The 72,089-nt window shown below is 38.6% G+C and overlaps 3 protein-coding genes, 1 long non-coding RNA gene and 2 pseudogenes across 7 annotated transcripts; 4 read left to right on the top strand and 2 right to left on the bottom strand.

Moving 5' to 3' along the window:
* Positions 1-27,901: 27,901 nt before the first annotated feature.
* LOC121997193 lies at positions 27,902-30,804 on the bottom strand. The gene is made up of 2 exons (XR_006116236.1): positions 29,250-30,804; positions 27,902-28,229 (listed from the first exon to the last, which is right to left on the bottom strand). It is a non-coding gene; the product is annotated as an uncharacterized LOC121997193 (long non-coding RNA).
* A 1,676-nt stretch (positions 30,805-32,480) lies between these two features.
* On the top strand, positions 32,481-35,130 carry LOC121994254 (GATA transcription factor 9-like). Of its 4 annotated transcripts, none has more exons than XM_042548351.1 (4): positions 32,481-32,576; positions 32,650-32,963; positions 33,613-34,703; positions 34,793-35,130. In XM_042548351.1, the coding sequence occupies exons 1-3, from the start codon at positions 32,525-32,527 to the stop codon at positions 34,324-34,326; spliced, it is 1,080 nt and encodes a 359-aa protein (XP_042404285.1). In that variant the 5' UTR covers positions 32,481-32,524; the 3' UTR covers positions 34,327-34,703; positions 34,793-35,130. The 4 variants fall into 4 exon arrangements, with proteins under 4 accessions (XP_042404285.1, XP_042404284.1, XP_042404286.1 ...); XM_042548350.1 differs by having other exon boundaries at positions 33,610-34,703; XM_042548352.1 differs by having other exon boundaries at positions 32,499-32,963; positions 33,610-34,703.
* A 6,988-nt stretch (positions 35,131-42,118) lies between these two features.
* On the top strand, positions 42,119-44,236 carry LOC121997192 (protein CHROMOSOME TRANSMISSION FIDELITY 7-like). Its single transcript, XM_042551475.1, has 5 exons — positions 42,119-42,469; positions 42,547-42,642; positions 42,824-42,901; positions 43,624-43,764; positions 43,844-44,236. Exons 1-3 carry the CDS (start codon positions 42,299-42,301, stop codon positions 42,878-42,880), a joined length of 324 nt encoding a protein of 107 aa, XP_042407409.1. The 5' UTR covers positions 42,119-42,298; the 3' UTR covers positions 42,881-42,901; positions 43,624-43,764; positions 43,844-44,236.
* Positions 44,237-66,174: 21,938 nt separating this feature from the next.
* LOC121999026 lies at positions 66,175-66,320 on the top strand (annotated as a pseudogene).
* Positions 66,321-66,332: 12 nt separating this feature from the next.
* Positions 66,333-66,469, top strand: LOC121999036 (annotated as a pseudogene).
* A 1,725-nt stretch (positions 66,470-68,194) lies between these two features.
* Positions 68,195-69,442, bottom strand: LOC121994253. Its single transcript, XM_042548349.1, has one exon. It carries the CDS (start codon positions 69,295-69,297, stop codon positions 68,422-68,424), a length of 876 nt encoding a protein of 291 aa, XP_042404283.1. The 5' UTR covers positions 69,298-69,442; the 3' UTR covers positions 68,195-68,421.
* Between the last annotated feature and the right edge of the window lie 2,647 nt (positions 69,443-72,089).

Below are 72,089 nucleotides of genomic sequence, written 5' to 3'. Positions count from 1 at the left end.
ATTCAAGAAGGTGAAAGTATATGAACCAAATGAAAATGCAAAAGATTCAAAAGATAATAATAAGATTATTCCTGAATCGACCATGCAAATTCAATCTATGAATTGGACAAATTTTTTATTCATAGAAAATGAAATGAAAGATCTTGCTGATAAGACAATCATAATCAGGAATCAAATAGAAGAAATCGCAAAAGAAAAGAAAAAAAAAGTTCCAGCCTATGATGATAAAAGACCAGAATTAAAGAAAGATATTTGGCGGATATTCAAAAGAATAAATACTCGATTAATATGCAAATCACATTATTTTATGAAATCTTTCATTGAAAAAATATACATGGATATCCTGCTATGTATGGTTAGCATTTCGAAGGTCAATGCACAACTTTCAACAAAAAAAATTATCAATGAATCCATTTACAACGATGAAAGAAATAAAGAAGGAATTGATGAAACAGATCAACATAATACTTATACTTGCTCCGCTATTCTGCCCAAGCCTGGCTGAGGAAGAGTTACGGGGAGTAAAACAAAAATATGTTGATTCCGGACTTTATTACTATATGTAATCGTAAAATCTTTTACGATAAATAAAAAGAAAAAGTAAAGTAAGGACATTCCATTTCGACAAAAGACCATACCCAAGTTCAATAGCTTTAGATCCGCTATCCCGATCATGATTTTCCTACCCCCACCAGAGGGAAAGGCCCTTCCCAAAAGGGAAGGTTGTGGGCGAGGAGGGATTCAAACCCCCGACACCGTGGTTCGTAGCCATGTGCTCTAATCCTCTGAGCTACAGGCCCCACCCCATCTCCACTGGATATGTTCCCGGGAGTACCCTCAAAAAGGAACCTTTCCTCAGCCATTTCGGGTTAAGAAGATGTAAAAGCGCGTTTCTCTCTATCTATAAGAAATAGAACAGTGCGTTCCGAGGTGTGAAGTGATAGAGAAGAGATGTCATAATTGGGATTTAAAATAAGACGACCTTTGCACTTTGGATTTTTATCTATTTCATATTTCCAAATATGGAAAAATTCAAATCAAATAAGGGGTGTTAAGCTTTTTATCATTCTGGCGTCGAGCTATTTTTCTGCAGGACCTCCCCTACAGTATCGTCACCGCAGTAGAGTTTAACCACCAAGTTCGGGATGGATTGGTGTGGTTCCTCTACGCCTAGGACACCAAAACCAAACCATGAACCATGAACGAAGAAAGGCATGAGAGAAAAACATATTGGCTAGTGATTGTGAGGCCCCAATTCTTAACTGGAAGGGACACCAAAGGCCTCTGCCCTTCCATCCCTTGGATAGATAGAGAGGGTGGGCAGAGCTTTTGGTTTTTCATGTTGTCAAACAGTTGAATAATGAAAATAGATAGCGAGTGCCTGATCGAATTGATCAGGTCCTGTAGGAACAAGGTTCAAATCTCTCGGTCTGTTAGGATGCCTCAGCTGCATACATCACTGCACTTCCACTTGACACCTATCGTAATGATAAACGGCTCGTCTCGCCGTGACCTTATCTTGGATTCTCAATATTGGATTATGAGTCCAATGACTCAGATCAGTTCCCAACATGTCCCGCGCGAGCCTTCATCTTGTTGTTATTTCCTACAAGACAAACAAGCAAACAACAAGCAAAGCATGCAAAATCTAGTACTTGGTTTGCCTAACCTACTATGTTCATTTGCTTAGAGTTTACTCCTTCAAGACTTTTTTCTTTACCAAGTGTTTATCTCGCAGCTCACCTTAGAGTTAACTTAATTCCCAACTAGGGTGGCCTAGTTCCAATTAGGTCTTCCACCGCTTAGCCCCATTAGGACATCCATTATCTAGTTCCAACTAAGTCTTTCATTACCTAACTCCGCTAGAATTTCCACTATATAATTCTCAATCAGGTATTCCCTTTGCCTAGTCCCACTGACGTGAAGACTATTTAGTCCCCCTTTGAGCTTGTATTTCAAAAAAATTCAAACACATGTTTATAGATATTTGGATATTTATTCAGATCTGGTATTGACGTGAAGACATATATATAAAAAAAAAAATCTGATTTGAGGCTATTTCACCCAATTACGTCTGTTTTTGAGTGGTGTTTTTAAGTGGTGAGGATACATTATATTTTGAGTTGTGAGAAGTGAGAGTACATTTTGAGTTGGGTCGTGTACGCATATTAGGGTGTGTATTTGGGTCGTGTAACCTCCTTGTCGAGATAATGCTTAGCTTTGTTTTAAGGGTTGGCTACTTCACTCGGGTTTTTGAGATATCAGGATACATTTTGATTTGTGAGTAGTGAGAGTACAATTTTTTGGGTCATGTACACATTTTAAGTCGTGTACACATTTTGGGCCATGTACACATTTTGGTCGTTTGATGTGAGGGTACACATCATGACTTGTGAGATAGGTATTGGGTCTTTCAACAAAAAATTGTATTCATTGGTGGACATGAGTTGACATAATCACGGAGTTACAGAGGTTGGTCTACATCTTCATTGGTGGACATGAGCTGACACCGCTACGCGCATCGATTTACAGAGGTTGGTTTACATCAGTGGCACCGATATCTGTGACAAAGCCGATCATTGGAGGAGACTTGGAGGATGGACAATGGAAGATGATACACATCTCTAGCACGCATATCAGTGGTGGACGAGTTAGGGAGGATGGACAGTTTCAGCGTACGTACCGGTGGTTGTGAGCTGACATTTACCTCACACTATAGAGGTCAGAGATGTGCATGGAATTGGGGAGGATGGGAGGATCAGAGCTGTGCATGGAGTCACTCAGGTTGGTCTGCATCAGTGCTGGCATTGATATCTATGGTAGCAGACAAGGGATTGGAAGGATAGGAGGTTGGCCAGCTTGGGGATAGTATGCATCTGTATTGAGTTGCAGGTTGGTCTGCATCAATGCCGGCATCGATACCTATGGCAGCAGACAGGGGATTGGGAGGATAGGAGGATGGATTGCTTGGGGATATATAGTATGCATCACTCACATACATCACCTTGCTATGACTTATATATCTACAGTACACGTGAGAGATCATCATTCTACTGTGCAGCGACATCGACGAAGATGGAGGTGGGGCGGATGGGAGGATGGACACATGGATGATAGACAGGTACACGCAGGCAGGCCGGTAGATCAACAAATGATGACTAGCGGGATACCAGTGGATATGAGTTAGGCTGCCACCAGAGGTGGATCCAGAGGGGAGGGGGCGGCATCGGCGGCCCCCCCTCCCTCCTGTTGGTAATGGAACCCCTAATAATATGGGATTCTACCGATAGAGATAAAAAATACTATTCCTTGTTCCATGTAAAAATCGTTCCTCTATATTTTAATTCCTGGATTCGTCACTAGCTGCCACCTTCATATGGCAGACTAGTTGCTCGAGAGACATGCATGCTTGACTGATTGCTTTGTGATTTATATGTTTTATAGTGATCTTTTGCTGTGAGGATGGTACTCAAGAGGTACACATATATGATAGCATATACCTAAAATAACTAAAATATAATAATTCATTAAAAATGAATTACTATCTTTGGATACATGTAGAGTTGTGCATTTTGATGATATTCATAAATGATCAATTATGGGAAAGGCTAGTGTATAAATTTATGATGTTTAGAGTAAGTAACATAAATTATGGCTTAAGTAGTTGGATTCAACTTTGAATTTTGATATTTGGACAAAAATTTAAGTTATACTTTACATTATGATTTGATATATGTGTTAAGTTGTACAGGGAACTTGACAAAATATACATGGAGCTTGGAGAGCTCATGACTCAATGAGATTATGGATAATGGCTTAGAGGTCTATTGGAGATTAGAGAAAATTAAATGAGACAACCGATCAGGGACGACCATAGGATGATCAACACTAAGGTGGCATTAAAATTAAATAGCTAGTGGAGCATGACTTGGTATATACATTCAACTAATTAGCAGCTTGGTGACTCAAGGTCCAATGAAGATTAGAGAAGGATGATGTAAAACATCCTAGGGATCATAAGATGAGAAGCATTGAGGCATAATGTTGATGATGATATGAGGAGGAGAATTAAGTACGTGAAGTGTGAAGGACATATGAAGTGAGTTGATGCTCAATGCATCTGATGGATAAGTAACCTTATGAGGGACAACTGTGGTGGAAAAGTTAGGAGGATTAGAGTTGGAGTTGTAATTGATTAGAGAGATGAGTCAACTAAGGAGTTAAGGAGTTGACTCAGAGTAATCAACCAACAAATTAAATAGTTCTACTCAAGGGTCAGTCAACTAAGTTGTGAGGAAATCTGAAAGAGCCAGTGATCAAATAAAGTTGTGTGTAATGTTTGGAGAACTTAAGGACTAAATGGATCAATTTTTGATGGTGGAATCTAAGCAAGTCAAGTAGGCTTAATGGTAGACTCGATCTGAAGCGATTAGAGGAACCAATCAATTGATTGGTGGATCTAGCTAGTTAACTAATCGGCGAAAGATTAATTGACCAAGAAGTAAAAATTGAAGAGGGATGAATGCTATATAAAGAGAACTAAGGTGGACATTTGAAGACTTGCAAAATAAAGATGGGTAAGATCTTATTAGATCTTTCTTTATACTCCTAGTCTTCCTCTTAATTCTTCTTGTAAGTGTTCATGTTGTAAGAGATTTCATATTACATTAAGAAGTATTTAAATTCAAAGTGGTCAAAATTATTGAATTTTAGATCACAAATGATTCACAATTATTTTACATTTTTAAAATTAGTAAAAGCTTGATGAGCAGACGTTATTTGTAAATCAGCTTGCCACTTATTTCCCTATTTAAATGAACTTTTTTGGGCAAAAAGATTTTCCGATATGTTTTACTAAGATCCACAAATTTAAAGTGATTGACCTCATTGATCCATCTGATCGCTCTTTTATCAAAATATTTTTTTAAATAAAACAATTCTCGGTTTACTCAAACAAGTGCCTATAAATTTAAAATGTCAACATCATTTGTTTAAATGGGCATAAATTTTTATCAAAATATTTTTTAAATAACAATGTTTTAACGTATCACATTACGCTTGCTAGCTTGAAGCCTTTATAATGATTTTTTTTAATATCATTTTAAAATTTGCGGAAATACGAATTTTAATTAGAAGCATTTTCATTGTTTTTAAAAAAAACAACGTTCAATCTTATTTTGGTGGGGACCAAATTAAAATATATTGAATTACATATTATATCGATCGTGTGAGCACAATGAACCATTGAGACTAAATGGTGAGCCCCCATAAATATGGTTGAAAAAAATATCAAAATTTTTAATATATCATATCTACCGTATCAAAATAAATTGAACCTGATTGATTTAACGGTACGTAGTATCGGTATCGTATAATATTTATATTGAAATTTTCAATATGACGTACTAATATCAAAATTTTACTTTAAATGGTATAAAAGTTAACCATATCGAAAATTGATATAATGAATTTTTGATACATTAATATTTCATTACGATATCAATATGATTTTTTGCAAATCAAATTTTTCAATACGATGTATGATATAAATTTTAATAAATTTTTATATATCATCCCGCATGATCCTATCTCAGACCTGTGGAAATGACGTGCTAGGCACGGTGGATGGTTGATTGACCAATAGAAGACCTTTCTCTCTCAACATAAGCTTCTTCTTCAAACCTGCACACAAGGAGAAGAGACAACAAAATGCCAACGCCCAGAAACCAGAGGGAGTCGCTGGTGAAGGCCCTCCGACGCTCAAGTTAGTCACTATCCAAATGAGTAGATGAAGAACAACAAGAATGTATGCACGAGAGTAGAGTTGCAAATGTCAGTGAGCATACCTTCGTCACAAAGAGGACCTCCCTTTTATATGTATCTAACATAACCTCTAATCATGAGGTGGCAAAATGTGTCAGAGTCTGTTAACAATTCACCATAAACGTTCGATGAATCTTTATTCTACCCACATGTATATCCCTTTTGTCGTTTATAACTTTTGTTATTGTCAGGGTAGCCAAAGGAATATACTGTTATTATTGATCTGTCGATGGGAGACATGATAATCCCTGAAGAAGTTTCCAGAAGAATATTTTACGACACAAAGTTGTTATTATAACAAGTTGTCGAGATATTATCTACTAAACATGATTCGGTCGGTCCTTAAGCTAGCCATTTTGTTGAGATGATGTTGTCAATTGAATATAATCCAGCCGATTCTTAAGCTAGCCGCCTTATTAGGATGCTGCTATTGGATGCATATAATCCGATCGGTCCTTAAGCCGACCGCCCTATTAAGATTATATTATTAGTTGAATATAATTCGGCCTATCCTTAAGCCAATCGCTTTGTAAAGATGATATTGTTGGCTAAATATAATATGGTCGGTCCTTAAGCCGGTTGCTTTTATTGAGTTGTTCAGTTGCATTCTGTATATTCCACTACTATGCATCATATTAAGCTGCTCAACCATTATTTGCGTAGCATTAATGTAACGACTCGGCCCCTCGGCACCTTGGGTGACCCAACTAGCGGCTCATTTGCCGGCCCCTTGGCGGTCCCTTGGGCGGCTTAACTGGCGACCCCTTATGTCGTCGACCGACGACCCTCGACCATGTGAGCGTCACTTGGCTACCAGGATTCATAAACTCTTATACTTAGCCTGGAGGTCTAGAGTTCGAATCCTGAGGAAGGCAAAAATCCACTGGCCAGAAGTAGGAAGACCTAGTGAGTAACTGCACGGCCGAGGGTCGTCCGTCGACGACATAAGGGTCGCCAATTGGGCCGCTCAAGGGGCCACCAAATGGGCCGCTAGTTGAGCCTCCCAAGGGGTCGCCAAATGGGACGCCAGTTGGGCCGCCCAAGGGGCCGAGCCGTTACAATAAAAAGGCGCCTTTTATTGTAATGACCCGACCCCTTGGGCGGCCCAACTGGCGGCCAATTTGGTGGCCCCTTGGCAGCCCCTTTATGTCGTCGACCGACGACCCTCGGTCATGCCGTTACTCACTAGGTCTTCCCACCCCTGGCTAGTGGATTTTTACCTTCCCCAGGATTCGAACTCTAGATCTCCAGGCTAAGTACCAGAGTTTATGAATCCTGGTAACCAAGTGAGTGCCTTTTTATTGTAACGACCCGACCCCTTGGCCCCTTGGGCGGCCCAACTGGCAGCCCATTTGGCAGCCCCTTGGCGGTCTCTTGGGCAGCCCAACTGGCGACCCCTTATGTCGTCGACCGACGACCCTCGGCCGTGCCGTTACTCACTAGGTGTTCCCACCCCTGGCCACTGGATTTTTACCTTCCCCAGGATTTGAACTCTAGACCTCCAGGCTAAGTACTACAGTTTATGAATCCTGGTAGCCAAGTGAGATCTTTTAATATTGGAAATGGTTGACTTTGATATTATTCTTGCTATGGATTGTTTGTCAGCATAACATGCCGCTGTTGATTGACAGACGATGGTGGTCACATTCTAGCCATTATGAGTTTTTGGTAATGCCATTTGGGCTTACCAATGCTCCAGCGGTATTTATGGACTGTTGTGGTGGAGCATTACTCCCACATATTATGGATTGTTTGTAGTGGAGTGTTGCTCCCACATGTAATGGATTGTTGTGGTGGAGGATTGCTCCCACATATTATGGATTGTTTGTGGTGGAGTGTTGCTCCCATATGTTTTGGATTGTTGTGGTGGAGCGTTGCTCTCATATATTGTAGATTGCTTGTAGAGGAGCGCTGCTCCCATATAGGTTGCATTGATGGTGGTAGAGTGTTGCTCCCACGTATGTAGTATTTCTTATGATGTAGCGTTGCTCTCACATACGATGATCTATTTCTTTGGTGATTTGTAGCTAGTGATTAGATTTCAGACTTGTTGTCGGGGATCTTATAGTTGAGTGTGTCTGTTGTACGGGCATTATGAGTTCTAGGTTTTACCATTTAGGCTTACAAAACCCTAGATGTTTTCATGGACTCGATGATTTCGATATTCCTAGGTTGTTCGGATCGGTTTCCATTGTCTTTGTTGACAATGTTGTAATCTATTTCTGATCCGAGTAGAATCATGTACACCCCCTTCGCATACTTCTAGATATGTTTCGACGAAAACATCTATATTTGAAGTTCACATGGGTAGAATCCTATGAGACCAGCTTCCAGGAGCTGAAGTGGAGATTAGTGTCGGTTCCAGTTTGGTTTTGCCTTCTGGAGAGGATGAATTCGTACTCTACACTGACATGTCTCTACAGGGTTTGGGCGTTGTTTTGATGCAGCACGGCAAGGTAGTCTCCTATGCTTCTCGGCAGTTGAAGGAGCATGAGAAGAACTACCCAGTTCATGATCTGGAGTTGGCTGCCATTATATTTACTTTGAAGATTTGGCGGCATCATCTGTACGGCATTACATTTGAGATTCTTATGGATCATAAGAGTCTCAAATATATTTTTCACCCAGAAGGAACTCAATCTCCAATAGAGGAGATGGATGGAGTTCCTGAAGGATTATGATTGTACCATTAGTTACCACGCGGGGAAAGCTAATGTGGTTGCCGATGCACTCAGCAGGAAGTCCATAGGGACTTTGGCTTACTACTGAGCTTCAGTCACGGACTTGATTCAGGGTGTCTCTGAGTTGGACCTTCAGGAGCAGGGATGGACAGAGCAAGGTATGTTGGTTACCATGGTTGCTCAGTCGTCGATCAAGACGAGGATCTAAGAGGCCCAGGCCAGTGATCAACACTTACAGTTCATTGGCAGCCAGATAGCTTCCGGGCAGCAAACCGAGTTCACTCGAGATGAGGATGGTATTATATACTTCTGAGGCAGATTATGCGTACCTCAGTCTCACCCGGTTTTACAGGAGCTACTTAAGGAGGCGCATCTCTCTCGATTTGTGATCCATCCAGGTGGGACCCACATGTATCGAGATTTGAGGCGTTCCTACTGGTGGAACGATATGAAGAAAGACATCGCGGAATTTGTAGCTAGATGTCTTGTCTGTCAGCAAGTGAAGGCTGAGCACCAGAGACCTTCTAGATTACTTCAGCGGATTCCTATTCCTGAGTGGAAATGGGAACACATTACTATGGACTTTGTGGTGGGTTTGCCGAAGACACGACGAGGCCATGACGCGATTTGGGTAATCGTTGAGCGATTAACCAAATCAGCGCACTTCTTAGCGATTCGAAAGACTGATTCCCTGGATCGATTGACAGATTTGTATTGTCGGGAGATCATCAGATTACATGATGTTCCTTTGAGTATTATTTCAGATAGAGACCCTCGGTTCACGTCTCGATTCTGGCAGAGTCTGCAGCAGGCCTTGGGCACTCAGCTCCGTTTCAGTACAGCTTTCCATCCGCAGACAGATGGACAGTCAGAACGGACCATTCAGACTCTAGAAGACTTGCTGAGGTCATGTGTATTGGATTTTGGAGGCAGTTGGGTGGACCATTTGCCATTGGTAGAATTTTCCTACAACAACAGCTTCCATTCGGCTATCTAGATGACACTGTTTGAAGCGTTGTATGGTAGGCCTTGTCGGGCACCCACCCTCTGGGATGAGGTTGGGGAGGCCCAGCTGTTGGGACCTCATAGAGTTCAGCATGAGGCAGAGTTGGTCCGTACTATCAGACGGAGGATGTCAGAGGCACAGGACAGCCAGAAGAGTTATGCTAATCGGAGACGCAGACCCCTGGAGTTTTCTACTGGCGGCCATGTATTTCTACGAGTTTTACCCACGAAAGGGGTGAAGAGATTTGGCCTCAGAGGTAAGCTAGCTCCACGGTACATTGGCCCTTTCCAGATCCTGGAGAGGATTGGAGCAGTAGCTTATCGTCTGGCACTACCACCGTCCCTAGCAGGCGTCCATGGCATATTCCAAGTATCTATGCTGAGGAGATACGTACCCGACCCGACGCATGTGATGACAGATATCTCAGTTCCCGTTCAGCCTGACGTCACTTATGAGGAGGTTTCGGTATGGATTCTGGACCGAAAAGAGCGTTAGCTGCGGAACAAGACTATCCGACTGGTTAAAGTCGGATGGCAGCATCATTCGGACGAGGAGGCTACCTGGGAGCTCGAGGATATGATCCGAGCTCGATACCCCCATCTTTTCACTTGAGGTATGCGATTTAATTTACCGTTCAACATTTATACTCTTTACCTGTTGTTAGTAGTTGCTGATGGTAGATAACGAAATTTGGAGGACTATATTTTTATTAGTGGGGGAGAATATAAAATACCGAAAATGATGAATAATGATAAGGAAATTTTTCAGAATTTTGAGAAATTTTTTCTGGAATTTTTCGAAAACTGTATGGATGAGTTTAACGGGATAAAAACTGGGCCTCCGGAAAACCTATTTAGACTACCCCATTTAAATGAGGAAAAGTTGGTTTTTCTTTTTCCTTTTTAATTTATTTTTTCTCTTATCCTCTGCTGAACTCACCCCGTGCCCTAACCTCCTCGTGCCGGCAGTTTCCTTCTCCTCTTTCCCTTTATCTTCTGTGACACCAAAGCCTCGCCTCCGCCCAACTCTTCTCTTCTTCATCTTCTTTATCGCACCGGCCACCACAACCGACGCCGTTGTGCCCTAGATCTGCAGAGCATCGCCGTCGCACGAAACAACGCTGGTCGCACCAATATGTGCCGATCGCCGGAGGCGACACTAACAGTCGACCTTCCTCCCGATCCCACGACTCTAGTGCCTCCTTTCGGCCGATCCACCTCCGTCAACCACAGGAACCCCAGCGTCGACCGCCAAATGGGCCGCCAGTTGGTGGCCCCTTGGCGGTCCCTTGGGCGGCCCAACTAGCGCCGCTCACTTGGCTACCAGAATTAATAAACTCTAGTACTTAGCTTGGAGGTCTAGAGTTCGAATCCTGGGGAAGGCAAAAATCCACTGGCCAGGGGTGGGAAGACCTAGTGAGTAATGACATGACCGAGGGTCGTCGGTCGACGACATAAGGGGTCGCCAGTTGGGCCGCCCAAGGGGTCGCCAAATGGGCCGCCAGTTGGGCCACCCAAGGGGCCGAGGGGTCGGGTCATTACAATTAAGATACTCGCTAGAGAATGGTAGAAAACATAATGCTCTCGGGAAATCCCTTTGATAATAATATATGTTGTGCTGGAATTCCGTTCAAGCGATAATAATATAAGTGTCGTATGCATGGTCATCCCTTTACCTGACTGAGTGTATGATAAGTTACCTAGAGAAGGCCCGCTTCGTTCTGAGAGACTTGATCAATATATTGGGCTGGGCTGGATTTGTCTTGCCTGACTTTTTGTACGACTAGGACATATAAGTCTGTCTAACTTTATAACCGGACGAGTTTACCTACCTACTGCCCCTCGGTAGTTGGTTTGTTGTGGAGTGAGTCAATCATTTCGACTGGCCCTTAAGGTCGACTGGCTTCGCTCATGATCACCTTAAAATATGGCCGGCCCTGAGACACCAAATTCCCTCATTTCATTGACTTGAGGACTGACCATCTCCCCCTGTCCAGATTAAAACCCGGTCTGGTTAAACCTAAGAATCTTAACACTGGGCAGTTAATCCAGACTAGATGAAGGGATATTACTTTTTTTTTAGTAGGACTGCCACATCATCTTGACTTTGATCACCCTGTCATCTTGACTCCTACTACCAAGTCACCTTCCGGGTCCACTCATCATAACACGTATCACTAGTCTTCCCTTCCAGTCCAATCGAAGGAGGTATAGCCAACTGACTGGACCCAAGTCTTATTCTCGCTCGCCCGCTCAACCTTTTCGCAGAGGTGTTGGGTGATTTGCTCTTCTCTTTTTTTCCTTAAGGATTTAGCAATTTTTCAAAAACTACTTGTTCGCAGCCGATTCCTTTAGGCGAGATTACCGAGGGCATGTGGAGATGTTCATGGTCAGAGAATTGTCACCTCCATCACAAATGCCCGTTTATGGGTTAGTGCCATGTGGCTCTTTTTTTCATTTTTCGAAACGACTTCTGACGCATGATATTATGTATGACTTAATGACATAGCTTTTTGCAGATCAACGGTGCGCTAAAGCACATGTCGTTTCAATCAAGTGGTAGCCATTAAACTAGTCTTTATAAAAAACCTAAGCGCTCGATACTTTTAGTACTGCACACTTCATCTGCTTTGATTTCTTCTCCAGCAAACCTTTGTCCCAATCTCTTCTTCTCTTGTGCCTTAAGTGATCTAGTAAGTTGTTCGCCTTCCATTAACTCTTCTTATGACTCAAGAATCATTCACCCCTTAGTATATCTTTACCTGTTCCACCTTCGATGATTCTGATAGGGCTTACATCCAATTTAGGTATGAAATTCCTAAAGGTTATACCATTGTCCTCCCTTCTCCTGACGATCATCCTCATCATCCTCCTTCTAACCACATCACCTTATTTTCTGACCAGCTAGCAACCAGTTTACGCTTTCCTGTACATCCCTTTTTGTCAGAAATAAGTCAATACTTTCATATCTTTTTACAATAGTTCATCCCAAATGTCTTTTGGTATATGTGTGTGATGTTCTTGTTGTTCTGTTTATTCGACATCTCTCCTACTCCTCACAATCTTTATCTATTTTCCTACCTCAAAAATTTGAAACCTAGGGCTTTTATTTTCTAATCTCGACCAAAGGCGGTCTTCTTTGAGGGTGTGTCGTACTCGAACAAGGGCTGGAAATCTTACTTCTTCTTTATGGAAATGCCTAATCCGGCTACTTGGTCTACCGAGTGACAATCCTCCTTTCCTCCTCTCCCTGACCCTAGAGAGTTTAAGCAAGATCTCCTCTATATTTCTTACCTTCCCCAGCTAAGCCACCAATGTTTTCGAATTCATAAGTGGCTACACGAAGACTTTTTATATTTGTTCGGTTTAAGACCCATCCGAAAGAAGCTATCCAGCTCTTTTGATAAGTTTTAGTAATTTTAATCCTTACATGATTGTCAACTAAGGTGTTTTTTGATTTGCACAGTAGATTCTATTTTGAAATCCATGATCGATAAAGAAATCAAACTAACCAGGGGAAAACTTTGCGCTAAGGAGCAAGAACTGTTAACCAAACGAGGTCTTTCCCTGATTGCCCCATCCTGGGAGACTTCAGAAAGTTAGGCAGCCTAATCCATCATGGCTACCGCTTTTGGGGAGCTGCCTCTTGATCCGCTCCTAGTATTGGAGGATCTTCCTTCAAAGAAAGATGCCTTCCCCTAGAAAAAAAAATGCATGGGGCACAAACTTACCCAATCCAACACAAGAGGCTCTTTCTCGATTTGGCAATTTCCTAGAGCCAGCTTTCTTTGCATCTCCCCATGTAAATACCACTAATGTCCCCGCAAATTGGACTCATCAATCACTGGTTACCTTCACTCTGCCCTCTACCCAAGATGTGGTTGTTTCGACAACCTCCTCTTCAACTACTGTCCCGATACTTAACAGATGCTTGGGTGGATGCAAGAAATCAGCTCAGCGAGCTTGCTCCTAAGGATTTGGCAGACGAGTATTCCTACGAGCAAACCAAATTAATGTGATCTACTTTATTATTTTTCACTCATATGGAATACTCACACTGATGTCTGCCTTTTAGCGCTCGACGATAAGTATGAGTGTGGCCCAACAACTGTACACCCTAGCTTAAGAAAATGACTTAGTAAAGCAACAAGCTTTTGAGGCAGCTGCCAAGCATGCTTTGGGATGACTAAAGGAACTAGAAGCTCAACTTCAAGAGGCTCAACAGCTGGCGAAAGCTGAACTTGAGAAAACAGCCAAACTAAGGACCACCTTGAACACCTCTAAAGTTCAACTTCAATCAGAAACAAGCCTCCATACAGAAATGAAGACTAAGTTGGATGAGAAGACTGTAGAAATTTCCCAACTATTTGCTCAACTACAAGAATTAAAGGTCCCCCACGTCACCAAGCTGGCAACCAAAGAGTCTAAACTAGCAGCTCAACGTGCTGAGCAAGACTCCCTGCACTTGGATCTAACAACTACTCAAACTAGATTAATAGTTGTCTAGATGGAATTGGCTACCTATTGGATTGGGGAGGATGAGCACTTTGAGGTAAGAAAAAAGATCTCTTTGAGACACGTAAATTCAATGCACCTATTGCTCGCTCTATCACCGAAGCACCTCTCATTGTAGCGAAGGGTACAATGGAACAACTAAAAGAATGTGGACATTTGACTTTCGATCCCCCACCAACTTTTTGGACCTCAAAAGGATAACTGATAGTGGTCCTCCTTACCTACTTCCCAATGTCTTGTAATTTATGTTATTTTTTCTGCATTGTTTTCAGTTACTGAACTAGATGCACGTATCCATCGTAAATACGACTTAATTCTCTCTCAAATGCCTTTACCTTGAATTTTAATTATTCAATAATTTATCTATATTCTAAAGATAACATAAGTCCAGCTGGGCAAAAACCCAGACAGAACGAAATAAGAATTTAATCAAGGAAACACTCATCCTCTTACACTTCCTCTGGAGTAAAATTTGTCCGATCCTTAAAGTCGGATGGAGTATTACCTATTAAGAATGAAACCTGGTCGATACTTTATTCAAACTCTCGAATTGGTACGACACAATTCTGGCCAGATTGCTCTACTCATTTTCCTTTCGGATTAGTCGTAAAAACTCACACGAGCTTATAGATAGCTAGGATTTGAAAAAGGTTACACAAAAAACTAGCTAGGTTTACCATGATAAGAGCACCAACACTTCGAGAGGATTACCTATCAAATCAATTATGACAATAGGCTTCTGATTAGTGCCACGTGTGTGCTCATTACGAGTATATGCCTTTTCCTATACCTATCACTTTGTCTTCATCATTCAACGGTACAGAATGTAACCCACCTTTTCACTATTACCATCTAATGACTACTTGATAGACGATATTAACAACTCCCTATAATTTTTTTTCAAAAAACCCTAAGGTTCCTACTTCTTCTCCTTTCTTAGTATTTTCACACTTTCCATTCTTCTCATCTTCTTGCTCACCATGGTTGAAGCTCACGCATGGTATACCCAATGCTCCTCTAACTTTACTATTGAGGATGCCTACGACCTCACCATCAACTATGGGCTTCCATCTTACATAGTTATTCCTAATGGCCAAAACCGCCCTCATCTTCCTTCGCCGAAGAGCATTGTTGTCTTCAGAGAATAGGTCATAGCCGGATTTCACTTCCCCCTTCATCCTTTCTTTGTCGACATTATCCAATATTTTGACATTTCACTCTATCAGCTTATTCCCCAATCCCTTCGCATCCTGAGTGGTGATGCTGTTATTTTTCATTTATTCAATGTTCCTCTTTCTCCCTATTTGTTTCACTATTATTTCTTCCCCCAACAAAAGAATGCCCGCTTCGTTCTAATAGACTTGATCAATATATCAGGCTGAGTTGTATTTGTCTTGCCCAACTTTTTGTACGGTTAGGACATATAAGTTTGTTTGACTTTATAACCGGACAAGTTTACCTACATACTGTTCCTCGATAGTTGGTATGTTGTGGAGTGAGTCAATCATTCTTGTCAGCTCCTAAGGTCGGTTGACCTCGCTCATGGTTGCCTTAAAATCTGGATAGACCTGAGATACCAAATTCCTTGATTTGCTCGGCTTGAGGACTGACCATCTCCTCCTAGCCGGATTAAAACCTAGTCTGGTTAAGCCTAAGAACTTTAACACTAGGTGACTAATCCAGGCCAGATGAGGGGATATTACTCTTTTTTGAGTAGGACTGCTAAATCATCTTGACTTTGACTGCCCCATCATCTTGACTGTTACTACCACGTCACCTTCTGGGTCCACTCATCATAACCTATATCACCGTGCATAAAACATCATCCCCTCATGATAACATGTTCCCATGCAAATAAAACTAAACAAAAAAGATGGATGTGACCATGCTTCTAGAGCTAAGAGAAATCGTATGGAAGCGTATTAACTCAATACTTAACTGACACATGTCTCAACCTTCCCATCTTGTTGCCTATGGCACCATTATAGGTGGTATACCAAAATTAATGAAAATTTTCTATACCATGTACTGTATTGAAATTGTCACTCTTCATAGGAGTACCTGCTCAGCAAACAGACAGGTGTTGAATCGAATGGGTACGATAGAGGGGGGGGGGGGGGGGAATATTGTGCTTTTAAAATTTTTCTTTTACTCGTTAAAAACAAAGTTATGTAGCGGAAAAATAAAGAACACTTCAGTTACTTGGTCTCCAAGGCCCGCGATCCTTGATCGCACCAATGAGCAATCCACTAAGATTCTTCTTTCCAAAAATCTCGGAAAGAAGTAATGCGTACAGTATGCAATAATATAAGATAGTAACAACCTACTATCTTATATAAGTTTAAGTACAGTGCATAAACAAAATATATCAACAGTATGTGAAGTTGAAGCTTGGTCGGCACTTGCTTGCATGTAGATGACTTGTAGAGCAGTAGCGTGAACAACAACAGTTAGCATAGAGATGAACTTTGAACCCCATAGATTTCATTACACATCCTCGAACCTCGAGCTCTCTTTTATAAGAATCGTCGATGTTCGATAGACCGATCCCTGGGTTCGGTCGATCGAACCAACTACCTTCCTTCCTGACTGAGATCTGATGCTGATTCGATCTTCGGCAATTAATGACCATTAATGGTTCGATCGATCGATCCTTCTGTTCGGTCGACCGAACATGCTCCTTCCCTATTCGCCGAGATTTGCCGAGACTTGCATTTACTATGTCTTTAATATTGATCTTTCGGTCGACCGATCCTCTGTTTCAGTCGACTGATCAGTGTATTTTCCTTCGCTGCTGATCGTTGCTGATTGAACTGATCTGTGCTGAGTCAACCTGGTCGGGCGACCGATCCCTATGTTCGGTCAACCGATCAGGTCATAACCTGTAAAACAATGTTAGACAAAGCATCCCTGCAGCACAAAGGTTATCACAATAATATATAATGCATGAGTAATATTAGACAGTAGAACCTGTTTTGATCTTAACTTGAAAACCTTCCCGGTTTCTTCAGTTGGATCATCTACCTTTAGGTGGTTCCCTTCAGGAACTCAACCTCTCCGTCGCTCCTCCAGTTGTTTATTTAAACCTACCTGCCAAACATTGATCCTCCAAATCTTGTTTGGACTTTTCACTTAGCCTTGATTGGCTCGCCAAGACTTTTCTCTTGATCTTCGGTCCTCCAGACCTCTCGATCATACTGCTAAGCGTCGGGTCCTCTCGACCTACTTGCACTTTCACCTGGGTATTAAGACTTCTCCTGCCTATCCTCCAACTAGGTCTTCCCCGGTTGAGTAAACAACCTGCACACTTAGTCAACTGGTTAGACCACAACAAGACTTAACTTGAACCTTTGACAACATCAAAACTTAGGTTTGATTATGGTGCAACTTGCACCAACAGACAACATCTCTCCCTTATGACAATATACGAAACCTGGATACATAGTCACATAGTTGTACAAGTATAATAACCTACAGCCCACATAGCTGGAATCATATATAACCACGCAGGATAATAAGTAGCTCACACGGCTAGAATCATACACAACTATATAGGATAAAAAGCAGCCAACACGACTATAACAAAATATAGTGGAAGACAAAAGGTAGGTCACCCAAATCAAAACGACAAACTACGTGCCAATACGACTTAATCACAACAAGAAGCATAAAATAGTAAATATAGTCGCAAGGATAAACACCAAATCTAAGTCAAAAGTATTACAACACTGAATCCACTAAGAAATCCAAAGAAATGCAAGTAAAGCAAAAAAGACACAATAAAACTATCCTCAGATATGACGTAGGATCGGCAGACAAGTACTCCAAGCGACTCTACAATATCTATTTGTTATCTGAGAAACATAAAAATATGAATTAGGATGGTGAGTTCGGGTGACTCAGCGGGTAATAAACATGATAGTGCATGGTCAATATAAAATATAGAGATCAAATCATACAGTCTTAGTAAAAAATAAGAACATGATCATATATGACATAATAAATGCATATAATCATAACAAACATAATGAATGTACATACTCAATCTAAATCTAACACACAAGGTATAGAGATCAGTAAATTCACTATGGATCAACAATAGATTTGCTCGTCAATATAAATGACAACATATACATGTATGATAAATGAACATGTATGAACCATGACAACCATATGCAATAATCATAACTTAAGAAAATGCAATAATCACAAGTAAATGTCAATATATTTCCAAAATATGCACCGCACATCATATGGATATGAACATGTATGTGTCACTCCTACACTCCACTCCAGCAGTCACTACATCTGAGTGAGCAAGTGGGCAGGACTGTGTCAATTGCTCACGTCTCCAGATACTACTATATCAATGTGGCCTAGACAGGCAGGATACAGAGTAGCTATTTAGCTATATAACAATGAGGGGTCACTGCCTACACGACTCCAGCTACCACTACTTAGAATGGTTGAGCGGGCATAACAGGACAAGCTGAACCCAACTCCATCTACTACTCACCCTGAGTGGCCGAATGTGCAGCAAATATGAATAACGACTCTCTCACGCCACAAGGGTTAGCATGCAGTGCAATGATGAATATGATATACATAATCATGATGCGGACACCGTCATCACCAATGCAACAACACAATCAATATTAGTACCTCCAGTACATTATTCACCTATCACATAAATCTATAGATATGAATAGGTCCAACAAGTGTTTACTAAACAATAGATACAGTAAGTAGTAACACTTATAGTATACACTAAATACGTGTGCACCCTATAACATAGGTATAATCATTAAGATACCTCTAATAATCACACCAAACACATGTGCTCACCTAACATAGGTATAATCGACCATGGAAGGTACCTTCCATAGCCTTGAAGGTACCTGCAACATAAGAAAACTGATCCCGAATAGCTAGGTCATTATCTACGATGAAGTCTAATTTTATCCATTGGAAGACGCCTTCCATAGCACTAAAGGGGCCTTCCATAAACAATATGAAGATGTATTCTAACATGTGAAGGTGCCTTAGGTACTGTTCACCCGAGGCCTTTTTTATTCCTTTTATCCTGCAAGTTAGATTAGTCTAACATGACAATATCTAACCTGTAAAATAAATTTTAGAACAATTATAATAAGGAGTATTAATTAGTGTTGGTACCCCAAGGATGTTTTGATATGATCAAACAAGTTAGGTTAGGTCCTGTTATGTTTAACCTTGTGTCTAAGTGTATAGGAACTTAGGAGCACAGGGCGTCAAGCAAAAGATGCAGCTAGCGAGAAGGATGGCATAGGAGAGAGCCGACGGGCTCGGTGCATCCGAGGGATAAGGAACTGCAAAAGAATATGCGAGCGGACGAGGAGGCGCGCGGTGTTTCCGAGGGACGAGAAGCCAGGAGTGGAAGCTTGCTCGAGAAGGTCGGAAGTTGGGTTCGGGTGAGACCCATTTTGGATGGCTAAGATCACCCAAGCAAGAGGAACCAAAGCGGAAGACCCGGACCGAGACAAGCGAAACCAGAGCGGAAGACCCAGACTAAAAAAGTCAACATGGTTGACTTTCCATGTTCGGGCGCCTGAAATCAAAGTTTATCCGGATCACGTTTGACCATGATTCGTTGTGAAGGGGATAAAATTTTATCCCCCTCCAGGCAATTGGAACCCTTCCAGGCGCCCCGACACAAGCTATATAAGCAGCCTTGCTCCCAAAGCTTTTTAACAACATGGAAGATCAATAAAACACTTGTATGCACTTCATTTTCTATTTCTGAGTGTTCACTACTATAAAGAGGCTTCTCCACTAGAAGGATAATTGTTATTGCGCTTTTTCATCTTAGATTAATAACCTCCCCGGTTGTAACCAAGTAAATTCACCGAGTCTCTGTGTTTTAGTTTCTTAATTATTTTTATATGCAAGTGTTCTTTTAATCAAGTTATTTGTCTGAGAAAGGTTGTTTTGTTTGATTTGTATAGGGGCTATTCACCCCCCTCTAGCCGGCCGTCAAGGGTCTTAACAAGTGGTATCAAAGCAAGGACGCTTTAAGAGAACTAACCGCTGATCGAAGCACTGAATCGATGGTCGGACCAAGCATATACCCACCAAAGTTCGAGGGGGAGTTCGCGAGCTAAAAAAAGAGAATCCAGGTATTCTTTAAAACCAATTTTGAATTGATTTTAATAATGAAGTTCAATTTTGTAGCACCGAAGGTAAGAAAGAATACCAACGGATGAAGAAGGAGCAAGCCGACTACGTGGCAAACAGTAAAGCAGAGTTCCATCTGCTGAGCGTCCTACCACCACAAGAAGTCAACCGGATCGGCGCCTACAACTCAGCAAAGGAGCTTTGAGAGAAGTTCCTTAAACTACACGAAGGGGCATCCGAAGCCAAGCTCACAAGACGAGACTTATTTCACAACCAGCTCACCAACCTTTAATTTAAAGAAGATGAAATCATTGCACACCTTCACTCAAGGATTAAGGAGCTCATCACCAGACTTTCGAATCTTAGAGAAAAGGTAAGCAACCGAGATTCCCTAAGGTACGCTTTTAATGCATTCCCTAGAAATACGAAATGGGCATCATTAGTAGATGTCTACTATATCTCTAAAGATTTTGAATCTGTTACCTTAGAAGAATTATTTTCAACTTTTGAAGTCCATGAATCGAGATGCACAGATTCAAAGAATGAGTCGAAGCACAATATTGCCCTCAAGGCAAAGATGGATGAACTAGATTCAGAATCTTCATTCGACGACTAGGAAACGGTGATGATGGTAAATCAATTTAAAAAGTTATTTAAATCTAGAAAATATAACCATCTGTAGGGTAGAAAGAGAAAAAAAAATCATATGCTATCACTGCAATGAAGAAGGGCACGTTAAATACAATTGCCCTAAATTGAAGAACAAGGACAAAGGCAAGAACAAGAAGCCGATCCAAATGAACAAGCACAAAAATCTGAAGGTGATGTGGGATGAAACTCCATTCAAATCAGAAATTGATGCTTTCTCCAGACTTGCGTTAATTGCTAGCTATCAAGACGACGAAAACAAAGCAAGCTCGTCCAAAATGAGCATCGAGAGCATCGATGAAGAGGGATTGACATCGGAAGAAAGCATCACTTTAAGGGGAGCTACGGATAACGGGATCGACAAGATAAGTTAGGTACGATCTCTTCTGCCTGATAAGTCATTTAAATTTATAAAATATTTATCAAAGAATTATTGCAAGCTTGAAAAGGAAATTAAAGAGTTAAAATTAATTCTAGCAAAATCTTGTCCATTAGAAGAATTTAATAAAATAAAATTAGAAAATGATAATTTACAAAATGAAATAAAGAACTTAAAAAATCATGCATGCTTGAATGTTAGAACTCAAAATTATAATAGACTAGCTAACATCTTAGATTTCAAAAGGGACAAATTAGAAAATTTTCAAAGAAATTTGTTCCTAAAAATTTCATAATTAATCTAGTTGGTTGGAGCCTATATTGGGTTCCAAAATCTTGTCTGAATTGAACTTTAATTAGACTTAGCGCTTTCAGCGAGAAAAATAAATGTTTGAATTTCCTTAAGAGGCTTTGTCTAGAAGATGGTTGTTGCTCCAATAACCAAGAAGGCCTAGTGCTTCGCCACAGCCTGGAAGCCAATTAATGAAATAAAATATTTAATTGACTAATTGATAAAACGTTTAATTATAATTAAATAATACTATAAATAGTTACTCAATTTTTTTTTAACTTAGATTTTTTTTAAAAAAAAACTTTACTATTTTTTTGAAAACGTTACCCTTAGATATTTTTGGTATCCCATTTTTTATATGATCAAAGGGGGAGAAGGGAAAATTAAATTTAGGGGGAGGTAGTTTAACCCTTTTAAAAAATTTGGCACTTTAATTACAAATTTATTTCTTTTACTTTATGTTAGTTTACCCTAACTTAACTTGGGTTGCTCACATCAAAAAGGGGGAGATTGTTGGTACCCTAAGTTTGTTTTGAAGTGATCAAACAAGTTAGGTTAGGTCATACTGTGTTTAACCTTATGTCTAAGTGTACAAGAACTTAAGAGCACAGGATGTCAAGCAAAAGATGCAGCTAGCGAGAAAAATGACACGGGAGAGAGCCGACGGGCTCGGTGCGTCTGAGGGACGAGGAGTTGCAGAAGAGTACGCGGGCGGATGAGAAGGAGATGCGCGACGTTTCCGAGGGACGAGAAGCCAGGAGCGGAAGCTTGCTCGAGAAGGCCGAAAGTTGGGTTCGTGTGAGCCCTATTATGGATGGTCGAGATCACCCAAGTAAGAGAAATCAAAGCGGAAGACTCGAACCAAGGCGAGCGAAACTGGAGCGGAACACTCGGACTGAAAGCACCCGGAACCCTTCCGGGTGCCCAGAACTGAAGTTTATCTAGATCACATTTGACTGCAATCCATTGCGAAGGGGATAAAATTTTATTCCCCTCCAGGCAACTGGAACCCTTCCAAGCGCCTCGAGCAAGGTTATATAAGCAGCCTTACTCCCAAAATTTTTTAACAATAAGAAAGATCAATACAACACTTGTATGCATTTCATTTTCTATTTAGCTTTCTATTTCTAAGCGTTCACTGTTATAAAGAGGCTTCTCCGCCAGAAGGAGAATTATTAGTGCGTTTTTTCATCTTGGATTAACAACCTCCATTGTTGTAACCAAGTAAATCCGCTGAGCCTCTGTCTTTTAATTTCTTAATTATTTTTATATGCAAGTGCCAAGTGTTCTTTTAATCAAGTTATTTATCTGAGAAAGATTGTTTTGTTTGATTTATGTAGGGGCTATTCACCCCCCTTCTAGCCGGCCGCCAAGGGTCCTAACAATTAGTTCCTATCCTTACAAGATCAGAAACTAGTTAAGGTCTCAGTTTAAGGATCCAAAATGGATCTAAACTCGACTGATGCTTATTGTCCCCTCAATCGGGACGCGTCCTCACTTAGTTACTCTCCTCCAGTAACTTACCTTCACTTACCAATTTACAATCAGTTGACTAGCCTCTCAACCCACCAGGTCTTCTCATCAATTGTCAAGTCCACAGACTCAACTAGACTTCAGCCAGCTGTCAGGCCCTATGAACCCAACCAGACTTTTCGCCAGATATCAAGTCAACCCTTTGACCTATCTGGGCTTCGTATCAACTATCGAGTCCTCAGACCTAGTTGGGTTTCATCCTAGTATCAGGTCATCTAGACCTATTAATCTCTGCACGCTTGGTAGATGTATTATATCCCAAAAATACCTAACTTAACTCACTTATCATTTATCAAAACCTGAGTTAGACCGTTAGTGCAAATTACACCAATAATCTCTCCATTTTTTATGCAATGATAATCTATGTTAGAGTTAGAAAAAAGATATGCAATAATAATAATAATTGATTTTTTTTTCTCTTGATTATTTTAGTGTTAAGGGTTTTCAAGGATCTCCCCCTTTTTCTTACTTAACTCTAACCCTCCCCCTTCGATATTCATAAAAAATGTGCATATAAATAAAAAATGTAGGAATTCTGGCAAAGTAAGCATAAAAAGTAATAAAGCTTTGGAAAAACAAGTACAATTTTTTTAGGTTTATTGGAGGGAGGAGTTTAGTGTAGGAAAAATCTCACTTAATTTGAAATAGTGTTCAAAATTGGTAATAGATTTTGAAAGCTAACAATTGCAAAAGTAAAGTTTAACAATATTTAAATTGTACACCAAGAAACTTTGCAAAGTAACTTTTCAAGATATTTGGAGAGTGAGTTATAAAATACTTTTTAAAATAATTTTCAAAATCAGTCATGTCGAAAAAATGTTTGTTAAAAGAAATTTCTAAGAATTCGACATATTTTCAAAAGATCCTTTGAAAAAAAGTTTCAAACGAGTTTAAAGTATTTTAAATAAGAGTTTGAAGTTATTTGCAAAATACTTGAAACAAGAGGTTTTATCTTTGAACTATTTTCAAAATATTATAAGTATTTGTGAGTAAGAGAAAATTTTTAAAGACAAGAAATAATCTTCAAACATATTTTTGAAAATAAAAGTTTTAAAATAGTTTCAGAAGGTTTTCCTAAGCAAAATTTTTAGAAATGTTTGCTTTGTAAAATAGTTTTAAAAAAACTTTTCAAAGTAAAAAAAAAATAACCTTTGAATAAAGAAGATAGTTTGAAAAAGAATTTTTCTTTTCAACGCAGGTATCATAAATTTTGAAAACAATTTTGAGGGTGATTGTGAGATCATTTGGAAAGCATTTTGGAAAGAAAATAAATAATCATTTTTAAGTATCCTCCCCTGAACCTAATATTATTTAAGAAAAATATTCATATAGAAATTGTCCTTAAATATCTAACCGTTAGTTACTATCTAACTACCAGACGATAGCAGTGTTCACTAGGTTAGTAAAGTTAAGTAAATATATCCAATTATTATTTGACTAAACTGGATTACTTAACCTGATCACTTTCATTTTGGTATTTTCTGCCCAGACTTGTATTGATACACTGATATAATCATCCAAAGTCCAAGCAATAGGTCTATACAACTCACGTCATTCTAACTTTTTGAATGTACAATCAAGGTAGACCTATTGTGTTTGTGAGATGCTCAATTTCTAGATCTATAGGAGCATGCTTTCTATGGATTTGTTCTAATCAATTTTGAAATTCTAGAGAAATGAGAATTTGTTCTAATCAGTTAGGTATAGTAGGCTTCTTATGACACTTCTATAATATTTAAGGTCCATAGGTTTTCATTTGGATCACTATCTAGGGTTACATTAGTGGCCATTGGAGTTTTAGTATCTTTGGAGTTTTTCATTTCAAATTTCTTGAGTAATTCATGTATATTTTTGTTGATAAACATAGTTTCCTTTATTTGTTTGTTTGATTTGTAGACCTAGGAAGAATGTTAGTTGTCCTACTAGACTCATTTCAAATTCTTGTTCCATCAATGTTATAAATTCTTGTAAAAGTTTTGAATTAGTTGACCTAAATATTATATCATTTACATAGACTTGAGCTATAAAGAAATCTTGATCAATTATTTTTACGAAGAGGGTTGGGTCTACTTGACGTTGTTTGAAGCTTTTTGAGATTAAGTATATAGTTAATCTTTCATACCAAGATCTAGGAGTCTGTTTTAAACCATAAAGGGCTTTCTTTAGTTTAAACATATGGTTAGAGTGTTCTAAGTTCTCAAACCCTGGAGGTTGACCTACATATAACTCTTCTTTAATTAATCCATTGAGAAAGGTCAACTTTACATCCATTTGATATAATTTGAAACCCTTATGGGATGTATAGCTTAACAACATTTTAATTGATTTGAGTCTAGCGACAGGGGTATAGATTTCATCATAGTCAAGCCCCGTAATTTGGCTGAATCCTTTTGCGACTAGTCTAGCCTTGTTTCTAACGACTTCTCCTTTTTCATTTAGTTTGTTTCTAAAGACTCATTTTGTTTCTATCAATTTTTTATGTTCTGGTAATGGAACTAGATCTCACACTTCATTTCTTTCAAATTGGGTCAATTCCTTTTCCATGGCTAAGATCTAATCTAGGTCACTTAGTGATTCTTCTATTATTTTAGGTTCAATGTTAGAGATTAAAGCTATTTGGCTTAGGTTCCTAAACACTGATATAGTTTGGACCCTTAGGTTTGGGTTACCAATTATTTGTTCAATTGGGTGGCTTGGGTTAACTCTTATGGTTCTAATTTGTTTATTTTCTTATGGTTGATTTTCTTCTTTGTATTCTTGATTTAGATTTTTTTACTTGCTCCCCCTTGACTGGAGCTACATCTAACAAAATCAATTTGTTGAATATGAGTTTGTTCTAAGTTATGGTTAGATTCTTTAAATTTTACATTTATGGTTTCTTCAATTTTAGTGTATTTTTGTTATATACTCTGTAACCTCTACTGTTTGATGAGTAACCGATAAAAATTCTATATTCTACTTTTGAGGAATTTTTTTTTAGTATTCTCTAGTATTTAATATATAAACTGGGTATCCAAATACTTTAAAGTATTTGATATTGGGTATTTTATCATAACAGAATTCAAACAAAGCCTTGTTATAATTTTTATTTATTGTAGTTCTATTTTGTACATAGCATGCTGTACTAACAGCTTCTGCCCAAAAGTATTTTGAAAGCTGATATTCATTCAGCATTATCCTGGAGGGTTTAAGTAGGGTTCTATTCTTTCTTTCAACAGTTCCATTTTGCTTGGGTGCTTTAAGACATGAAAATTAGTGATAAAAGCTATTTTTTAGGCAAAATATATTAAGATTATGATTCTTAAATTCATCTCCATTATCACTTCTAATTCGTTTAATTGTTTGGTCTTTTTCATTTTTAGTTTATTTGCAAAAATTATTGAAGACTTCAAATGTTTCATCTTTATTTTTTAAAAATTTCACCCAGGTGAATTTTGAGTAATTAGCTATTATTATTAGACAATAGAGACTCCCATTTATTGATTTGATTCTATGGGAGTTAAATACGTCAAGGTGCAACAGTTCTATTATAGAATTTGTTTGAGTTTGATTTGTTAATTTGTGAGTTGATTTGGTTTGCTTTCCTTGTTGACAAACATTACAGATTGTTGAATCTAAGTTAGATAATTTTGGTAAGCCTCTAACTAAGTTATTTAATTTTATAGATTTTTAAAGTTTGTGTGGGATATTCTTCTATGCAAGAACCAAGTTTCTTCTTTCTGTGTCAAGTGACACTTAAGTGAAGAGATGGTTAAGTTAATTGCATAAACATTGTCCTTCCTAAACCCTTTTAGGTCTATGTTAGGGTTATCTATGTGCTTGATTAAACATTTAGAAGATAGAAACCTAATCTTATATCCAGAATCACACAACTTACTAATGCTAAGTAAATTGTATTTTAAATTATCAATAAATAATACCTTTTTAACAATAAAGTGAGTTTTGAGTTTGATATTATCTATCTTAATTACCTTAAGTTTACTATTATTTCCAAAGAAAATCATTTCTAGAATTTTGTATGTTAGTTGAGCAAACTTGGTGTGATCCCCAGTCATGTGTCTGGAGCAATCACTGTCTAATACTCACTTAGTCCCCTACAAAAGGTGGAAGTCATTATTAACTAGATTTATTGATTTTAATTTAATTTAATTAAAAGGGTAGCTCGGTGCACGAAGCTCCTTCCATGCAGGGTCCCGAGGAAGGATCTATTGTACGCAGCCTTACCCTACTTTTTGCAAGAGACTGTTTTCAAGATTCGAACCCGTGACCTTTTGGTCATATGGCAACAACTTTACCGTTGCGCCAAGGCTCCCTTTCAATTTAATTTAATTTAATTAATTAATTTAAATTTAATTTAATTTTCTTTGATTTAATTTAATTTAATTTGATTAGATTAAATTAAATTAAATTTAACTCCTAAGTCATCTCATCCAATCTATATTTTCAATCAGGAAATCCTATAATTTTATGAGATGAATTAAGTTGAATTTCAGGGTTTGGTTTAACTTTGTGTTAGATTCAAGTTTAGCTTTGAGTTCAACAAACAGACATTTTTTGGATAAACTTCTAAGCTGTGGTGAATCACCTGGACATCATTAGAGTAACTACACCTTCAAAAATTTTCAAATAGTCTTATCCACTGAACTTTATACAAAACTCTGGTCTAACTAGTGTGGATTAGTAAGAGGTAGTTTCAGTTAGTTCCACTAAGACAAATGCACCAAGTCTGTCACACCCCGAGGGTTAGGTTGTCCAACGAAAATTGGCCAGCACCTCCCCTGTAGTAGTGACAAATAAAACCAGTATACATTGCTCCAAGGCTACTCACAAGCAATCTACAGTCCACACGGCTAAATGCAAATACAACAATGCATTTTATAAGCAGACCACACGGTTGAAAGTAAACATAACCATACAGTTAATAAAGAGCCCACACGGTTGTAGCAAAACACAGCGAAAATCACAAAATAAAAATCACAAAACCACAATACAACTAACTACGAGTCAGCTCGGCTTGACATGACAACGTCAAACCAAATATAAGAAACTACAAAGCTGACCTCCATACAAAAGATACATACACATGAACAAGTCCAAAGCCAATAATACGAACGAAAGCAATAACGGAAGAAGTCGCTCGATATGGCATGGGACTAGCGGATAGGAACTCCAGGTGACTCCATAAATCCTTTACCTGCTAGCTGGCGAAATAAATCAGTTCATGGGGTGGTGAGTACTGGGACACAGCAGGTATTAGACAGATAGTGCATGAACATAATAAAGAACAAGAGATACAAAGATATATAGTCTCGTAAGGAAAATAGCAGATACTACAGTGATATCATAATAAATGTCCATACCTTAAACCATATCCTAGGCTAGTAAGGTTAGGAATAGTACAGACCTGCTACAGTATTGCTCATAACTATAAGGGTAATATGTGAGGTATATATATATTACCAATAAGTAAGCCAATGTCTAAACACAAACAACAAGTATATATCTCAACATGTGTAAGCATGATAGCATAAGTAAGCAACAACAGCATAAGCAAGTATAATAACAATAACGTATGCACGGATAATCACTCCCGCCCACCCCTCTGTACCATAACCCCTGTATGGTCGAGAGGTCAAGTCAGTGACAGACTGTACACCACTCCAGCTACCACTACTCTCGAGTGGCTGAGGGGATAATTGTATAGTAGCTAACTAGCTACGTCTACGATGGGGGTTATTGCTGCTCACAACTCTAGCTATCACTACCTATGAGTGAGGGAGTGGGAGCACGAAAGGGCAAGCTGCATCTCCTCCATCTACCACTACCCATGAGTGGTCGAGTGTGTGGTGCGGCCTGACGACTCACTCACCCACAAGGGAGACGTGGTCGCCTGCATGCATGTAATGACATGATATACAAGATGCAGCAGTCATCACATTTATAAAAAGAAATCAGGTATGCTACATGAAGCCAGCATGCTCAATAAGATACATGAGTAAAAAGCAATCAAAACAGGTAAATATGGTATCTAGTATCCGCTAAATATCATAGATGGCAAGGAGAGACTGTATAGACATCAAATTGATTATCCAAAAATCGAGTGGATAAGTATCGAGCTCAGGAAAAATACGAGTGGAGTCAAGGTAAATACAACAACTATCCAAAAATATAGCTCATGCACTAAGGTCAAACTACTAAGAATCAAGGTAAGAAGTACCCACCTTCATATATAGATCGTGCTAAACCATCCCACGTCGAGACGAAAATCACATGATATATAGTTTAGCTAATCACATATATAACAATTAGCTAAACCCAAAACCCGATCCTAATTCAATTAGGTAACCATTTTTAATTCCACCTAATGATCCAAATCCAATTAGATGATATATCCATCCTTAATCCACCAATAAATTCTTTAATTCTCACCAATCAATCATGGCAACCCCAATTAGTTAATGATTCCATTTTACACCATCATTTAATCCATGTATCAACTACAAGCATAATGAACCAATAGGATGATAATCAATCATGTCTATATTGGATTTAAGTATCCTTAAGCATTCCACCAACCAAATAGATTAAATAGCCCTAATCAATCCACCATCCAAATATACGATTCAATTACATCTCAACAATAACATAATCATCCATATTCCACAATCAATCACCACTAATCATCATCAATCACCACTACTCATCATACTCATCAAAACTGTTTTTCCAATCACCCATCTAATTAACCAAACCACCACATAATAATACATTCCAAATCTGATATCGATACATTTATTGATCAAATCAATGTTGAACCATGAAACTAACCTTAATAATCCCCTTCTTTCAATCCTTGGCTGAAGAAGGATAGCCACCGCAAATCAAGAACTCCAAATCTTCCATATAAACCAAATTCGGGAAGGTATTAATCCCCCATTAATCTCCGTAACAAAATCTAAGAACCAGATCTAGATTTACTAAACAACAATTCAAATTCCATGAAATGACATCGATCCAATGAAACAACCAAGATAGGATTCCATCCAGCATTAATCCAAATCTACACACTTATCCCAAATCCAGATCTATAGCTGCATAGTGAAGGATCCAAGGCTACCGTGATGTCGATCCAGTACAGAGGAGGGTGACGATGTCACTAGGGCACAACCAAGGATGGTGTGGCTTCAATCTTGGCATTGCAGCATTATCGGCTCTCGAAGGCAGCCGAGCCTCCGATGATCGGTCATGCACATGAGGAGAAATTGTGTGAACAATGATGACACGAGGAAAAATAGGTGACAATGGCTCTTAGACCGCTGGTGTGCTGGATCGAGTGGCTCCGGTGCTTAGGGAGTAGGGCAGCGGCAGCACTGTTTGCTGGAGAGGACTCGCGGCGATGCCCTCACTGGTGGCAATAGTCATCGTTCTACTTAGATCTGTGAACGCGCGCGCGCGCGCGCGAGAGAGAGAGAGAGAGAGAGAGAGAGACTCCCTTAGCCCCTTTCATCGACTCCTCCCTTCAAGCAACGGTGGCGTGGAGCGGTGGGCGGCGTTGGTGCGATCAGACAGCGCACGTAGACAATGGCGTCGAGTAGAAATTGGGGCAGGATAGCGTCAATGATCGCTGGAACAACGAGGACAACTCGACATCAGGCGACAAAGAAGATATGGAAGGGCTAACGGTCGGCGTCGAGCCGTTGTGGTCAGTGGTAACAAGAGGAAAAGGAAGAGGAGCAACAGTGGATTGAGGCTCGGGAGAAAAGGGGTGTGTGAGAGGGATGAGGAACTTAGGTTTATAACTTAGTAATAATATTATTACCTAAGTTTATATTTCAATCAACTCCCACTTAAGGGATATTCTAAATAGGTTTTCTCCGAACCCAAGATCCATCCCATTTAAAATGAGTCATCAGACCTTTGTTTAAATCAAGAAATTTTTTTAAATTTTTTTTAAAAATCCAATAAGATTATTTCTCTAATAACATTTATTATTTAATTATCGAATCTTACAAGATCGAAGTCATATATTATTAGACATACATAGATAGAGCTTTCCTAATTTATTATCATCTAAAAATTCTCTAGTACCGTTTTATCAAGTTAAACTTTTGTCCCTATTTAACTTTAGTCCATTGCCCGGATGGGTAAACTATTGCTTTGGAGGTTCCAACTAATTTGGAGCCTCGCCTTGAATTATTGAACTTTAGGTTTTAGGTTTGTGTCGATTTGTTTTATAGTTATAATAGACTTGGTTATAGTTTAGATTAATTTTGTTTAATTTATGTTTAGTTATTACTTTATTTGACTTTATTAAATTTTGCTTAGAGAGTTTAATTTTTGAGATTAAAGTTGGGTTATTTGGTTTATTTGGTTTTAGATAGCATAGAGACTTTATTTGATTGATTCCTACTTATGTGGTTAGACATACTTTTGGAACCCAGACTTTGGTTTAATTTTTATTTTAATTGACTAGAGATATAAATGTTTTGTTAGTTGAGCTGGACTTGTATTTGAGTTCGAATTTATTGTACACAACTCTTTGTGATTCAAGTATCATATCAAGGTACTTGGATCGAGTTGTGAATTATTCTAGTAGTTGTTTTAGTTCAACTAGTTTGCCTTTTAATATGAAATTATCCTCTTCAAATTTTACAACATGAGTTGGGATTTCAACTTGAATTGGCTTGAGATTAATTTTAATTATTCGTTAAGTATTTTATTTTTTATAATTAATTCGTTTATTTAATTTTTAGACATAGTAGATTGTACCCTATAGAAATCTTCGGAAATAAGTATGAACTCATGATTCGATACAAATTCGGACCTATCACTTTTAGTATATATTTCAATAGGGTATATGAAAATGTCAATATTTCTTTCCACCTTAGCTTCCCCCACGTGATCGCAGACCCTGAGCACCTGCTTTCAACTTTGATTAACCCGAATAGATAGACGGAGCGATTACCGTCCATTAATTTGATAAATATAAAAATTGAGAAGACAGCGGGATGGCGTGGCACTTCGCTGTCCGTTGGATGTTCCGCGTCCAAGTAACTGGATTGAATAAGAAAACGTGATGCAACCCAAACGGAACGGGTTTCCAAAGGAGAGAAGGAAATTACGTGGAATAAGAGAGAGAGGAATACGGCTGTAGACTCGGACGATAATGCACGAGTCAATTGTCGATTCCGTCGGAAGAGTTGTTGAATTGAATTTTCTTTGAAAATATATAAAAAAATATATTTTTTTTAAAAACGATTCGTATTACTTTTCTCGAGTTACCTTAATTGTTTCAGCTCCTGGTTCCGGAGTTAATTCCACCACTAATTAACAGCGAGCGAGATTAATAAACCCTGACGCTTCATTAATTCGAGGGCTAATGGAGTTCCGAAAGTACCCTCGTTCGCCCGTAACTGGCGCGGGTTTATGGTCCGTTATTTTGCGGAAAGTATGAGGAAAAATGTGGACGGTATTTTGGGTAGAGAGAGGTTACTAGATGATGGCACTCGCACCATTAGGTGAAGAAAAGAGGCTCTCTTCTCTCGCCGGTAATTTCCTTTCGTTTCTGATCTCGATCGCTCTTTAAACCCTAATTAATTCAGAGCATAAAATTAATGGAAGCGCCGGAGCTCTTCCACGCCGGATTCTGCCTCGCCGGGAACCCGCATTGCTCTCCTGAGAAGGCCAGCGGTGGGGGTGAGCAGTTCGTCGTCGAGGACCTGCTGGATTTCTCCAATGAGGAGGCCGGGTGGATAATCGCCGCTGCGGGGGAGGAAGGCGCCGGATCCGATGCCACCGCTGGGAATTCCACTGACTCATCCACCGTCACGGCGGTGGACAGCTATTGCAATTCCTCCTTGTCCGTTCGTGATCACAAGGACGCCCTCTGTCGGAACGCCGTCTACGCCAGCCTCTCAGGCGACTTCTTTGAGCCGGTACGCCGGTACCTCCTTATACTTCTCGCTTGTTTCTCTAAAATTGAACCCTGTTTATTATTTCTGTCCTCATTTATGGTCATAACAACTTCGTGCAGAATCGAATTCCTTCAGTTTTTTTTATTGGGAAAAGAACGACGATGTGAATCGAGTTGAAATTTTTTTTTCTCGATAACATTTTATTTTCTTTCCAGCTGATTTTCCGTGATTATTGATTCATTCAATTTTCGAATTTCGAAATGTTTGTTTCAAGGAGGAGAAAAAATTAAACGCCGTGCAGTTGGAAGCGAGAGAGAGAGAGAGAAAGAGCAATTATATGTGTTTCATCTTTCGAACAATTTTTCAGATGAATTTGTTTACAGAGGTTGCAAATGGAATCATCTGTCGCTGGCAGATTCCTCTTTCAATTAGGTGTTAATTTTAGTTCTGTTTCTCTTATCGAGCAGCCAAAACTGAAACGATGGAAGAAGAAACGATCCTGCTGATCAACCTACTCATAGTAATAATTTTGGTTCGTCATACCTGCTATCTGCTTCGTACCATGAACAAAATTCTGCCCTCGAAATGGGATTTAGGGAGAGGAAAGGGCAAACGTTTTTTTTTTTTTTTTTTTGTGAGTGAAATTGATTTCCTATTATGAATGCAGCAGTACGACGCGATGGCGGAGTTGACGAAGCTCGAATACGAATGGGCATTGTCGTCCGATGTTGTGGAGGATTCTTTCTCCAGCGAAGATCTGCACAAGCTTAATCTCATCAACGGCGTCAATTCCACGGCCTCCTCCTCGTCCACCACCACCACCATCGCCGCCGCGAACACCTTCCAGGACGGCCAAGTATCCACCTTCCGGCCCGAGGTCCCTGGCAAGGCGCGGAGCAAGCGCTCTCGCGTCGCCCCCGGTAATTGGTCCTCCCGCCTTCTTGTCCTGTCTCCCTCAGAAGAGAGTGCGCCTTCACCAGACTCGGAGCTGATCGTGCCGTTCAGCACCGTCTCCCCCAAGAAGGTCACGAAGAAGAAAGAGACGTCAGACGGGGCCGCAGCTTCGGACGGTCGCCGGTGCCTCCACTGCCAGACCGATAAGACGCCGCAGTGGCGGACGGGACCAATGGGCCCCAAAACACTATGCAACGCCTGCGGCGTCCGCTTCAAGTCAGGCCGCCTCGTGCCGGAGTACCGCCCGGCATCCAGCCCCACCTTCATCGTCTCCCAGCACTCCAATTCCCACCGCAAGGTCCTCGAACTCCGCCGTCAGAAGGAATTCCAGCAGCAACTTACCTCCCCCGCCACCGCCCTCTACGACCCCCCACCGGCGGCTCTACCGAGCGGCTTCTTGATACACGGCCCGGACATCCACCTCATCTAATTACCGCAGGACCAATTAACCACTCGGGAATTTACTTTTCGTAGGCATTAATTTGTGGAGATTTAGACTTCACGATTTGCTCTATGATTTTTTTTTTTTAACAGCATTCTAATTTTTCTTTAATATCTTCTTTTTACAGACGTTCCAATATTAATTTAGGCGATTTTAATTCGTATATGTTTTTTTTTCAAATAATCAATCTTGATAAATTGAAGAAAAGAGTAAAAGAATTAGAATGGGAGAAGCCCATCGGGATTCCGCATAATTTAGCTGCCGAGGAGGCGAGGAGCCCTGCACTCACCACAGATAATGCCACAGAGTACGCCACAGTGCGGGCACGGAAACTCATGGGTTCGACGAAACAGCGTCTCTCATTGGTACGTACAGATTATTAGTTTCATAAATAAAAAATTTCAAAAATTAGACGCAGGATATTGCATTAATCTTCGTGTCCTCGTGATCCCAGGCACCTGTTGCTGATCGTAAATAGCATTGGCAAAATAACAAGTTCGGCACATGGCTCTGTTCAAAAAATAGTGGACGTCACGTCTTGGGACACGTGCGCGGCATACGACTTCTCGGATTCTGCGTCAAGTCCGGTTGCATGTGGAGGAGCTGAGGAAGCGATGTGCGACGCATCTTCTGCCATCCTAATTTTTAAATTGGTCCTGAATGGCGCATATATATTGCACCAAAAATATGATTTACGCCTTCCAATGAAAGTGCGATTAGTACCCAACAAAAATAAAAATATGCCACCGTTCTATTCAAAATCATAAAAGTAGAAATGTGAAAGAAAAGGGAGTGAAGATTCTTGAGAGTTTTTTTTAAAAAAAAAAAATCAAAGAGGGCACTTAGTCTATTGTATTTTATTTTGGGTGGATACCTTTTATATTTTAATTATCTATGATAACATATTCTGAATAGCCTCCTCTTTAACTTCTCCCTCTTCTAAGCACATCACCTCCAACTATCGATCATCATTGTTAGCCTCTGTCTTGCTCCGCCACCTTTAGGAGTCACCAACTATAGCTTGGCTTAGCTGCATTGATGCCATGATCTAGAATTACAATGTTTGCATTCTTGATGTTCAAGTAGTATGGGGCGAAGGCATTCAAGTTGAGCTTGAAGGAAACAAGAATCTCTATAGTATTCTAATCCATATTAATACAAAATAAATTCATACATCAGGATCTAGTTTTATCAAGAACATAGTAACATAAACATAAAGTGAACAATGGCAAGCTATGGCAAGCTAAATAGAACCTGAATGCAATAGAAATGTCATCGTTGCTGCATCGTCTATGAATCCTGGAGATCCTATAAAGAAACAATGGACAAATCTTTCATAGGGTGTTAGGGTGATATCATCGTATTCTCCACATCAATGGAATGCAGCCTACGAGGATCACACCTTTTTATATGGTGGGATTGAATATGTTATCAGCCCATCATTAATAATACATTCAGATTCAAAGGTTCTACACATATGAACTCACATCCAATAATCCGAACTCGTGAATACCTTAATTAGATCACCTTATCGGGTTCGTTCCATGACATTATCCCATATGTTATTAAATCAACATGTAAGTCCACATATTAGGAAATTAAATTCAACAATCTCTCACTTGAACTATATGTAATTTTGTGTATAACATACAACCTAAATTCCTTAGTTGGGCTCAAAAAATGTCATAAGATGTAAAAAAAAAATTGGTCCATCAATTTGATTGGTATAAGACTTAAATGATCATAGTTACTCTTATATATTGGCAACAAGATCCAACAATAATCATAATACCAATGTTATTAATAATATAAATCAGATGTGAATGTGTAGTATGAGAATTGCATGAAATGTAACCTACAAATGCCAATTCTCAACTTGTCCTTTTGATGACTTAAAAGGATCCTAATCATATTTGCAAACACTTTATGCTTAACTGCAGTAGAAAATCATGATTAAAACCTTATGATTCCAAAAGAAATTCAATATCATATTTACAAACATCATATATTAAACAACACTAATTAGTAATCATGATAACACTTTATGACTTTAAATAAAGTCTAACATCACATTTACAAACATTATATGTTAAACTGCAAGAGTAAATCATGATGATTGTATTCAGATTGTAATGAAATATATATACATGTATCATAAAACTTAAGTTTATATGATAAATAAAAAAATGCATTATCCATCAACATAGAGCATCAAAAAATAAATACAAACTGTCACTAAATAGATAATTCATTTATATGAAGGACCCCCCATACTCATCACATACTAATGAAAAACTTTAGGCGGCAAGGCCTTGGTAAATAGATCTGCCAACATGGAGTTTGTCCAAATATGCTCAACGAATACTTGATTACTCTGAACTCTTTTTTTGATCGATAGATATTCTATGTATATGGTTTTTGACTTCAATGAACTACGATTATACTTGACATAAATTTTAGGCTTTATTATTATAGCTGATCCTTAATGTCCTATCAATGCCATCAACGATCTATAACACTATGATAATGTTCCGTAGTCAAGTCCCATGATTGGATACTTCATAGAAAGCTATTAATTGTGTCTCCATAGAAAAGTGACTATTAATGTTTGCTAGACGCTTTTCCATGATATAGCATTTCCATCAAGCATAAAAATATAGTCCAAAGTGGATCTTCTATTATCCAAGCATTTAGTAAAATCAAAGTCTGAATATTCAATCACCTCTAGGTGTTCAGACCTCTGATATGTGAGCATAAATCCTTAGTTCTCTATAAATAATGCATTACGCTCTTCACTCTTTTTTATTGCTATAGTCTAAGGTTACTTAAGTATATGCCCAACATCTCTACTATATATGCAATATCTAGATGCGTATAGGCTTGTGCATATATGAGGTTCACATAGCTTATACATAAGGGAGCGTCTGTATTTTTTTTTTATTTCAAGTTCAAGCCATGGACTCTGTTACAAATTAAATTGTTCACCTCTAGACATAGGTATGTCATTAAATGCACAGTTTTACATATCATACCATATAAGTCCCTTTTCATTATAGACCTTTTATGAAAAATCTAAGAATACCCCTTGAATGATGCTAAAAATAAAAAATGCTTCATCAAGATCTTTCATTTCAAAATTTATTAATAGAAATGAATTGATTTCATGCAACTAATTTTTATTATTGTTTACTCACAAAATGTTATCTACATACATGACAAGTATAAAAAACTTGCTTCTACTAAACTTGACATGTATGCACTAATCAACAGGGTTTTTCTTAAGACCAAATGAAACAATCACCTGATCAAATTTCTGATACCACTAATGTGATGCTTGCTTTAAGCCATAAATTAACTTCTTCAATCTATATATTAGGTGATTTTGAGTCCTCAAACTCAAAGTTCTTCGGTTATATCATGTATATAGTCTCGTCAATTTCTACATTGAGAAATGCAATCTTTACGTCAATTTAGTATAACTTTGAATCAAAATAAGATTCAAATGCCATGATTACCCTAATAAAGTCTTTCATCAACATAGGCAAAAGAGTCTCCTTGTAATCAATGTCTTTCTGAGTGAATCTCTTGGCAACAATGCGAGCCTTATACTTTTCGACATTGCATAACGAATCCCATTTTATTTTAAATGTCTATTTACAACCAACAGGTCTCGCTACTGCTTCAGAGAAGCTAACTAGAGTGCAGTTCCATATCCTCCCACTGCTGTAAGAAAGCCTTCTCTACACGTTTGGATTGAGTCCTATTCGAACATCGTTTCCCTCCTCCTTTGGTAAGCACATGTAACTTAGCTCTTACGTTCTCACTAACTGAGGTCCTTTCTTTTTTACACAGAGGACACCATATTTAAGATCTATGCTATCGAGTCTCTACGGTTGGGGAGGGGTGAAATAGAACTATGAGGTTAGGCTGTATTGGCTGATTGAGAGGCTCGGCTAGTCGGATCTTCTAGAGAGGCATCCCGTGGGCGAGCGGGTGGTAGTGTCGCTATAGTTAGAGAGGAGGGAGTGTTAGCCACAGACCCTATCATCGTCCCAGAAGAAGTTCTAGCCATGGACCTTAAGCCACCCTTACAGCTTAAACGTGTTACGTTAGCTATGCAATCATCCCCTGAATGGCTGCCTTTGGTCCTACTACCCACTCAAGGATCCACCCGAGCCCAGGAAAGCACTCTAGCTCATCCTTCTGGGTGGATTCTTTGCTTTCGCACCCTCATAACCGGGTTCAAAGGGGAATAGTTCTCGTGGCAAGTGGATCCCCTGTCACCTCCTTAACTCAGGCGTCTTCCTCACCACCGACTATCCAACCCTTGGGGGCCTCCTCTCAATTGTCTCACCAGCCAAAAGGCCGCTTACAATTCTCGTTCGCCTTCAATGCGCTGTCCATCCAAGTGAGGGCTTTAGCTTTGTCTTCAGATCCCTCGTTAGTATGAGAGCATGTACGATTGAGAGGTTTATTAGCTAAGGCCTGGAAAGGCTTGATGACTAGAGTGGTGGATTGCCTGTGGATGGAGTTGGCAGATGGATTTTCCCAAGACTTAACTGTGGTAATTAGTTTTGGTTGTTCCACCCTTGTATATATAGAATGCTGCTAATGATGCTCTTCTTTAGCTTTGGGTGACTGGGATGAGTGTGTCTCAAGCCATGGAGGGGCTATAGCATGACAACGAGACCTTGTAGGGATAAATAATGGAGCTAGAATCTTCTACAGCTACAACCTAGATTTTTGACATGACCGCATTGCAAGAGGCTTGGACACAAGATGACTTGCTAAGTGAACTGAAAAGAAGGTGCAAGAGGCTCGAGAGATGGCTGGCGTTGAGGCAGAAAAGTTGCGAAAACTAGAGGCTACTTTGAAGACAAGAGACGATAGGCACCTGTCGGAAAACATAAGGTGGGTTCAAGTGACGACTGACGTGGACGAGAAACCCCTTGAAGCCCAGAACCTTTTCAATATACTAAGGGAGCTAGAAACTACCCATGCTTCAACATTGGTAGCAAAGGCTACCAGCTAGCGACCAACAATCTGCTGGTATCCGACTAGCAGAATAAATTGGATGCTCGAAGGATTACACTGGAGTCTCTGCGCGCTGATTTGGCGGCTACAATGTTTGAGCTGATAGCCTCTAAGTCAGAGCTAGTGGGGGCGACATCTGAGCTAACAAAGTCCCAGGATGAGCTAGTGGCTACTGGGTGGGGGAGGATGAACGTTTTGAGACCAGAAAAACTTCAATTCCTACCTTAATTCCCGTGTTTTGGTTTGCGGGTCGGCTCTACTTTCAACTAGATGTTCCTTTATGGCGTCGAAGGAGCCATCGTACAACTAAAGGAAGTTGGTTTGCTAGTATATGAGCCTCCCGAGCACTTTTTGGACTGCGAGAGGCTGCTGACTGAACTCTTAGACAAAGCCTTTCCAACTTTTAAGTAGCTTTTCAATTGTCCCATATTTCGTACCCTGATCGGGTGTAAAACTTTCCCTGGCCTGTAATTAATCTTTTCTTTCTTATATTTGCTCATCCTTGATACTTGCATTTGTGTGTTGTTTATTCTTAAAAGTGCTCGTGAACACTGGCATGCTTGAGGGGGGATGTTTAAGTCCTTGTCTTCCTAGATGTCGGTCGGGTAATAAGAACTGGCTTATCCTTACGAGTGATGTCATGCCCCGCTTAGGCAACCATCTTTTCTAAAGGTTGGGTGATCAGTAGTTCAACGTAGGAACCTAGACTACTATTGCCGATCAGGCGATAGGTCACATGGAACATCAATGAGTGTTAATTGAAATATGAACTAAGAGTCGGTTGACCACTAAGTACTTGTAGATCTTGCTACCGAACGGTTCGCATAGGGAAATGGTAAGGTTGTCGACAAAGTGAACTGCCTTGCTATGAACTTGATTGAGATTGCATGTTGGGGGCCTATTTCGGACAGGGGCTATGCCGCTAGTGATATCCGATCGGCTATAACTGGGTGGTTTAAATAAGGCATTCTGTCCTTATGAAGATCCAATCGACTATAGCAATGTAAATTTAGACAAGGAGGGTTGCTCTTGTAGAATGTTGATAGATTGAAGTTGGTCGGACTTGGTAGATTACAAGCATCATAAATGCAAGAAAAAAATCCTAGGATGGCATGCCTCGCTATTACTTTGCCTTATGTCGTTGTCATAATATCCCTTTTCTAATACCGCCAAGTGTCTGTCAGACTTACTTTTCTCAGATAAGACAGTTGAAATGCAACATTCTGTACGGACAACAATTCACCTACCCTCTAGTCCAATGACCATAGTGATCGGCTTATCTTTCGATGCAATCATATGACCCATTTTACAAGATCCCTCTTTAAAAGACGCGATGGTTTCTGGCACACCCCTACTCTTTGTCTTCGTTCTGCTTCTTCATTTTCTCCCGTTGGTGACCCTAACAAACTCTTCATTTTCGTATGCTTCTGGTCTTCTCTCATTCTTCCCCTTTTCTTGAGATTCTTCTTCTTGAGTCAGCCTTCTCTTCAAATCCGCCATGGTTGCTTCTGCTTTATGGTATACTCAACTCGTCTTGGACTTCACTGAGGTGAACCTAGATGGCCTTTGCTTTACTTACGAGATCCCTTACTCCCTTCATGTGATCATGTCAACTGACAATGTCCGCCCTCATAGGCTCCCTGTTGGCTATGTGACCTTCTTTAAGGATCAAGTCCTAGTGGATCTTCGTTTCCCCATCCCTAACTTTTTCTCCGACATGAATTATTATTTCCGCATTCCCCTTAGCTAGTTCGTCCCCAACTCCATTCACCTTCTATGAGGGGTTACCATCCTATCCACTTATATGAAATCCCCCGTGACTCCTCGAATGCTCCACTATTTCTTCGTTTCCCAATGATAGACTAACGACATCTTCTGTTTCCAATCCCGCCCTAGGATTGTCTTTTATGGTAAAATGCCTCTTCGGGATAGGGACCGAAAGGCTAAGTATTTTTTTTTTACTTTGCTTTCCCACTAATGTGTCTTGTCTGATTGGGCAACAATTAGTTCTTCCGCTAGTGTCGGAGCTATGCGATTTTCACATGGAGTTGACATTCATTGAAGTTTCAAAGCAGTTAGCGGATCTAAATTTGATATTTCTGAGTTACTTCAAGAGGGACTCCTGTATATGTTCCGTCTAAGTCTCCATCCTAGTAGAATTACTGCTTTCTCTTGGTAAGAAATTTCAATTTGATTTATGTTTTATTTGGCTATTGACTTTTTCTCTTTAAAGTGAATACCTTGTCTAGGGCCTTGGTGTCCAGAACCCTCTGGATGAATAATTTTGAGTTAAATCGGAGAGGGAGGGCCATGTTGGTCGAGCGATAAGGTCCACTACCCATCCATCCTTCTGCTCTTGCAGCTCCCGCTCTAGCAAAAATCTCTAAGTCCTCCATTTTAGATATGCTGATGGCATGCCACTTCAAAAGACACTACAAGAAAATTGGGTTTTTACAATATTTAAAAGACAACGTTTTTTTTTAAAAAGCGTTGTACAACGCTTTTAGTAAAAAACGTTGTCTATTTCTATATTTTCTTACTAATAGACAACGTTTTTTTTAAAACTGTTGTCTTTTAGTGATTTTGTGGGTCAATGACAACACTTCTTGAAAAATATTGTCTATTACTATTTTTTTTAGTATTGTCCATTATCAAATTCTCATTTAAATTAAATTTAGAATGATACACACCGTTGGATCAAGTAAGGAGTTGAAAACCCCCTGGGTTTCACTTGCTCGCACCCACCTATCTTACGAAAACCTCCCGAACCCCTCTCCCGACTTCTCATCTCTCGCCTTCTCCATCCAACTCCTCCTCTCACGCCCTCTCCGTCCAACTTCTCTCCGGCAAACCCCTCTCCGGCGAACCCCTCTCTGTAAACCTCCCCTCCGAAGTCCTCTCCGTCAACAAGAAGAGGAGCTCCAGGATGCTCAACAAGAAGAGGAGCTACGCGCAGTACCATCTCGAATTAGGGCAGTCGGACTTCCTCCTCCGCTCCTGCTCCGTTTGCGGGATGATGTACGCCCCCGGGGACGAGTCAGACGAGAAGCTCCACGGGGATTTCCATAAGAAGTACTACGAAGGAATTCGGTTCAAGGTCAATCCGATTGCTTCGATCTGTTCTCTGTTTCCATTTTGTCCTTGTTCTCTAGATTGTTTAATTTCGATGCACAGGGCTGGCGCGATGAGAGAGTTGTCTCGACGCCCAGCGGAGGCAATTGCCGCATCCTATTGGTTCTCGACGGTGACTCCCCATCGCACAAGCGCAAGGTTGCTGGATTTACAACTTGATCGATCAGTCTTGTTCTTTTTGCCCTAGCGGTCGCAAACTGTTTGTTGAAATGACTGAGTAATTAGAAATGTATGTTCTTAAATTTGATTATGGAAAAGTTTTGACTTTTCAATTCCATAGCTTTGATGGAAGACAGTAACCATGCTTCTGGGATCACAGGTTAAGGAGGTGCTTACGATCATGGAGAAAGAACTTGGGTTCCAAATAGTTCTCTGAGACGTTGCTTTGTTTAATAAGGTACTGAAAGACGCACTTCTTCATAGAACCATACGGTCCATACTCAACTTTCTTTCCTATTTTGATATTCCTTGAGCTTAATTGCTAACGCTTAGATTGTAAGCATTAGATCACAAGCAAGATAGCATTCCGTTTCATTCTTTGCTTAAAATATAACTTAAGCATCAATATGTGCTTTCTGCATTGCAATATACATTGTTTCTGTATATGGTTTGTTCTCTCTGTGCAATTTTCAAACAGAAGTTACTTTTCCTAGATTAGATTTCCTCAAAATAGTGATGCAATTCTTAGAATATGCCCATTAAAATGAGTCTCTTTCTAAAAATACAGAATTGAATGTATACTTTAGAATTCGAAGCACATATCCATATTTCATCTATTCAAAATATCGTGTGAACCATTCATGGAATCACCAAAAAGTGCAAACATCATTTTATGTCTTTTTTTCTTTTTGCACCCGATTCATTTCTCTGCATTTTCAGGCTACATAAATATTGGAGGGCAAGTCATTACTGCCAACTGCATTGAGTACTCCATTTTGGGTTGTCGGACATCTCGGATGGGTTGTGTATGATCTTAATTTGTATGATTAGAAATTCAATATTCTTTATCATCAACTTCGTCGTGCCAATAACTTCTAACTGTCGTTATTGATCTAATCTGAAATTGTATGTTTGGTCTGATCACTCATTAGCCACATCACTGTCTTCTCTCTTCATCAGTGGCTTGAAACTATACTCTCAAATGCTACGAGGAAGAAATCTGGGGAAGACAAGCAGCTTATCTGGTCCAAAATGGGTCTCCCTAGTTGCCATCCCCTTGTTTTCTTTGCAATCTGCACCGGAGCTTCCTCGAACCCCATTGTAATCATCTTTTTCACTTCGCTCGCTTGCTCATGTCATTCAAGATATAAATTCACACACTCATTCAATCTTGCTGCAGCTAAGAGTCTACAGTGCCAAGAAAGTGACAGGAGCTGGAGAAAGCCAAGAAGGAATTCCTTCGATCCCACGTTGTGGTCAAGAAATCTAACAAAGTTTTTCTGCCAAAAGTCCTCGATAGATACGCAAAAGAGATATGCACCAACTGTGACAATTCTACAAGCTTTAATAGATATGCAAGCTTTAAGTCTATCAAGCATGTTAAACTAAAAATTCTACAAGCTTTTCTTAGAAAGTTGGCAATTTTCCACTATTGGTTAAACTCATATTCTAAAGAACGTTTCATTTTAGCTTTCTTTCTGCAAATACTGTATGCATTTTAGAATGAAGAAATACTGTACTGTATGTATTTTACTAGCTTCTCATGTAAATACTAATATTACTTCAATGTCAGAATTCTATTATTTTGGTACGAGTTTGAAATCATTAGCTGAGCTGATTATATGTAAAATTCGAATCTGGACATGGTAAAAGAAAAATAATAGTTTCGTAAATATAAAAATAATGATTTTTAAATAATTTTTTTTATTTTTTTTCTTTAAAACGACAACGCTTTTAAAGCGTTGCAAAAAGTGTTGTCTTTGCAAAAAACAACAACACTTTTAAAGCGTTGCAAAAGCGTTGTCTTCGCTACAAACAACAACACTTTAAAAGTGTTGTCGTTGAGCAGACTTTTAACAACAGTGCTTTTAACAACGCTTTTTCAGGCACATAGACAACGCTTTTAAAGCGTTGTCTATTAGCTTTTTTCTTGTAGTGAGATCTCGACTTCCTACCATGGTCACCACTAGTCAGGCACGAATCGAGAGGATGTCCCCCCCCTTCTGTCTTGGGAGCATCTCTGAATGGGATCGATCATCCGACTATTGTTGGACAACCTGGGTCGAGCAGGCGTCTATGCCTTTTGTCTCTGTCCGAGGGAAAACCCCGATGGAAGCCGAACAAATTATTCCAAGGGAGCTATTTCCTTCATAGCCGACCCCCCCCCCCCCCCCCCCCCAATCATCCTCAATGTGTCCACCTCTTCCAACCATACCTACCCCGGGCGCTTCATCTTCCAGGCTCACTACGTCCTGGTGATTCGAATGATAGTGTTCCTTCTCCTTTAATGTGCCATCCCAGAAGGGGAGAGGCTTCGACCTCCCACCCTATTCGAGGGTGGTAAAATTAAAGGTATTAATAGAGAATGTCTAGGTGGATGCAATAGAATAGATAAATAATAGCTCAATACCCGATCAAGTAGATGTGTTTTCTCAAGGTGCCACTGCAGTAAGCCCATGATTTTTCTCTTTTAGTAAGTTGACCAGTGTGAATTTTGACCTCTCTTCTCTTAGTTTTTTTGCTGCTGAGTTAAACCTAAGCTAATTAGCGATGAACTTGTATTGTCTAAACAAAATTTTAAAGCATTGTGTAGAGGAGTTGAAATCTCATTCCTCTACCATAATTCCATAGGTACGACGACTACGGCTAGAGTTAGAAACTCAGATGCAACTAACTACTTAGAGGGAGAAAGCCTTAGAGGAAGCTGTACAGGCTATGGATCTCTAATGAGAGAATAAGGAAAAACTTGAAGCACTCCTGCAAACCGCTAAGTCTAAGTGCCGAGCGGAGACTGCAATGAAGGAAAAAGTTGTGTCAGACTTAGCACAAAAGACTAACGCGCTAGATAAACTGAAAATGTCGCATGCTGCTGAATTAGCATGTAGAACTAGGGAGCTAGAGGCCAAGGATCTGATAATACTATACCACCAGAGGGATTTGTATTCACAAGCAAATGAGCTGTGTTGACTACAAGCTAAACTAGAGCAAACCAGGTCTGAGCTGACGACTTCAAAGTCTAAATTGGAGGCTTATAAGGCAGGGGAAAATGAACGTTTTGAGGCTAGGCAGGCACAATATTTCCACTCTCATGAGTTCGGGTTGCAATTCGCCCAGCGTATCATCCAAACACTTTCTTACGAAGCCGAAGGAGCAGTCCAGCAACTCCACGAGGAGGGATATCTAATGGTCGATCCACCAGAGCAATTTTTAGATTGCCAAAGAATTATAGACGAAATGCTAGATGATGTTTTCTCTAAATTTGTTAGTCCATCTTTATACCCTAAACTTGTTAATGGCTTTGATCATGAAACATTGACCTTCGTTGTGTTGTGTCTACTGTTTCTGATTACTTTTCTGCCTTCCATTCCCTATTCTGAGTTATGAACAGAATGACTGACTTTTATGTTCGAACGTTGAGTGAACAATGGTGTAACATCCCTAAATCTACTATTGAATAAGTAAACTTTTTTTACACCTTAAAATATCTGGAAGCCTTGAAAGGAAAGCTCTCAAAACTCATGCATCATTTTCAAAGTTTATTAAAGTGACCTATTAAGTTCTCAAAATAGTAAGCCACTAGTAGATGTCAAACACTTATCATTAAGGTTTAGAATTTATTCTCCTAAAAGAGAACAAAACAACTAACTAATGCAAAAGCATGAACTAGAAGGTCTTTGGGTTGTACTGTCATCGTCCCGAGCCTGCTTATTGGTCAAAGATGCCTATCCTCTTTGTCCCAACACCTGTAGCAATCCATACTATGCATCTAAAGGTTCAACACGTTTAAACCATGATATGTTAATCCATGTAACCATGTATTCTAAAGGTAGACATATGTTAAAAAAATTCTTTACTTAACCTATAGTATAGACATAAACATGGTTCTATCACTGTGTCTAGTTTTGCAACAACTTGCATGACATAAACATAAAGACTTTGTTAAGTAACATATATTCGGTCATATGTACTAAAATATCATGCTAACCTTAAACATGAACTCAAACATTCGTATAACATAGACATAAACATGAATTTTCATATTAGAACATATGTTAAATAGTTTTAACCTTAACTACTTGCATACACATAAACATGATTTTTTTCATAAAAGAAACATATGTTAAATAATTTTAACTTTAACTCTTTGCATGACATAAACATAAACATAAACATGAACATTTTGTTGAGGCTTAGTTGCATGTAGTGGCACCGTAACTTAGGTGTTTGATCAAACACTTCCCCTAACACTAGGTTGATAGGGATCCAAACCTTGGAAAGAAAACCACTACCCATACATAATTTTGGGCAAGCTTCCCTGACATAGGTCCTCGGTTCATAACAAACCCATAGGGGTTTGAACTTTGGAATGAAAACCTCTACTCATACATGGTTTTTGGCAAGCTCCCCGGGCTCGCCCATTTCATAACTCAACCCATAGTCTTGGCAAGTTGCCTGGGCTCACCCAAATCATAACTTCACTCTTGATAAGTTTTAATAAGCTCCTTGGGCTTAGGTCCCCGGTTCATAACTCCACCCATACATGAACGTAACCTTTCACTGACAACTTGCATACATATTAATTATTTACTTAACCATATACATGCACACATGACATTTATCATAAGATCCATAACATGCACAAATAAAAATTCTGAACCCCATAGTAGTTGTTTACAAGTTCATAAACACATATGACATATTATCATAAAATTCATCACATAATATTCATAAATTCTGAAATAATCTAACATACTGAGTTACCAAGGACATGATTGAATTCATAGCATACTAACTTATACAAACTAAAATTAACTAACATGCTAAGTTATCAAAGACATGACTGATTCCATAGCATATTAAACCATAAAATTCAAAATTAAACTAACATGCTAAGTTATCAAAAACATGATTGATTGCATAACATATTAAACAATAAAAAACTGAGATCAAACTAACCTATTAAGTTATCAAATAAAATATGGCTGATTTCATAGCATACTAAAAGATATAACTAAAACTAACACACACTAAATTACCATAACATGGTTGAGTCTATAGCATCTAAAAACATAGAACCAAAACTAACATAACATACTAAATTATCTTAAACTCGGTTGAGTTTATAACATACGAAAACATAAAACCAAAACTAACATGACATACTAAATTATCTTAAATATGGTTAAAATCGTAGCATAAAAAAAAACAAAAAACTAAAACTAACATAACGTACTAAATTATCTTAAATATGATTGAATTTGTAGCATACAAAAGCATAGAACCGAAACTAACATAACATACTAAATTATCTTAAACATGGTTGAATTCGTAGCATACAAAAACATAGAACAAAAATTAACATAACATACTAAATTATCTTACACATGGTTGAATTCGTAGCATACAAAAAAATAGAACAAATACTAACATAGCATACTAAATTATCTTAAACATGGTTGAATTCGAAGCATACAAAAGCACAGTACCGAAACTAACATAACATACTTAATTATCTTAAACATGGTTGAATTCATAGCATACAAAAACATAAAACTGAAACTAACATAACATACTAAATTATCTTAAACATGGTGGAATTCATAGCATACAAAAGCATATAATTGAAACTAATATAACATACTAAATTATCTTAAACATGATTGAATTCGTAGCATACAAAAATATAGAACCAAAACTAACATAACATATTAAATTATCTTAAACATGGTTGAATTCGTAGCATACAAAAGCATATAACCGAAACTAACATAACTTACTAAATTATCTTTAACATGGTTGAATTCATAGCATACAAACACATAGAACCGAAACTAACATAACATACTAAATTATCTTAAACATGGTTGAATTCGTAGCATACAAAAGCATAAAACCAAAATTGACATAACATTATCTTAAACATGGTTGAATTCGTAGTATACAAAAAAATAGAACTGAAACTAATATAATATACTAAATTATCTTAATCATAGTTGTCCCTAATCAACATGGTAGAGTTTACTATACCTAAATATCATTATATGAATTGAATATTGCATAAAATAGTTTAGAACATGTCTTTGATTACTTGCTACCAAACTTCCTCTTCTTCTTCTCCCCTTAGGGCTTGGAACAACAGGACTTAAGGCTAGGGTGGTGGAAATTCTAGTTTTCTCCTCCTAACTCCTCCCTCTCTCTCTCTCTCTCTCTCTCTCTCTCTCTCTCTCTATATATATATATATATATATATATATATATATATATATATATATATTCAGATTTTATACAATATTTGAATGGTTCAACAACAAATATTAGATCATATAAATTTATATACCTATTCAGATTTTATGTAATATTTGAATGGTTCAACAACAAATATTAGATCATATGAATTTTTATATACATACTCGGATTTCATGTACCTTAAATAAATTTTATTCATAATTTGGATATGTATAAAATTTATATATATTTGGAATTGAATGCTTAATTACTAAATATTTATATAAATTTTATACACCTTCGGATTTAGGTGAATTTTATATACCTATTGAGTGATTCAACACTAATTATTTAATTATATAAATTTATACATATTCAAAATTTATTCTAAAAATTTATAAATGTAGGTGTCCTGAGATTTAAATCACATAATCCATAATTACATTAATAAACCTACATTATTTAAATCAGATGTTGTAACTTACTCTTATCATGCATGGAGTTTGCGAGGATTTGTTTTGGACATTACAAGTGGGGTTGAGGATGTGAGATGTGTGATAATCAAACTAGCAAGGTATGAGTATTGCTAAGCAGCGCGGCAATGTGGGAGTAGTGCTAAGCAGGTAGAGATTTAAGAGTATCATCGAGTAGAGTGGTGATTATAATGAGTGCCAAGCAGAGTGGCGATTGGGATGGGTGCCGGGGTAGAGCGGCGATTAAGATGAGTGTCAATTAGAGTGGCAATTGGAATGAGTGTTGGGCAGGTGACAAATGTAATGAGTGTCAAGCAGAGTGGCTAAATGCTTTGATCGGAGTAGGAGCCCCTCCTATAAGCACTAAGGTAGGGAGCCACACCCTAGTGAATTTTAGTTGGAAGCTGTGTTTGAACGAGCTAGTGTAAGGAGCCATGCCCTGGTGAGTAGAGGTTGGTCACGTGAGTCATTTACTCTTATAACTCATTGCTAGATAGGAGTTGAGGACTCGATAGGGTGGTCGTTAGGCGCGTGAGTCATGCATGCTTATAACTCACACTAGGGCGAGAGTTTGGAACCCAATTGGATGGTCGTTGGGCACGTGAGCCATGTACACTTATAACTCATAATAGAGAAAGAGAGTTTGGAAGGTGCATGAGCCATGCATGCCTATAACTCATCATTAGGATGAGAGTCTTAGAAATTTGAATTTGAATTAGGCATATATAGCTTTAAATCATGATTTTCTAGCACCTTTGGAGTCCTTAAAATTTCAGAATCCCACTCGAACTGAAATTGGTCAAATCAGAGGTGTTTAGGTCCATCAGTGGGTTTTGACCAAAATCCACTAATGACCCTCCCCTACTTGGATTTACCTGAAATCAAGTTCCCTGTGAAGGTATGGGTGGGGAGATGGTATATATGGTGTCACAACGAATTTATACAACCTGGAAACAAAGTTATGGCCCTGTGCCAGTTGGGCCTGATATGCTCTTATATCAGGCCCAACGGTGGCTGGATTTTTTTTTCAACACTTGTATCACACATATATAGCTTTAAATCATGATTTTCTAGCACCTTTGGAGTCCTTGAAATTACAGAATTCCACTCAAACTGAAATGGGTCAAATCAGAGGTGTTTAGGTCCATCAGTGGGTTTTGACCAAAACCCACTCATGGTCCTCCCCTACTTGGATTTACCTGAAATCAAGTTTCCTGTAAAGGTATGGGTGGGGATATGGTATATATGGTGTCACAACGAATTTATACAACCTGGAAATGAAGCTATGGCTCCATGCCAGTTGGGCCTGATATGTTGTCATATCAGGCCCAACGGTGGTTGAATTTTTTTTCAACACTTCCTATCACACATATATAGCTTTAAATCATGATTTGCTAGCACCGTTGGAGTCCATGCAATTCTAGAATCCCACTCGAACTGAAATGGGTCAAATCAGAGGTATGTAGGTCCATCAGTGGGTTTTGACCAAAATCCACTGATGGCCCTCCCTTACTTGGATTTAACTGAAATCAAGCTCCCTGTGAAGATATGGGTGGGAGATGGTATATATGGTGTCACGACGAATTTATACAACCTGGAAACGAAGTTATGGCTCTGTGCCAGTTGAGCCTGATATACTCTCATATCAGGTCCAAAGGTGGTTGAATTTTTTTTTTCAACACTTTCTACCACACATATATAGCTTTAAATCATGAAATTCTAGCGCCTTTGGAGTTCTTGAAATTCCAGAAACCCACTCGAACTGAAATGGGTCAAATCAGAGGTGTGTACGTCCATCAGTGGGTTTTGAGCAAAACCCACTAATGACCCTCCCCTACTTGGATTTACCTGAAATCAAGTTCCCTGAGAAAGTCTGGGTGGGGAGATGGTATAAATGGTGTCAAAACTTATTTATACCCCTTGGAAACTAAGTTATGGCTCCGTGCCAGTTGGCACAGAACCCACTTCCACTGATGGTCATGCTGTAGACTTAAACCCTATGGTAGCACCTTCAAATGTTATTTTATTTTATTTTTTTATAAGGACCATGGTAGCACGTGTTGAGTTTATAGAAGGGGGAGATAGAATCAAGTTTTAAGAAATAATTTAATATCAGGCCCCACGTTGGGCCTGATATGCTGTCATATCAGGCCCGACGGTGGCTAATTTTTTTTTTTTCAACACTTCCTACCACACATATATAACTTTAAATCATGATATTCTAGCACCTTTGGAGTCCTTGAAATTCTAGAAACCCACTCGAACTGAAATGAGTCAAATCAGATGTGTGTACGTCTATCAATGGGTTTTGACCAAAACCCACTAATGACCCTCCCCTACTTGGATTTACCTGAAATCAAGTTCCCTGAGAAGGTCTAGGTGAGGAGATGGTATAAATGCTGTCAAAACTTATTTATATCCCCTGGAAACTAAGTTATGGCTCTGTGCCAGTTGGCACAGAACCCACTCCCACTGATGGCCATGCTGTAGACTTAAACCCTATGGTAGCACCTTCAAATGTTATTTTATTTTATTTTTTTATAAGGACCATGGTAGCACGTGTTGAGTTTATAGAAGGGGGAGATAGAATCAAGTTTTAAGAAACGATTTAATATCAGATCCCATGTTGGGCCTTATATGCGCTCATACTAGGCCCACGTTGGGCCTAATATGCTCTCATATCAGACCCACGGTGGGCCTGATATGCAACGGTGGCTGAATTTTTTTTCTCAACACTTTCTACCACACATATATAGCTTTAAATCATGATATTCTATCACCTTTGGAGTCCTTGAAATTTCAGAAACCCACTTGAACTGAAATGGGTCAAATCAGAGGTGTGTACGTCCATCTGTGGGTTTTGACCAAAACCCACTGATGACCCTCCCCTACTTGAATTTACCTGAAATCAAGTTCCCTGAGAAGGTTTGGGTGGGGAGATGGTATAAATGGTGTCAAAACTTATTTATAACCCCTGGAAACTAAGTTATGGCTCTGTGCCAATTGGCACAGAACCCACTCCCACTGATGGTCATGCTGTAGACTTAAAGCCTATGGTAGCACCTTCAAATGTTATTTTATTTTATTTTATATAAAGGCAATGGTAGCACATGTTGAATTTATAGAAGGGGGAGATAGAATCAAGTTTTAAGAAATGATTTAATATCAGGCCCCACATTGGGCCTGATATGCGCTCATATCAGGCCCACGTTGGGCCTGATATGCTCTCATATCAGGCCCACGGTGGGCCTGATATGTCCTCATATCAAGCCCAACGGTGGCTGAATTTTTTTTCAACACTTGTATCACACATATATAGCTTTAAATCATGATTTTCTAGCACCTTTGGAGTGCTTGAAATTCCAGAACCCCACTCGAACTGAAATGGGTCAAATCAGAGGTGTTTAGGTCTATCAGTGGGTTTTGACCAATATCCACTTATGGCCCTCCCCTACTTGGATTTACCTGAAATCAATTTCCCTGTGAAGGTATGGGTGGGGAGATGGTATATATGGTGTCACAACGAATTTATACAACCTGGAAACGAAGTTATGGCTCCGTGCCAGTTGGGCCTGATAGATTTTTTTTCAACACTTGTACCACATATATATAGCTTTAAATCATGATTTTCTAGCACCGTTGGAGTCCTTGAAATTCCAGAATCCCACTTGAACTGAAATGGATCAAATCAGAGGTGTTTAGGTCTATCAATGGGTTTTGACCAAAACCCACTGATGGCCCTCCCCTAGTTAGATTTACCTGAAATCAAGTTCCCTGAGAAGGTCAAGGTGGGGAGATGGTATAAATGGTGTCAAAACGTATTTATACCCTCTGGAAACTAAGTTATGGCTCTGTGCCAGTTGGCACAGAACCCACTGATGGTCATGCTGTAGACTTAAACCCTATGGTAGCACCTTCAAATGTTATTTTATTTTATTTTTTTTTTATAAGGACCATGGTAGCACGTGTTGAGTTTATAGAAGGGGGAGATAGAATCAAGTTTTAAGAAACAATTTAATATCATGCCCCACGTTGGGCCTGACATGCGCTCATATCAGGCCTAACGTTGGTTGAATTTTTTTTTTCAACACTTCCTACCACACACATATAGCTTTAAATCATGATTTGTTAGCACCTTTGGAGTGCTTGAAATTCCAGAACCCCACTCGAAATGAAATGGGTCAAATCAGAGGTGTTTAGGTCTATCAGTGGGTTTTGACCAAAATCCACTTATGACCCTCCCCTACTTGGATTTACCTGAAATTAATTTCCATGTGAAGGTATGGGTGGGGAGATGGTATATATGGTGTCACAACGAATGTATACAACCTGGAAATGAAGTTATGGCTCCGTGCTAGTTGGGCCTGATAGATTTATTTTTCAACACTTGTACCACATATATATAGCTTTAAATCATGATTTTCTAGCACCGTTGGAGTCCTTGAAATTCCAGAATCTCACTCGAACTGAAATGGGTCAAATCAGAGGTGTTTAGGTCCATCAACGGGTTTTGACCAAAACCCACTAATGACCCTCCCCTACTTAGATTTACTTGAAATCAAGTTCCCTGAGAAGGTCAAGGTGGGGAGATGGTATAAATGGTTTCAAAATGTATTTATACTCCTTGGAAACTAAGTTATGGCTCTGTGTCAGTTGGCACAGAACCCACTGATGATCATGCTGTAGACTTAAACCCTATTATAGCACCTTCAAATATTATTTTATTTTATTTTTTTTATAAGGACCATGGTAGCACGTGTTGAGTTTATAGAAGGGGGAGATAGAATCAAGTTTTAAGAAACAATTTAATATCAGGCCCACGTTGGGCCTGATATGTTCTCATATCAGGCCCAACGGTGGCTGAATTTTTTTTTCAACACTTCCTACCACACATATATAGCTTTAAATCATGATTTGCTAGCACCTTTGGAGTCCTTGCAATTCCAGAATCCCACTCGAACTGAAATGGGTCAAATCAGAGGTGTGTAGGTCCATCAGTAGATTTTGACCAAAACCCATTTATGACCCTCCCCTACTTGGATTTACCTGAAATCAAGTTCCCTGTGATGGTCTGAGTGGGGAGATGGTACATATGGTGTCAAAACGAATTTATACCCCCTCGATTAGAAGTCATTGCTCTGTGTCAGTTGGCACGGAACAGTGACCTGTTTTCTTTTTCAATGACTCCTATCTTATTTTTCAAGGATGACTACAATCCCTTTGTCTGAGTTTGAACTCATTTATATTTCAAAACATATTTACATTATTTTGAAATTTCAAACCCCTTCCTGTTGAATTGAAATGCAGAGATATACTAAACCTATATGGTGTGAAGTATTAATTATGCCTTGCAGGTGATGGTTGACACTTCTCATACCTACAATACCACTGTATCATAAAATAAATACTACATAAAACGATATAACAGAAACATCACTTTCCAAAACTGTTTTTCTTACAATCCTATGTATGTACTGCATACAAAACATATAGATCAACTCCTCCAATTTATAATTAATTCAAGAACCAGCGGCTGACGGCATTCTACTGGTCCTCCGATTATGGTGCAGCTGTTTGCACCTGCTGCATTTGACTTTTACCTTCCCATTATGTTTCGACTCAATCCTTGCCTTCTTTCGCCTACCCGGCAACACAAGGCTACGGGGACATAGAATTATAATGTTGTTTACTCCCCTAGGCCAAAATTCCTTGCTTCGACAAGGGTAAATACGATCCATGTATGTCGCATTCCAATTCTATAAATGAAAATAATGTTCACAATATGGGAGTGTATCCATGTTTTGGTGAATGATGACGGCAATTGCATGTGAGCAAGGCAATCCTGAAATTTGAAACTCCCCGCAGTTACAATATTTTCTCTCCAAATCAACAATGTATGTAGCGCCCCATGTCTCTACTTCCATTTCAGATTGAGAGTAGGGGTGGACTTTATATCGTCTAGCTTTCTCCCTCCTTGATTCCATTTCTTTGGTAGCATGAGGTGTCAACGCAACATACCATTTCAACACTTCCTCCCTACGGTTAAAGAACCATTGAGCAACCTTTCTTCTGGTATTATCAATTAACCTGTTTATGGGAAGTTCATGCGTTTCCTTGAACAAAGCATTTAAACTCTCTACACAATTGGTTGTTAGCATTGTGTACCTTCTACCACTAAAGTGTGCATTAGTCCATCTTTTAGGGTCAATGTTCTGAAGTCACTTATGAGCATCTGGATGTTTTTTAAGCATGGATTGCATTATGAGATCATATTGGAGTGTTGTGTTTGCTCGAGCTACTGCCCAAAATAATCCCAAACCTGACGTACTGCCAGTATCTGTTACCATATTGCAAGATATGTGGTGGCAACAAAAAGCATGATGGGCGGTAGGGTAGACTTTCCTAACTGCTGATATAATGTCGCGATGTCTATCTGATACTATAGTCATTGACTCTGAATCAACATCAAAGAATCTCTTCGTATGATCCAAAAACCACTCCCATGCAGACCCACATTCAACTTCAGTGATTCCAAAGGTTACTGGGAGGACATTGTCATTAGCACCAATTAATGTAGCCATCAACAACACACTCGGATATTTGCCTCTTAGGTGTGTGGCATCAATTCCAATCAATTTGCTAAGATAAGACCTGAATACTCTGCTATAAGCTCCAAAACCCCAAAAACAGCGTTGAAATTGATTATCCCCATTCCTGTGTAGTGCCACATAGGTTTCAGCATCCTTGACTCTTAACTCACACAGATATAGTGGAAGATCTCTATATGCTTAGTCATAATCTCCAACAATTTTCTTCATCGCTTTCTCTCGAGCTATGTATGCTTTTCTGTATGATATGGTCACTCCAAACCTAGCTTTTATATCTGCTATAATCATACTTGGCTTGTATTGTTCATTAGCAAGAAATTGCCCTTCAACAAAAGAAGCTACAAAGGATGAAGAGCATGCTTGATGATCAGCACTTTCCCTAATGGTGCCACGTTGGTGTTCCTTTATATATTTCGTAACAATGAACTCTACATCCCCCCCCCCCCCGGGCAACTACTCTCCATTTACACGGTTGATTGAAGCAGACGGCTTTTACTTTATTTTTCCGAGTGTCAACTGGGTTATATCTCATATGTTTAACCATGACATGTTTCACAAGTGCATTCTTGAACTCTTGTCGAGACGGAAAAATCTTTCTAACAAAAAATTCATGCTCATCTGTTGCCTCTTCAATTGGCCTTTGGAGCAATCGAGAATTTAGAATATATGGATCATCAGCTATTGGGAACTCCTCCTCTAAGTCACTGTACTGCTCTGGAGATATTTTATATTGTTCAATCTGCATATCATCAGCTAAGAATTCTTGTGCATCTGTATTACATTGCAATTCCTCTCCAATTCGATTATAATACCCTTCCTTCTCACTCTAAGTAGGCTCAAAGTAATGATCAAGTGTTGTACAAGTATTTAAAACTTCATCTTCTTGAATATTAACTTCTTCATTTAGATCAAATATGAAATTACTGCTTCTATTTCTTTTTGTGTTAGGCACACAACTATACTGCGAAGATGATGGAATATTTATTCTGGATATTTCTCCTACATTAGCTCCATGTCCAATGCTAGAATTTGTATCAAGTGTATTCCATATCTCAGAGAGAATTTCTTCAGTTATATGATCGTCCCTGATAAATAAATTCCAAACTAATTTAGTAAATTTGCAACTACATAATTAAGTGTTGTCATTAATTTATAATTTTGCTCAATTGAAACCACTAGGAAGGGTTGAGCGAGGAAAAGATCTATATGATGTAAAATCTAACTTTTAACCAAAGATCACGTTGGGCCTGATATTATTGATATCAAGCCCCTACTAAAGTAGACACTTATTGTAAATTAGGACCACCACTGACTAAACCCTAAACCCTAAATAAAAAATGGTTAGCCAAACTTAACTATCAACCTCAGAAACTAACAAGACTTTAAAATATTACATCATATTGCAGGTGTTGTTGAATATTCATTCCCCACACAACAAAAATAAACCATAACAACCATTTTTTCCACCACCCTTTGCTACAATACTGTAATTTTTATTTATCATCACTACCCTAATTTACAATAATAAATCTATACATACATGTCTAAATCTTTAAATGTATTCTTCTACTAATTTCCCTCTTGCAAGAAGTTTGTCCTTCTCGGCTGACGTTCTTAACTGTAGTTGTCCTTTGGTCTCCTCTTGAAACTCTAGCAAGCAAAAACCTAACAGGTCTATTGCAATCCCGCCAACCAGCACGAGCAGTAATGACAAGCGCAGGGTTCATATTTCTTTCGTGTTTATTGTTGGTTAGTCCTAGGAAAACCGTACCAGTTCCACTGTACAAAAATTTTATACAAGTGTCAAACCTTTCCTTAAATAACATATTGTGTTCTTTAGAAGTTCAATTAGGAATCACAGACGGAACTTAACATCATTGATTCCAAATTTAACTTATCTGTTCTTAATGGTTTAGATTTGAATCGCAAGCGGAACTTAACACTATTGATTCAAATCCACCTATGTTATTAATTCCATTAAATATTAATTTTCAAAATTGGCTTCCAGGACTGCATGGCGAGGCAGATGGCCTTCTTGGATATGAGAGCAACCACCACCGCCTAGATAAAGCCTTTTAAGGAAAGCTAATATTTAACTTCCTTAAATAACTCTAGGTTAACCAAAAAAAATAATCGAATCACAAATTTGAAAAACAAAGAAAACATAAACTCGAAAAATAAATTCGAAAAACTAGATCTAATGCCTCTTGTGTTTGGAATTCTTACAAAAAGAAATAACTAGCACGATGCGGAAAACAATTACTAATTATACCTTCTCTTTGTAAACTAATGACCTCGAGATCTTCTGCTGTATTCCTCGCCTCACCTTGGACGTCGTGTGGGCGACGATCCTCCAAGATGAACACCACCCAAAAGCTTTCTTCCTCTTCCTCTAAAATTCGGCCACCACCACTACCAAGGAGAAGAGAGCAAAGGAAAAAGGAGAAGAGAAGAGGGAGGGCCGGCACACCAAAATCTCCAAGTAAGAGAATAAGAATTATGTCTCATGAAGCCTCCTCACCCCTTCTTTTATATTACTTGCCCAAGGCAATTAAGGGAAGATTTTTTACAAAAATTAAAATCTTCCTGTAGTTTTTTCTTTTCCCTTTTATTTTTCCTTTTCTTTCCTCTTGATTGAATCAATCACCAAATCAATGGTTGGATTGATTTAATCTTGGTCGGCCCCTTGCTTGGGCACCAAGCAAAGGTGGTCGGCCACTTATAGGAAGAAATAAAAAAAATATATAAAATTTTACAAGAAGAAATCCTCTTATAAAATTTTAGAAGCTCTCTTTCCTAAAGTGGATGTTAAAAAGGAAAGTTTTAAAAATTAAAACCATGTTTTAAAATTTAAAACTTCTCTTTAAAAGTTTCCTTTTTTAACATGAATAGAAAATTTTAATTTTTAAAACTTCTCTTCCTTTTTTTTCTAAAACAATGAGGATGGTTAAAAAAGGAAAGTTTTAAAACTTTTAAAACTCTCTACTAAACCATGTGACCTAATTCAAATAAGGAAAGTTTTTAAAATTAAAATCTCTCTTTTAAAACTTATAGTTTTCTACAAAGAGAAGATTTTAAAAATTCAAAACAACCCTCCTTGTTTGATTAATGTGGTCGGCCCCTACTTGTTTGGTCACCAAACAATAGGACCGGCCCCTATAGAAGAGGATGTGGCCGACCCTTACTTGGTCACCAAGCATTGAATCGCCCCCTTCTTGGACACCAAGATGGGCTTATATTTGGATGGACTTGAGGCTTTAATGAGGCTACGACAGGGACCTAGAGGAGAAATTAGTTTTGGCCTTCCGGTGAGCTTGAGTATCCCGTGTTCGTCCCGAACACACAACTCAAGTTCATCGATAATAACTCATTCGACTTATTATCGCACTACCGCATCAATCCCAAATTACATTATGGGCTCCTTCTTATCATGAGTGTGTTAATCTCCCTGTGTTTAAGATTACGAATGTCCACTAATTAAGTTACTGACAACTTACTTAATTAATATCTAGCTTCAAGAGTAGTACCATTCAACTTCATTGTCATGTCGGACTAAGTCCACCTGCAGAGTGTAACATGACAATCCTTATGAGCTCCTCTTGGGGACATTCTCAACCTAGATAACTAGGACACAGATTCCTTCTATAATCAACATCACACACTATAAGTAATATCATTTCTCAACTTATCGGGCATATTGATTTATCGAGCTAAATCGCACCCTTTGATAAGTCAAAGAAATAAATATTAAATATATGTGCTTGTTATTATATTAGGATTAAGAGCGCACACTTCCATAAATAAGGTCTAGTTCTTTTATTAAGTCAGTACAAAAATAACTTACCTAAAATGGTCCTACTCAATACACTTAGAGTGTATCAGTGTAATTTATTAATTAAGATAAACTAATACTTAATTACACTACGACTATTCTGATGGTTTGTTCCTTTTCATCTTAGTCGTGAGCAACTGTTTATAATTTATAAGGAACCGACAACATAATCTTTTGTGTGTGACACCACACACCATGTTATCTACTATATAAATTAATTGAACAATTACATTTAACAAATAAATGCATATATTGACCAATGTGATTCTTTTATTTCAAAAATAAATGTTTACAAAAGCTAGGCTTTTAGTATACATTCTAACATTTATAACACCACGCAGAGGGATGGAGGGAGAGAGACGGTGAGATGACGTGCATCCGAACCACAAATTATTTTTCAATTTGATTTGTGCCTTGGATGCTTGAAAAATGGTGATTGAACAACGTGGTTGTCAGGTAGCCAGAGGGATAATCTGGGAATTGAATTTGTTAAACTGCAACCTTTGGTAAATACCAACCTACGATGCGTCTTTTGATAAATACATTATACCACGTACGCCCTTTAATAAATTACCTTATATATATATATATATATATATATATATATATATATATATATATACTTTCCTTAAAATGGGACATACAACTATAGAACTCTAGATTTCTAATGAGGATATAACCATGACACCCTAAATACTACTATTGATACATGTCATGTCATCATTATATGTATACATAATCATATATTCATGCTATTAGATTTTACCCTAATATTCGTCCTTTAAATTTAAATTATGAAAAATTATACATGAATTTAGTGGTTGTTATATCATGACATGCATGTATCTTATTTGTATCAAAACTCTATACATATTAAATTTCTTTTGAAAGATATGCGATTTATAAATGTCATGCTCATTTATATTTATATGTATTATTTTAATTTTCTACAATTAAGGACGTATGCACTCTATACATATTAAATTTCTTTTTGAAAGATATGCGATTTCTATATGTCATGCTCATTTATATTTATATGTATTATTTTAGGTTTTTACAATTAAGGGCGTATGACATTATTTAATGGAGCAGAAGATGATTTTCTTAAAACGTGTTAATTCGGATGAATCGAATTGGTTCCGTTTGAATTATTTTTTTAAAAAAAAAATAACTTGAATCTGATTCAATCTGAATTTAACCTAAAATTTCTAAACCCAAATTTATATCCGATCAACTCGATTAACCTAAACCCGATCTGAATAATTCAAAAATTCGATTCAAACCCACTTTATTTTTTGATTATTTTTCTTATAATTATCACTTTTATCTCAGTACTCTATCATTATTATACTAACATTTATATCAATATACATAAAAATATCTTAACTTTTAAAATAAAATTCGATTTAACCTCACAAAATCTATTAAACCCTCTATTTAGGTCAACCTGGGTCAATCTGAACACAGTCCAACCCAACCCGAAAATTTTCAACCCAAAGATGCAGCAACCTGAACCTAACCCGAATCCGAAAATGCTCCATCCGAACTTGAATTTTTCAGATCAACTCGGCTTGGGTCATCGGATCAGATTTATTTTTGGCACTCTTAATTTTCTTCACTTCGAATGTCTCTCATCATCGACCTCATAGCAAAATGAAGAAAAATAAATCACATACTAAGCGACCTTTTAGATGGGAGGATATTTAATCCTCAGAGAAATAAACCCTAGGAAAATCAATCCTTTTCAATAAAATAATTCTGTCATCTAAATACCAACTCAGCTATATTATTGGGGAATATGTGACATTATTTAAAATCATATGTCAGATAGTCAAATTAGAAATGTCCATATGATACACATGTGGAACCGCCACATCAGCAGCCCCCCTAAAGGTGGTCTCATGGATATGGAAGGAGGTAAATGCAGGTACACAGCTGAAAGCGCGCGCATAGCCGGGACGCTAACCCCAGGCAATGACACCCCGAGGATCAAACCCTGGACCTTTCGGCCACGAAACCATGCACTCCCAGCTGTGCTACGCCCTGGGGACATGTCAAGATGATACACATGATGGTACAAGACGAATACGTTCGCCCCCAACGTCCCCGTCAATCCGTCCCAGGATCAACACGGAGGAGGTAAATAACGGACGGCTACTAGTATTTAGAATAGTTAATAATACATAAAGGGAGGTATTTACCTCGACTATGCCGAGACAAGATGATACACATAAAGAACCGTCACATCAACGGCCCTCCTGAAGTCGGTCCCACGGATATGGAGGAAGATAAATGTAAATACATGGTTGAAAGTGCATGATAGAGACGTTAACCCCAGGCCATGATACCCAAAGAATCAAACTCTGGACCTCTCAACCATAAGACCATGTGCCCTCAACTGTTCTACGTCCTTGGAGAACAAGATGATACACATGATCCCATAGCATAAGGATAATCTTATTACACCCTATATAATTCATAGGATAAATTATATTATTGAGACATATTAGACGCATGTAAGATATTAGAATAATGAGTTGAATTCAAGAGGCTGACATGGTGCATCAAAATGCACTAAGCTTAAGCAAATTACATGGACCTTATGTACTGATCATGGAAAAATAAAACTAATGTACAAGAACTTATTAAAACTAATGTACAAGAAAGTTTAAATAAAAAAACTTATTAAATTGCACATATGGATAATTTAAAAAAAAAACGAAGAATCAACATACAATAAAAGGATCAAACATCTAAAGCCCTGAACATTATAGAATACTTTAAACCCTGAACATTTAAATTGTGAAGCTCACGTACAAGATCTAATAGTTGTTAATTTCAGATTTTTCAATAGTTGTTAATTTCAGAAATAGATACATATTGAAAAATCTTTGGAGGTTTAACGAGAGCCGTCACAACGGAGAAATAAGATTGCCCTAGCTTCTCTTTGGAGGTTTAACGAGAGATACAGTGAGGGGCGTAAGGATTTGAAGCTTTGCGGCCGTGTGAGGATCTGAGAGTGAGGAACACCGGAGGATGGCATCGCGGCGGCAAAATAGGGTTGCCCTAGCTTCTCTTTGGAGGTTTGATAAGAGAGACGATGAGAGACGCGAGGATCTAGAAGCTTCGTAGCCATGCATGGATCTGAGAGCGAGGAACACCAGAGGGGTGAGGTCTTTGGAACCGAATTCGAAATTCAGATATCGTGTTTCTACACTCCTATGTACAGTGAAAATTTAAAATTTTATTTATGATTTAACAATGAAATCAAATGAGTGTTCGTATGGATTTTTAAATTAATATAAACATGATCTTTATCTAAGCATGCATTACAATATAATCGTCTAAGTAAAATCCTATAAGCATAACAAAGATAAATTATCATGTGATTGATTCATATAATGATAATTTAATCATTTTACTTAGACATGTTCAACTATCTAAAATAAATATATTAGATCATCTAAGCATAATCTAAATAAAATTATTAACACATGTATCAATATACATATGAATCATAGTATAAGTATAAATGTGTCCCCTCGGATGGGTCTGTGGCTAGCGCATGAGATATTACTATCATGAGGTCTGGGGTTCGAATCTCGGCAAAACCGAGATAAATACCTCCCTTATGTGCTAGTCACTATTCCAAAGACTAGTAGTCGCCCGTAATTTGCCTCCTCCGTGTTGGCCCTGGGACGGGTTGACGGGGGCGCTGGGGTCATTCGTCTAATCCAATCCACGATCGAAGTCCTCTTTTCAACACCTCATCGCACTAGTGATCAAATGTCATTTTTCATCAAGACGGTTGAAACGTCTTCCTAGAAGATGAGGAAGGGGCTGCCCAATTATCCCTTCACAAGGGGATTTCTAATAGCTCTTAACAAGGGGATATACCTTCCAAAATTCTACAAGAAGGTGGACGGCAACAATGCTTCTTGAAGAGGAGAAACAACAATAAGGAGATGAGATTTTTCAATGGAAGAAAAGGAGAAGATTTCTATCTTGTTTCTTTGAGAGGAGCTGTCGAATTTCTCTAATCCAAAAAGACGAAAAATTTCCCGAACAAAACACGCACCAGCAAGGAGAAGATCTCTATATGTACTTCTCTCCAAGGGAGAGGAAGAAAAATGTGGCTACCGAATTTATGAACTCCATAACGCGGTGGAAGTAGTGGATGAGGGAACTGGCTCCAAAAACCATTTCTAAAACTCCCCTTTTCCCTTTTTTTTTCTTTTTAATTTTTTTATTTATTTATGATGCAATCTTTAATGTATTACATTTCTTCTTGGGCTTGAGCATATAAGGCCCATTGTCTTTTCCATCTTGGCCTATTGTGTTTTTAAAATTTTTCTAGAACCCAATAATATGAGTTTATTGTAATTATATCAACGATCCATTATTATTGACGCGGTAAATATACTTGCTCACTATTACAATGATATAAATTTAATTTATAAACTTTGTATGGAACTCTTCCACTCTCCTTGTTTCCATTGATTGGAAATTACTCTAACATTTGATCATGTCACTGTTTGATCACATCAAACTTTATTCATCAAATTCAACTACTTGAATTTGACTTTCTCAACGAGAAATAGGAAAATTAATACTTGTGTGATCCTCAATAGTTCAGGGATATAGCTAGCTATGTGTTCACAACTCTTTGTGATTCAGAAGTATATTTGTCTTGTATTTGGGCATACTCTTAATAGTCTCATCCTATGATCAAATCCTTAATTATAGGACGTCAGAACTAATTTTGATTGACACCCAATGAATCATGACAAGAGCGTCTAGCAGCACCGCCCCGTAATTCCCTAGGTATCACTGAATATTACCTACAAGAATCAGTCGATTATAGTTAATGTACAGTTCGGTCTCTTCATCTCATATATCCCATCAAATCTACAACCATTGGTACATCAAGGATTATATACTATTCGCCAACCATGTAATATATCTTATAGTGATGTCGCATGTATAACTAGGAAACTCCTTTCTTAAAATACATCTTACGGCTATGATCAGAGACTTCATACATTATAAAACAATATATTACATAAGATATTCACACCTATGATCTACACCTGTGGATGTGTAGCGAATCTCCAACTACAATACACTTACTCCTATATATTTTGTTACTATACCCAATCTCACTACTTGATGATTTTAATAGAGTCGGTAAATGAGTTAAAATGCAGCCTCAGCATATAAATGTCTCAGTGTTGTCCCAGATCAAAAAGACTACTAGTATACAATCACAATCAAAGACTTATCCAATCAATAAATGATAACCACTCAGAAAGTTTGTGTGAGGGATGTTCGATGAACTCATTGTATGATCACCCATCTATATGTTTGAACATCTCTACGTACTTACCAATGAAATGTAGTTCACTACATTACAGATGCTAGTCTCTTGCTCGAGCGACCTTTTATCCTTGTTTATTAGGAGACCCAATTGACTAGGAATAAATTTAGAATATACAGTGAATATTGATGTATCTCATGATGACCATCATATGTACCACTACATCTCACTATAGTATATTCAAGAACTTTATCTATGCATCTAGTATGAGTATAAAGGTAAAGTAAATGTCAAACTGAATTGAATTATATTAAAATAAAGGTTGTTTATTTACATGAATCAATAAAGCCCTAGCCAACAGTTGGCTTTCTAGGGCACCTAGTCTAACACGAGAACAATGTCACGGCGGTAAAATAAGGTTGTCCTAGCTTCTCCTCAGAGGTTTGACGAGAGAGATCAACTTTAGTTGTGAAAAGGAAAGTGTTATTTGAAAAATGCAAAAGCAAAAGAAAAGCCAAACGTGTTTTGTGGAAAATGCAAAAGCAAAAGAAAAGTCACGTCCCGCATGCCAACGGAGCAGTCGCCACATGCACGTATTATAAGTATCGCAGGATAACAACTTTGTGTATATATCTTACTATTTTATTAAAAATCTACCCCCTTTGCAAACTAATTTTGGTGAGCCCAAAATGAAATTACATTAATGCCCTTTTTTCTTTTCACACCGAAAATAATTTCAAAGTTTATTAGTACTTTCCACAAACGTATCAATCAGGAATCTAGAATTCAAGACTTAGTTGCGGTGTATAATTAGGCATTTTTCTTATTAATCAATCAGTGATTTAGAGTTCGAGACTTAGCTGCAACGTATTATTAGAAATTTTTCTAATCAATTAGGGATTTAGAGTTTGAGACTCAATTGTGGTGTATTATTGAAAAAGTTTCTCATTAATCAATTAGAAATCTAGAGTTCTCTTTAGTCTCACATTTTAGAATTAGTAACACTACGAGCAGATAAGCTTTTATAAATATCTTAGGTCGGTAATGTTAGAAAGCGTACTTTTTAAAGCTTTTTGGCTAAAATCAAGTATGATATTAAATTAATTTTTTATAAGGAGAAGTCCTTTACAATGTAGCTTGCTGTTGGGATTCTCGAGTGTCATCCTAGTATTGCACTATTGTATGGGTATGACGCACTCTTATCCAATTTATGGGTGTTTTTTTGGCTAAGATTAAGTGTAGTATTTGTTCTTATCAGTTTAATATCTGATATAAAGAATTAAATTAATTTTTTACGAAAGAGAGTTCGTTACTCGCACGTGTTCATTATTATATTACACACGCAGCCAGGAGTGGAGCAATGTATAGTTTTGTAAGTATTCCTAGAGGTGTATAAAATTATAAAAATATTAGAGTTTTGCCCAACTAAAAAAAAAAGTATAGTTTTGTATTCCTAGAGGTGTATAAAATTATAAAAATATTAGAGTCTTGCCCCACTAAAAAAAAAGTATAGTTTTGTAAGTACCTCTAGAAGTGTATAAAATTATAAAAATGTTAAAGTTTTGCCCCACTAAAAAAAATAAAAGTAGAGGCAATATTCAAAAATTATATTTTCTATAGGTCAAATTTTCTTCCCTCAGATCTCCCTCTATATTCTCCCATCTAGTATAAAGGACCTAACTCACGCAACGCGTGCACGATTACATAATCACTAGTGTGTGTGTATATATATAGAGGTGTGGTCGCATATGTCGAATGACTCGTAGGGTGTGCTTAGTTTAAATTATCATGTATAATCTTGGTTTTATGATTACCAAGTAATCACATAACTAAGGTTATGAGAAATAAAATATAATCAAATATTATTTGATTTAACTTAGGTAATACAATAAAAACTTATTTATTTGAAGGTTTTAATAAATAAGCTAATTTAATATTTTACTATATTACACTCAGTTACAAAACCAACCATATTATTATTATTATTATTATTATTTTAACCCTGAGTACTCACCTTAGTATTAATTAGGGGTGTACATGAATTAAATTGTTCATGAGTCATAGCTTGGTCAAAATTCAACTCAAGTTTAAAATTGAGTCGAGCTCGAATCGAACTTGAGCCGGTTTAATTAGAAATCGAGCTGAGCTCGAGCCTAATTATTACCTGCTCAGTGATTCGTCGATCATAAACTAATAATAATATTTTTTTTATAATATATAATTTATTAATTTATTTATTAAAAAATTGAGCTCGAGCCTATAATTAAATATCGAGCTCGAGCTAGAGATCAATTCTACAAACTTGAATGAACTTGAGTTTAAATCGAATTAATATAAATCGAGTTGAGCCAAACTCAAACCTATACCGGCTCAAATTCGACTTTCGTTTATCGCCTTACAATTAACTATCTAACGCACCGACAGATTCTTACACCATCATCAGGTCAAATTATACATGCTTTATAATTTCCTTGGTTACCTTGTGAAGCTTTCTCATTTTGGGCCATTGATGGGAAATCTCCATCGTCTTTTTCTTTTTCTAATCTCTGACCTGGCCCCTTTTTTCCTCTAAAGAAAGAGGCACTGGCCTTATGGATTCCAGAGGCAAAGTCGACGGAAAAGTGAAATTGAGTCACCTCTTTTTAATCTCCAATTAAATTGCCTCTTCGATTCTACAAATTTAAATTGTTAATGGTTGAAATTTAGCTGCTATTAAAAGATTATCCCTTCATTCTTTTATTTTAATTTATAAAAAGATATGCTTAAAGAATGAATATTTAAAAATTATTTAAAAATAGACATATAAAATGATTGAGATCATAAAAAATAAAATGATGGATTATAAATTTATATGTACATTTAAATATTTTTTTAAATATAGATTTTTTGATAAAATAAAAATGGTCTGAATATTTGTATTTTTTTATAAGAAAAATGATTTCAACCTTGACCACATGACTCAAGGTTCAGCTTTTCGTCCAATGATTTTTTTTTTGTTCTTTTCCAAAACCATAATTAAAGTAAGTGCAATTTTGGTAGAGGACTAAATGAGAAATTATCTAAAATAAAAAATAAATGCACTGTCTGTCGCTCACATATTATATTGCACCGAAACTCTGCATTATCCGTAAAATTACACCTCCACAGCTAATTGTAAGCCAGAATAATTTACATTTTTATATTTATTTTCCAAAAGGGACACGCAGAATAAAAAACACAAATTATCAACTTTTAAAATTTTAAATGAAAAATCTTACATCGGCAACAACTGCGGAATATTCTCGCTCCGGCGCGCCGGACAGCTCAAAGGCTCCTCTGCCTCTCCTCCCCCCGATCCGACGTCGAATTCCCAGATTGTTCCAGATTTCCACCCGCCGGCGATCTGAACTCGGCGTAGGCCTGCTTCACCGGAGACCCCAGAGCGTGGTCCGCCGTGAACTCCGTCCACCCCTGCCTCATTCCCCTGTTGAGCCGCGCCACGAACCCAAGCTCCCGCTCCTCGCAGTAGCGCACGAATTCCGCCGACCAACACCAACACCTCCCAGACTCACCGCACGTGCTGTTGGGGCTCGGTAAGAAGCCGGCCTCCGCTGCGAGGTAGTCCGCCATGGCCTCCATCAGAGACCCTGGCGCGCCGCCCTCGTCCCATAGCCAGAGCCTCGCGACCGAGCGGTGCACCGCGGCGGACACGGCGGCGTCGGCATCGGCCGCCGACATGACGGCCAGGCTGAGGAGCACGACGTATTCGCCGGAAGCGGCGCCAGGGCGCACCGAGGCCATCGAGGTGAGGTCGACGCTGGCGAGTTGCATGGCGATGCGGTCGACCGGCTTGCGAGGGAATCGGTCGTCCGGGTAAAGAGCTTTCTCGGCGAAGCGACTGGCGCGGTGGAGGATGCGGTGGGCGCGGCCGTTGGATACGAAGAGGAGGTCAAAGCGGCGTGCGGCGGCGGATGAGGGAGCCGCGGAGGAGATCACGGAGATGCCGACGCCCTTGGAGGCCTCGTAGTTGGCCCAAAGGGAGAGGACGACGAGGGTGATGGTGGCCGTAAGGCGGGTGAGGATGATGGCGAGAGTGGGGGTGGAGGCGGAGAAGGAAGAGGAAAAGGAGGAGGAGGAGGAAGAGGAAGACGAAGATGTGGTGGAGATGAGTGGCTCTTCCTGATCATTGGACGTTGACATGTTTAGAAAAGAAAGGAAGAGAGTTTGTTCCCAAAATTTTCTCCTTAAGATCGAGCTTCTGCTTTAATGATGACTGTGCGATTATAATGAGAAAGATATTGTATTATCTAAAGAAAATAAATGCAATGCATCTAGGCAAAGACAGTGGCAGCTGCACTTGTGAATATAATGACCTGGCAATAATGCAGGGCTTACAACCAACGTTACATGGTTATGAATCAGCAAGATTAAATTAAAACCCTAGAGATAGTGCAATAGCCAAGTTGGTCACTGATTAGATGGGACCCTCGAAATTAGATTGGATGTCAAAAAAGTCAACTGGTATGATGATCAAATTTAAAAAAGGGTTAACTCTCAGATCGTATCGATGTTATACTAAAATAAATCTAATATCACTACTGGCTGCTCTGGCCGATCAGACCAAAGGGTCGATCAGATAAGCTAGGCATATCACTTGGCTGAACTGAACTCTATATTCAAGTATAACGGTCGAGTGCAAGATGAACCCTCGACATAAAGTCTGACCAGACATAATGTTCGAGTAGATGTCGAATCCCCAACATAAACTTGGTCGGCTCAAAGGCCAATCAGACCTTAGAGGCTCAGCTCATTGTTTTTCCAAATACAAGGCTCTCAACTTATATCCTACTCGACCCTAGAGCCGGTTGAACGTACGGGACACAACTCCCCACTTCTCATAAGCATAACTTTCAGCTTATATCTACTCGGCCCTAGCGCCGATCAAACATCTGAGGCCCAGTTCTTCATATGAGTATGACTCCTAGTCTATAGTCGGTCGACCTAATAGGGTCAGTCGGACTTTCTCTAAGAGACAATATTGTTAGGGAGTCGTAATAATCTATCAGGGAATATGTTATTACTCTAATATATACATGCAATGGAGCCTTCCTCTACATATAGGAAGGCTATTGTACATATTCCACCACCCGACATACTTTGATATCAGACATTTCCTGTTGCCGCATTAACGTGGAGGTTATGAGAGGCGGTATAAAAAGATGTCCTCTTTGTTGGCCATGTACGTGAGGTCTCCCTACAACAGTTCATCAGTTGTTACTATTGTTCATCTTCTTCTCTATTTCGCTCAACTACTGTTCTGACTTCAGCGTCAGAATGCCTACGTCAGAGACCCCCTCCTTCGTTCTTGCTCTAACGCTCTCCTTTGCTCTCTTTATGGTGTGCTCAGGAAGAAGTGTTAGGTGTCATCTCTTCTCTATTGCAGAGTCTTCTCCCAGTCAACAATGGAGCCATCTGCCTAGTGCACTATCTTCACCGCTTTTAGACAGGATAAAATTTGACATCGTCTCTGAGAACTTCGCCTAAATTTGAAACACAGAGATGAAAGAAGTTAGATGACTCACCACAGTCACCTTATCACAAGAAAACTTAGAGCTGCTAATAGCGAGCTGAGCGTAAAAATTAGTGCAACAACAACAAGCAGCGCCCGAGGGTCATTTGTCGCACGACCCAGCTACATTAATAACGGACCCTCACACCAAGCGAGGGACCCTAGTGGAAGCCCCGACTGGGTTCTAACAAATTCCTCCTCCTTCGATGGGCTTCATCCAAGTGCCCGCGTAATTGATAGCTTGCCACCCGTGCCATTCTCCCCGGTCGTGTATCACAAGGCGTTGCTCTTCACACCGTTCGATGATATGGGACGGATGGAAAGGCCCTAAGTATCATCTTCTGGAGGCGTGTTCGCTCGGGATCTTCAAAACAAGGAAGCCCTAATGGCAGGTATTTCCCCTGAGCAAATAAGTGTGTCATTCTCCTAAGAAATTTTGGAGGACAGACTACTGAGCCACTTCCACCCTTTGACGATCGAAGAATACGGATGAGCGACTGACCCAGAAGATCATCTGTTGGTGTAGGTTGCACTAATGATCAAACTCATATTTTGATGTATGACAAAGGTTAAAGTTAGATTATATTGTGATGTAATCCTTTTACCAAGTAAGCAGGATATGAACTTAATAGGTCTAGAGGACTGAAACACTAAGCTAAAGTCCAACTAGGTTGATAGATGCCACGAAGTCCATATTGATTGAGATCTGGCAAGAGAAAGTCCAGTTGGATTGATAACTGGTTGAAGTTCAGATTGGTTAAGATTTGACAAGAAGTCCTGGTGGGTCAAGAGACCTGCCATTAAAAAAGTCTGTGATTTGTAAGTGGAGGTAAGCAATTGAAGGAGAGATCCAGTGAGAACGAGTTTCTAATTGAGAAAACAGTAGGCGTCGGTCAGATCTAGGGTTTCAATAAAACTCAAAGTCACGACCAGATGTCGGGAGATTGTCAAATATTACTACTTTTCTTTCCATGTTATTTCTTGTTGTACTAATCTTGTGATACTGGAATCAAAAAACTGGAAAAAGAGGGATCCATGTGCCTGGAGGTCTGGGCACTCAGAGTTAGTCCAAGTGCCTGGGAAGGGACCAAACCATGCAGGCAACCGGCTGAGGTAGTAAACTCTGATATGCCGGTACACATCAGGGTCCGGGGACCTAGAGAAGGATAAATTTTCAAAGATAGAGTTTCATCGAGGAGCCATTACATCAGCACTCCAGGCACTCGAGGGTGGTTCAGGTGCCTAGAGATGGCCTATAAAAAAGATTTCAACCAGCATCTCTAGAATATTAGTCGCTCTGACTTTTGGACTTGCGCGCTGCTCCAAGAAGACTCCGACAATGAAAGGCTAGTCCAACAACCGATACTAAAGCTTACACTTTACTTGTTGTCGGTACATTTTAGTTTATTACATTGTACTTAAA

This window comes from Zingiber officinale, chromosome 6A (genome assembly GCF_018446385.1).
Source record: "Zingiber officinale cultivar Zhangliang chromosome 6A, Zo_v1.1, whole genome shotgun sequence".
Lineage (NCBI taxonomy): Eukaryota > Viridiplantae > Streptophyta > Magnoliopsida > Zingiberales > Zingiberaceae > Zingiber > Zingiber officinale.
Note: the sequence above shows the minus strand (reverse complement) of the source record. Positions and strands in the feature narration are given on the sequence as shown.

Bases quoted from the DNA above. Each gene is read 5' to 3' on its own strand.
- LOC121994254 (XM_042548350.1), top strand. From the start codon at position 32,525: ATGATGGCACTCGCACCATTAGGTGAAGAAAAGAGGCTCTCTTCTCTC. The intron at 32,577-32,649 runs GTAATTTCCTTT...AATTAATGGAAG, and splicing joins GAGGCTCTCTTCTCTCGCCG to CGCCGGAGCTCTTCCACGCC. The intron at 32,964-33,609 runs GTACGCCGGTAC...TTATGAATGCAG, and splicing joins CAGGCGACTTCTTTGAGCCG to CAGTACGACGCGATGGCGGA.
- LOC121997192 (XM_042551475.1), top strand. From the start codon at position 42,299: ATGCTCAACAAGAAGAGGAGCTACGCGCAGTACCATCTCGAATTAGGG. The intron at 42,470-42,546 runs GTCAATCCGATT...TTCGATGCACAG, and splicing joins ACGAAGGAATTCGGTTCAAG to GGCTGGCGCGATGAGAGAGT. The intron at 42,643-42,823 runs GTTGCTGGATTT...CTGGGATCACAG, and splicing joins CCCCATCGCACAAGCGCAAG to GTTAAGGAGGTGCTTACGAT.
- LOC121994253 (XM_042548349.1), bottom strand. From the start codon at position 69,297: ATGTCAACGTCCAATGATCAGGAAGAGCCACTCATCTCCACCACATCT.